Genomic DNA, 60948 nt, shown 5'->3' on the forward strand with positions numbered 1-60948 from the left:
GAAATATGCTGAAGAATTAAAAGTGTGCATTAAAACAAAACAAAAAACAGCCATAGACTGAAGCCAAACTTTGGACGATTCAGGAGAAACTAAAGGAAGAACACCTTCATGCAGTGCGAAGTTAAAACTATGGATTTTGCTCTCATAGGATGTTGTGATTGTGACCAGCTGGGATGGCTTTGAAAGAGGATTCATGCAGGATAAAGCTATCAGTTGCTACCAGCCACAAATGACCATGGTGTACCTCCAGCACCAGAAGCAACCACAATAACACGAACAATGCCAACACAACTGCGCCACTAAATCTTTTGTGGGGAGTTAGCTTTCCATTGACATCGGGAGTCCATAAAGAAGGGGAAGAATATAAGTCAAGGGGAATGAATGGCCGGCAGCCTGGCTAAGTCCCAAGTGTTGCAAGGTGGTTTGGGCAGGGGAGTCCGGCCTGCAAAGAAATTAACTGAAGGTGTTGCTTGGCATTTAGAGCACAGGATCTGAGGCAAGAGAAGTTGCAGAACAGGTGGGAGTCTGGGAGGAGCAATCCCAAAGCCTGGAAGTCTGAGAGGGGACATGAGAGCCACCTGCAAATACCTTGCTGTTATTATTTTTATTGAGTTATGCTGCAAATACAAACGATTAGAAGAAAACTTACAATCGTCATATAAATCACATAAATAGAAAGAATAATTTTTTTTAAAAAAAATAAAAAATAGAGATGTGCAACTAATACATATCCAAATACAGGTAACTCTTCATAAACAAAGGGACAAGAAAAGGAAAAAGAAAGAGAAGAAAAAAGAATGAATGATTTACTGTTATCTTTTTGTTGTTGTTTAGTCGTGTCCGACCCTTTGTGACCCCATGGAGCAGAGCACGCCAGGCACTCCTGTCTTCCACCGCCTCCCGCAGTTTGGTCAGGCTCATGTTTGTAGCTTCGAGAACACTGTCCAACCATCTCGTCCTCTGTCGTCCCCTTCTCCTTGTGCCCTCCATCTTTCCCAACATCAGGGTCTTTTCCAGGGAGTCTTCTCTTCTCATGAGGTGGCCAAAGTCTTGGAGCCTCAGCTTCAGGATCTGTCCTTCCAGTGAGCACTCAGGGCTGATTTCCTTCAGAATGGAGAGGTTTGATCTTCTTGCAGTCCATGGGACTCTCAAGAGTCTCCTCCAGCACCAGAATTCAAAAGCATCAATTCTTCGGCGATCAGCCTTCTTGATGGTCCAGCTCTCACTTCCATACATCACTACTGTTATCTTAGTTATATATATATATTCTTTCTTCTTTCTTTCACCTGCAAATATCTGAAGGGCTGCCACGTGGAAGACGGAACGGGCTTGGTTCGGGTCCAGAAGGTAAGAGCCGAACCAAGGATCCAAACAGCAAGAAAGGAGAGCTCAACTGAACATTAGGAAAAACTTTCTGATTGTTGTTTGACAGTGGAACAGAGATGTCCTCGGGTGGCCATGGACCTCTTCTTCCTTGGAGATTTTTAAGCAGTTTGGGTGACTATATGCCATGGATACTTTAGTCTTGACCTCCTGCATTGCAGGGGTTGGGCTAGATGACCCTCAGGGACCCCTGCCAACTCTGATTCTCTAAAAAGCCCAGGCGCCCATCTACATGGGCTGGAAGGAGGGGGATGGGATTTGACCAATGGCCTGGAAGTTGCACATTGAAATGCAGAAGGTCCAGTAATCTCTGCATATTCAAATCTCCATTTGTTGCTGGCTGATCTTGCAAATGACTGCCTGAAAAGACTTTTTGTCATGAAGATTGCTCTGCCCATTTTGCCATGAAGAGGGGAGGGAGGGCTCCCCAAAAGTCTTTTGCAAGAATTGGCCTTATAGAAATCACACTGCTTTTTGTTTAAGCAAAGGGGAAAACAAAAACAAAAGCGGTAGCCTTCCAGCCAGTTCATTTCTCTAGGAACTGTATCCCATTGTGAGCACAAAGTTGAGGCAAAGGATGTTGTGACAATAAAGGTTTATTATTATCATTTAGAAGTTTGCATGTTGCAGCACAGGAACCAAAGCCATGAGGCGGATAACATTATCCGGACCCCAAGAGTCATCAAAAGTCCAAACCCCTGCAATGCAGGAATCTCTTATCCAAAGTGGGGCTCGAACCCACAACCCCAAAATTGAGAGTTTCATACTCTACCCACTGAGCTATTCCACCTATCCTATGCATGGCCTAGAAATCGCCATTGGTTGTGGCGACCTTGATGCCTTTTAAAAGAATGGAGGCAAGGCTGGCTCCATGGAAGAAAAACCTGCCAACGACATACTGTCTGAGCCAGAGGTTCTCAAACCCGTTTTTTCCTGGGCTACAACTTTCACCAGATTTTTTATTGATAAGAAATGCACCAGAAAACAAAAAAGGAAGTTCTAGCACTGGCTGACTGGTAACACAGAACGTAACTACTTTGTTACATGATCATGGGCCACCCAGAAAGTATGAAACAATGCAGCTATGTAAAAACACAAATCATTCCCAAAATGTAGTTATGAACATGGATCCTGTTTCTGGCTGGACCTCCATACTGCATGGAACTGCTTCTTTGCTTCTCCTTGATTGCCCCTGCCACATTTGCCATCCTCTCCTGCCACAATAGTGCGGCATCCCACAGCCTGCAAAACCACTGGCACCCATCTTGGGCGACTCTGAAAGAGGATGGCACACATTAAGGCAGAGGTTTTCTTTTATAGATTTATTGATTTTTTAACGAATCAGTTCCAACAGTCATACAACATATTTTTATTTTAGACTTCCGTCAACACCTCTGATGATTTCTCATTCTTTATCACTTATTCTGCATTTCTTAATTTCTATATTACATTTAATTATCCTTAACTAATAATTCTCTCCATAGTCCTTCTTGCAGTATTTCAAATAATCCACCTTACAAAACTTCTTGCAATCCTACTAGCATAATATGTTCATCACAATTACTTTTCAAATAGTTCATATATTTACTTCAGTCTTCTAGGAATCTTATCCCGCAGGTTTCAAATCCTTCCTGTTAATTTATCTGAAGGAGCGTCTCCACCTCCATTGTTCTGCCTGGACACTGAGGTCCAGCGCCGAGGGCCTTCTGGCGATTCCCTCACTGTGAGAAGCCAAGTTACAGGGAACCAGGCAGAGGGCCTTCTCGGTGGTGGCACCCGCCCTGTGGAACGCCCTCCCACCAGATGTCAAAGAGAAGAACAACTACCAAACTTTTAGAAGACATCTGAAGGCAGCCCTGTTTAGGGAAGCTTTTAATGTTTAATTGGTTATTGTATTTTAATATTCTGTTGGAAGCCTCCCAGAGTGGCTGGGAAAACCCAGCCAGATGGGCGGGGTATAAATAATACATTATTGTTATCATCATCTAATTCTGCATAGTCCATCAACTTCATCCTCCACACTTCTTTCTTAATGCAGAGGTTTTTAACCTTTTTGGGTCCACGGCTCACTTGAGCAGCTACGTGCTTTCTGCGGCACCCCGTGGTTATGTCACCCCTTGCCTGCAGAGCTGGCAGCCCCTTGCCCCTTTTCGAACACCCTCCCTTGTGGAGTGTTCCCTCAGCCTCTCTCCCCTCTCTTTGGGAGTCCTCTGGGCAGCAGCTGCTGCTGCTGCTGCCCCTGGTCTCTGAGCTGCTCCCCCTGCCCCAAAGAAAGGTGCATCCTCACACTGCCCCACAGGGGCCTAGGAAGCACGCCTTGGCCAGCCCCAGAGGCAGATTCACCTGCAGAGCTTGTAGCCAGGGCTGGTGCAATGAACAGCTGTGGAAGCCTTTGGGAGGCAGAGACATGAGAGGGCATCAGAGAAAGGAGGGAAGGAAGGAAAGAAAGAGGGACAGAGGCCAGTGTTGTCCGCAGCACCCTTGACCATCCTTCATGGCACGCTGGTTGAAAACCACTGCATTAATGGATGAGGATAAGGTTTGCAGTGGCTCCTAGTCACAATGGCTATGCGCTACCTCCAAGACCAGACGCAACATGCCTCTGTATACAGTCATACCTCATGTTACGTCCGCTTCATGTTACGTTCTTTCAGGATACGTCCCGCGGTGACCTGGAAGTACTGGAAAGGGTTACTTCTGGGTTTCGCCACTCATGCATGTGCAGATGCGCAAAATGACGTCACGCGCATGCACAGAAGTGGCGAATCGCAACTCGCGCAGACGCGGGTTGCGTTCTTTTCATGTTGCGAACGGGCCTCTGGAACGGATCCCATTTGCAACCAGAGGTACCACTGTACTAGTTTCTGGGATCACAAGTGGGCCAGGGCAGTGCTCTGGCAATTTGGCCCTGGGCTTCTCGTGGGCACCTGGGAACAATAGGATGCTGGACTCAAGGGGCCTTTGGTCTGATCCAGCACCCAGGCTCTTCTCATGCTCTCAAGGCATACTTTCTGCCAAGCAGGATTTGAGAAGGAACACAGAACATCTGCCGCCTTCCACAACGCCATGCCATCCAGATGTTTTGGAGAATATTTGCTTCCGGGTTGGGGAAAGGTAGTTGCAAAATGCATCCTGTGCCATGAGAGGTAGCCCCTTGCTATGTTGCAGTAGGAGGTGCTGAGGTGCCCTGGATTTTGCCTCTTGGGTTGCTTGCAATGGAGCCCGCCCTGTCCATCACCCCTGCCCTCCTTCCTCCAGGCCACGGGTTCAACAGGGGCCTTTTAAAAGTCTGGAACTTGCCTCCTCCCTGTCAAGAACGTAGGAAGAGCCTGTGGATTAGGCCAAAGGGGAGCCCATTTAGTCCAGCATCCTGCTCTCACCGTTGCATGCGGGGAAACCAGCAAGCAGGACCTGAGTGCGAGAGCCCCACACACTCCTGGAGTTTCCCGCAACTGGGATTCAGAACCACTGCTGTGGAGGCAGAGCAGAACCATCCTAACTAGTAGCCATCAATAGGCGTCTTTTCCTCCATGAATTTGCTCCAAACCATGAATTAAAGCCACTCAGGTTGGTGGCCATAACTGCCTCCTGTGGGAGGAAGTTCCATAGGTTAACTATGTGCTGAGTGTTCATATTCCCTCTGGCACCGTTTGGCCTCGTTTTGGGACCCCTGTGTAGCTCCCCTGTCGAATGTCAGATTACAGGTAGGTAACCGTGTTGGTCTGCTGTGGTTGGAACAAAATAAAAAAATTCCTTCCAGCAGCACCTTAGAGACCAACTAAGTTTGTTATTGGTATGAGCTTTCGTGTGCATGCACACTTCTTTAGATACCGAATGTCAGATTGTCAGCTCCTAGGGGCAGGGACCTTGGGGCTGGGTGCACTCAGAGTGGCGCATGCTTCCTAGAAACCAATAAAAACAGGGGTAATGTCGCTGTGCATTGGAAATCAAAATGCATAGATGTTCTGGGATCACTGAAACGCGTTGCTAATGAAGCAGCCGGGAGACGTGCCTTCTCCTTTGCAAGGCAATGGGGTTACCAGAGAGCCAGCCTGCCCAGGAAAATATTCACCCCAGGAAGCAGCACCCCCGTCCATTTCCTGGTTCTGCTGTGTGCGGACTCTGGGTTGCTTCCTCGGCGAGCCCCCCCTCCTTCCCACCCCACCCCACCCCCCGCTCAGGCCAGGCCAGGCCACCTCGCTCCCCTCCTTCCTTCGCGTCGCCAGCCTCACCTATTTTCTCCGCCTCCCTCCCCCATCCCACCCCCTGGAAACTTTTGCTTTTGGCCACCCGGGCCCTGCCGGAGGCCGAGGGATCCGGAGAGAAGCATGCGGTGGGGGATGGGGGGCCTCTGGGAGGAGGATCTGGCCTGGGGGTGGGGAAGGCGCCCGGTGCCTCCTTCTCCCTCCCCTCCCCCTCCCCCCCAGGCCTGGCAAAATCATTCACCTGGAGACCCGCCTCCTGCGCTTTCAACTGGCCCGGAGAGGATTAGGGAGATTTTGGGCTGGGGGTTGGGAGGGGGGAGGGGGCGTGCTCGGCGCCGATCCCCTCCCCCGATAAACCCCCCCTACTACCAAGAAGGGAGGAGGGGCGCCCGACGGGACAGCAAGGGAGCCAGCCAGCCCAGGAGCGCAGCGGAGCGCAGCGCGGGGAGGGTTAACCCGCCCATGTAAACGTCGTCTGGGGCTTGTCAGTTTCCGATTCGAGACCCGGGAAAAAAAGGGGGAAAAGGCACGCCTGGCAGCGGGCGGGCACAGCAGCCTCGGCGGCAGCAGGAACCGCGGGGACCCCGACGGAAAGGAAGAGGAGGCGGGCGCCGAGGTGAGCGCCCTCGGGCGCGGGCGCAATGCTGGCGGGCGGGCGGGCTGGTGGGGAGCCCGAGCGGGGGGGGGGGGGTCCCCGGGGATCGCGCACCCTGGGATCGGGGCGCTGGGAGAAGAGCTCCCGGGGCTTTGTCCTCGTGGGGAGGGAAGAGGAAGCCGGGCACTGGGAGGCGCACCGACGACCGCGATTCCGTTTGGGAGCTCGCCCGGGGGTTGGTGAGGAGGGAGTGTTTGGTTTTGGGGAGGCGCCGGAGCGCGTTGGGGCGCCCCCGCCCCCTTCCTCGCTCCCCGTGGAGTTTCCCAGCCAACGCTCGGCTGCCTCGACGGCGGCGCAGCCTCCGGGACTAGGAAGAAGCGCGCGCGCCGGGGAAGGTGGGATGCGCAGCCCGGCGGTGCGCGCCGTTCCCCTCCGGAGCTCCCTCCAGTGTAAAAGCGCGCAGGGCGGTAGCCTCGTCGAGTGGAGGAATGCCATCCCTTCGCAGGGATACAGCCCATTCTCACGACAGCCCAGTGAGGTGGGTCCCCGCTTTTCTCCTTTTGCCGAAGGGGGACGGAGGTTTGAGTAGCCCAAAGCCCGGCCGTGACGTCGAGGCTGCGCCCCTTTCCAAACTTAGTCCCATGGAACTTATGCGTTTTTTGTAGGATCGCACTGCAGGACCCTCTTTCTGTCCTTTTGGGGTGGGCCACGCATTGCCTGCACTGACCCCCTTCTCCACTCAATGGGGGAACCGTGGGACGCCCCCCTCGGGCCTGGCGTTTTTGCTCTCTGGGCTGGGCTGCTCAGCCTCCCGCCCCTTTTCCTTTGTCCCCCGAAGCGGATTCCCCTGCGGGGCTTCCAGGTGGGAAGTGGCTGGTTCAAAACAACATCAAAGAGCTTTGCAAAAAGCAGCCCCCCCGCCCCATATCTTTTCTTCTCTCCATTGAGAAGCACCCCAAACCCAAGTAGGGCTGGGTTGGTGTTCTGCCCCAGTTGAGGACCAAGTGAGCTCTCCAGAAACCATTTATCTGACTTTTTACCGTTTCCAGAAGTTAAACATGTTTGATACCCAGTGGAAGTTTGAAGAGGAACTGACTCATTGTGGCAGAAGCCGGTAAAAGGGCCCTTCTGTCACATGCAACAAATCAGTACATCAGCCTTCACCAACCTGGTGCCCTCCAGATGTTGTAGTCCAGAACATCTGGGGGCACCAGGTTGGCGAAGGCGGATGCACATCTTTAAGGAGACATAATAAGCCTCTTTGTTCTAGGTAAAAGGGTGTTTGTGTGTGTTCATATAGCATGTGAAATGATGGGATCGCACATTTAGAGAGTGCCCACCTTTTACATTTTATGCCAGCCTCCCCCAACTTGGCACCCTCCAGATGTTGTTTACCTATTTATGTACATTTTATATTTATTTATATTTGTCAGGTTCCATCACGCAGAAAAAATGGGTCTCAAAATGAGTTAGCAAGATATAACCCTATGAAGTGACCATGTTGTCTATGGGGCTGATGGGATTTGTGGTTCAGCTGGAGGGCGCTAGCTTGGCGAAGACAACTTTTAAGCCATGCCACTGGCAATCCTCTGCAAGGGGAAAGTTCACAGAACGGTTAGAAGCCCATGTGCACAACCCATGTTTGCAATTTGAGATGGCTGCGATGTGGCCCATCTGCCCTTGAAGACACCTAGGTGGAATGGCTGATTCATTGAGAGTTCTTTAAATCATCCATTTACTGATGAACCTTACTGAGGTCTATGGAAATTTCCTGTGCAGAAAGTGTCTGAAGATTTCAGAATGAAGCGGGTGTGTGTGTGGGTGTGTCTGTGTGTCTGTGTGTAACTCAGAAGATCATACTTGCATTGGTTGTTTACTAACTTTTCTGCAATGGACACATTGATGAGAGTTAGAATATAATCACTCTTTGGCTGATATTCTCAACAATACCGAGATGTGCATTTGTTAATTCTTGAAACCTTTGACCACATTTTTATTCACAGAAGTGGGGTGGCTACATCCTACACCCACATATTGGTAAAACTGCTGTACAATGCTAGTCTTACTCAGAGTAGACCTATTGACGTTAATGGTTGTGAGCGACTCAAGCCCATTGATTTCAACGGATGGCACCCCCCTAAACAATTCCACTAGGGAACCTTTTAATCATCTTCTTTACCCACATGCGCCTAAATATGGATTTCCCTGCAACTCTTTGGAGAAATTTTTAAGGTGGTTTGTTTGTGCTAGTGGAACTATTTGACTAGATACCACCCGCTGGGTCTACTCTAATTAGCTGAGTGGCTCCCAAGCCTTCTCAGGCCACCTCCCCCTTGGTTGCAGAAGCTCATCCTCAGGGACCCCTGCCCCCCAAAAGCATTATTCAAAATAGTGATTTGCACCCCCCCTAAGAAATATAGCAACCCAATAAAATTCAAAACAGTAACCGTTAATTGCACATTTATTCCAACTCCAATTAGAACTAGTCTGTTTAATTTAACTCAACAAAACTGATCACCTTGACCCAGAGGTACCAGCTTTTAAAAGTCTGATAGTGATTGACACCTCCAGCATTTACCCCCCTTCAGTGCCTGCCTCTTGCCTTTTAGCACCCCCCCCCCAGATAATCCCACAGCCCCCATTTTACGACTGCCTGCCTTGGGAACCACTGACTTAGCTGGATATTACAACCCACATATTTTGCCTATCTTTTGGGCATTACGTATTTACACAACTCTCCATCCATCTGAGACTTTTCCATTGCTACTGTTCTGCGAACGGAGGACAAACAGTTGCAGAATAATGGGGGGGGGGGCTGACTCAAACATGGCAAGGCTGCAGTGGCTGGTCCAAGCGGCTACCATCTTGCTTAAGAGAGCTTGCCACTGCGACTGGGGCTTACGTTTGCAGGCCAGGTTCTTAAGGCTGCTGCGAATGTCCCTGGGTGTTTCTCTTCTCTATGCTGGGGGGTTGGCAGCCGCGCCTGGGAAATGGTGGCGCCTGACGTGATGTGAGAAAGCATGAAGGCCTTGCCCCCCAGCGGTGCATTCACGCATACCACTTTTGGTGTTGTGAAGCAGCCTGCTTGTGCCGCAGCGATTCCTCCCTCGGTTGTGGTGTTTTAAACTCCACAACTGCAAAATATGGAAAAGGAGTGTGTTGGCGCTGGGGGTGTCGCTTTGGACAAAGAGATGTGCAATGCATGCACCATGTTGTGACTCCAGGGTTGCAATCCCTCCTGGAAATGTATGTCTGAATTGGGTTTTAAGCCCACCAGGACCTTTCTAACACTCAGAGAAGTCTGGGTGCCATGTGTGCATTTGAGACCTCCCCCTTCCTTATCTTCTCAGCCAGGTTGCACTGTTTGTCCAGGCCGATGTGGCCTTGTCCATGCGGGAGGCCCAAGACAATGGCCCTCTCCTTACAAAGGGCCTGAGGGAATTGGTCTTGAGGCTAGATAGCCCTTCAAATGGGCCTGCAAGCTTTCAACACCCATTTTACCTGAAAATCTGGCTCTGGGTGGTTGTTCTGTGTATGTTTTCTGTACATCAACAGCGGGAAGTAGCAATACTTCTGAATACCAGTTGCTGGAAGCCGCTGCAGGGGAGACGGCCGCTCTTGTGTTCGAATCCTGCCTGTGGGCTTCCCCCAGGCATGGTTTGCCACTGTGAGAAAAGGTTGCTGGACTGGATGGGCCATTGGCCTGATCAGCAGGCTGCTCTTAAAGGTATAGGGACCCCTGACAGTTAAGTCCAGTTGCGAACGACTCTGGGGTTGCGGCGCTCATCTCGCTTTACTGGCCGAGGGAGTCTGCCAGCTTCTGTGTCATGTGGCCAGCATGAGTAAGCCGCTTCTGGTGAACCAGAGCAGCGCACGGAAACGCCGTTTACCGCCTGAGCGGTACCTATCTACAGTGGTACCTCAGGTTACAGATGCTTCAGGTTATAGACTCCTCGCGGGTGGCGCTGTGGGTTAAACCACAGAGCCTAGGACTTGCCAATCAGAAGGTCGGCAGTTCGAATCCCCACGACGGGGTAAGCTCCCGTTGCTTGGTCCCTGCTCCTGCCAACCTAGCAGTTCGAAAGCACGTCAAAGTGCAAGTAGATAAATAGGTACCACTCCAGCGAGAAGGTAAATGGCGTTTCCATGCGCTGCTCTGGTTCGCCAGAAGCGGCTTAGTCATGCTGGCCACATGACCCAGAAGCTGTACGCCGGCTCCCTCGGCCAATAAAGCGAGATGAGCGCCGCAACCCCAGAGTTGGCCACAACTGGACCTAATGGTCAGGGGTCCCTTTACCTTTACTTTAACCCAGAAATAGTACCTCTGGTCAAGAACTTTGCTTCAGGATGGGAACAGAAATTGTGCTCCGGCGGTGGTGTGCGTGGCGGCGGTGGGAGGCCCCATTAGCTAAAGTGGTACCTCAGGTTAAGAACAGATTCAGGTTAAGAATGGATCTCCAGAACGAATTAAGTTCTTAACCCGAGGTACCACTGTACTTGCACTTTGACGTGCTTTCGAACTGCTAGGTTGGCAGGAGCAGGGACCGAGCAACGGGAGCTCACCCCATGGCAGGGATTTGAACCGCCAACCTTCTGACTGTCAAGCCCTAGGCTCTGTGGTTTAGACCACAGCGCCACGCGTGCCTTTGATAAAAGGACTGGTTATGCCAACCTGAGTCCAAGCTGCTTGACTTAGATAGCATCTCCCATTCTTTGGGAGCAGAATGTGTGTCTTGAGCAGATATTAGCTGGTGGTTAGAGGCAGTGAGCCATTCCTGAGTCAGGGGAAGGAAGGGGAGACGATGGGAGTTCTCTAAACGCTCAGTTATAAAACAGAAGTTTCCTGGCGCTCGAGGCCTTCCGGTAATGATGTAATTAAAGAAAGAGGGTGAAGGAGGGAAGGTGGATAGGAATGGAGCCACATCCTCTGTTAGAATGGCGAGAGGTGATGCTCTGGGAAGTCGCGTGTCAGAAAAAGAGAGAGCGACATAGATAGGGGGAGAGGTCTAGGAGAGGCAACATTGCTTAGTCTTGGGGGCTGGAGCTCTAGGCAAGATTGAAGCAGGGAGTTTAGACGCAAGGGGTAATTTTCACTTTGCATTTGTGCATTGTGGGAATGGTCACGTAATGTAGAGCTCGGGCCCAGGCCCTGGTTCAAGCTCCAAGTCTCTGGCGGTGATTCAAACAACAGTGCTTCTGAGCATGTGGGGAGTTCCTTCATCACTACGGAGTCTCAGCCAAGCTGGGTGTCAGTGCTGCCAAATTATCATGGCTAAGGGTCTCCGCTTGGATTAGGATGGGTTGTGCATTATATCGTGTCCCAGCCACTCCCACTTCAATCTGAGGATGCAAAAAGTACTGCAGGGCTGTTTTGATGATAATTGATTACGGATAATGCATGTGCTATGCTTTGAACACTCCAGATAGCACACATTGTTTGAAATATGAATGCTGTCCCTCCAAATCCTGAAGGGAGCTAAGAACCACAGCAATAAAACCAATTAGACAAAATTATACAGTGGAACAAACAAACCTGGGATGCAATTAAAAGTGGCCGACCGCAGGAGAGCTCACAGCCAAGTTATTGTTGTGATGTTTAAGGATCTGCGACAAGAATGCTTGTTGTCCACCATTTCCTTGTAAAAACAAATTAGACACTGCTCATAAGTTTATTTCCCACCATCAAATGGATCTTGCAGAAAAGCACATTGGAATATATGCTCATCCTTAGCTGTGACTGGGGACCTGAAAAATCTGTGTATAAAAAAAAGATCAACATGTGAATTAAATGCATAAGAAGAATCAGGTTTCTGGATCTAGTAGAATCCCAAGATCTGTCACCCAGAGACTAATGCAAAAGATCCTAAGCTCAGGAATTTTTGTTTCAGGAATTTTGTAATAGTGCTCAATGTCCTTCCACACATAATTCCACTCCTGGTTGTCCCCAGGTCACTTAATATGAACAGTATAATTGAGGGAGGGGGTAGGAAGAAAGGAGGAGGCCAGACTCTCCCCAACTCTTTCTACTGATTGGGGGAGAAGCTTGGCTTCCTTGGGGGCTGCACCAAGGTGGACACAAATTGGTAGCTGATATCCACCGAATTCACCCAAGATCCTTCATGAATTATTCCAAACCTTTTGCAAATGTATTTTGAGGATGCTGATATTAGAGTTTGACACCATTGCTGCTTCTTCCAGCAGTGAGTTCCACAGCTTGTTTGGCCACTGCGATGACCCAAATTCTTGATTGAACTGTCCTGCTTTGCCACAGTTGGAACGCTCAAGTCCCCAGAAGACACTTCAAAGCACAATGCTTTTCAATGGAGATGGCTAAGTTTCAAGCCATCGTTTGATCTAAGAGTGGGATACAATTCTTCTTCTTCTTCTTCTTCTTCTTCTTCTTCTTCTTCTTCTTCTTCTTCTTCTTCTTCTTCATCCTTCATCATAAGATCTCTTTTTAAATAGTCATCTGTCATTTTCATTTTACAATAAGGACAATGAATAATTATCCAAATACACATTTAATTTCAACTCCCCCCTGCCCTTTCCACGGTTCACTTCATTATTTTCTTTTCTACTACATTTTCTAATTAATCCCTATCTTTTCATTTTCTCATTTTCTATATCTCCCTAGTTATTACTGCTGAATTTACTCTGTCACTGTTAACTTTTTAATATGCTTACAGTAATTTTCCAGAAGGGACGCGGGTGGTGCTGTGGTCTAAACCACAGAGCCTAGGGCTTGCTGATCAGAAGGTCGGCAGTTCGAATCCCCGCGACAGGGTGAGCTCCCGTTGCTCGGTCCCTGCTCCTGCCAACCTAGCAGTTCGAAAGCACGTCAAAGTGCAAGTAGATAAATAGGTACCACTCTGGCGGGAATGTAAATGGCGTTTTCGTGCCCTGCTCTCGTTTGCCAGAAGCAGCTTAGTCATACTGGCCACATGACCCAGAAGCTGTAATCCAGCTCCCTCGGCCAGTAAAGCGAGATGAGCGCCGCAACCCCAGAGTCGGCCATGACTGGACCTAATGGTCAGGGGTCCATTTACCTTTAATTTCCCAAATAATCTACAAAACATTTTCTATCTTCTTTAAATAGTTTTCCATCTTGATCTCTTATTCTATTTGTCATTATTGCCATTTCTACATATTTTATCAGTTTCGTCTGCCATTCTTCCTTTGTTGATATTATACCCTCTTTCCACCTGGGAATATGCCATTCGAGCTGTTGTAGTTGCATACATAAAGAGGGATTTCTGTTCTTTCAATACACTTTCATCTGTTAGACCTAGAAGAAAGGATTCTGGGCATTTAACAAATGATTTTTAAAGCATTTTTTCCAGTTCATTATATATCATCTCCCAGTAAGTCTTAACCTTTTTGCATGTCCACCACATATGATGAAAAGTACCTTCTTTTTATTTACATTTCCAACAGATATCTGCTTCAGATTTGTACGTCTTTGCTAATTTACTTATACCACCTATAAATCATTTCCATGTGATTCTACCTTGGTGTGTAACATAATTTCTCCCATGCAAATAACTCTTATATTATGACCTATATCTCTTGCCCAGTGAATCATAGCTGATTTTACCAGTTCATCTTTCGTTTCCCGTTTAGATAATAAGTTGTACATTTTGGACCTTCATCATAAGATCTCAGGGCGGTTCATAGAATAAAATACAAGATAAAAACACGAGGAAATAACTAAAACAAAACTGGCAAAACAATAATACCCCCTTTCCCACAGGCACATATTAGAAGGCTGTAGAATATTAATCAGCCAAAGGCCTGGCTAAAGAGGAACATTTTTGCCTGGCACCTAAAAATATATAAGGAATGGTGCCAGGCAAACTTCCCTGGGGAGAGCATTCCACAAATGGACTTCTGCTCCTCTGTTGAAATGAGCATCATTTCAGCATCTCATTGACCCCTGTGGAAACAGAATGATAACATAAGAACCGTGTGTGGATCAGGCCCAAGGCCCATCTGGTTGGCCACTGAGAACAAGATGATGGACAAGGTGAGCCATTGCCTGAACCAGCAGGATCCTCTTTTCTTCTTAAGGCACCTGTGTTAATCTACAAAGCCCCAACCAACTTGTGACCAGGATGCCTTAAAGATGCTCAGCTCTGAGATACCTGAGTCAGGTATTTCATGTCTGCATCCTCTTCTCACAGTGGCCCACCAGATGCAACCAGCGTCACTCTCCTGGCAGAGATTTGGCAGAGTCCTCTTCACCTTTGCCTTCCAAAGGTTTCTTGAAAGATCTTTATATGCCACTGCGCTTATACAGCTGTTTAAACCAGTCGTTTTATGTTTTATGGCAGTAGCAATAAACGAGCTGGCGGTAGAGAAATGCTTTTATAAACAAATAAGCAGACGTATTCTAGGAGGAGCAGCAGTTGCAGAGTGGAGATTCTCTGAAAGGAGGGCAAAGACTTGCCTGCCTACATAAATGCTCTCGGCATCAAGGACAGGGGTCAGCAACGTGCGGCCCATGGGCCGGATGTGGCCCACAAAGACTGTTTTACTGGCTCACGAGCCGCCCCCAAACTGAGCCACCTGCTCAGCGAGTCCCCCAGCGCAGCGCGGCACGGGGACTCTCCGAGCGGTGCAGGAAATCGCGTCTGTGCATGCGCAGATACAGGAAATTGCATTGCGCATGTCCAGACGCTGAAAAATGCTTCTGCGCAGGCGTGATTTTTGGCATCTGGGCATGTGGAGAAGCGATTCCCGGCATTGCAGACATGCACAGATGTGATTTTTTGCACCTGGGCATGCGCAGAAGCCATTTCTGGCACCGCGGACATGTGCAGGCGCGATTTCTGGCATCACACTGCGCCAGTCTGGCCTACGGACGATCTCTGTGGGAGTGATTTGGCCCATGCTGACCCCTGATCTAGGAGGACCTCCTTTGCAGTCGTGGCCAGCTGAGCAGGACTTGCGTTCCGGAGTTTCTCTCTCCTTTTCCTTTCCACAACCTCCATGTCACTCCTTTGTGCAGTCTCTGGCCTGACTCTTTCCCTCTACCGACTCCCCCATGCCCTCCTCCCCACCTCCTTGTCAAAAGAGTCTAAATTCTGTTGCAAAGCCTAGTTAATATGGTTCCAGAACAAAGCATGCAAATTAAGAGGTGCATAATTGTTGCTGATTTGCACAATTTAATGAGACTGTAGCTGCTGAGGTTTTTTTTTTTTTAAAGTGCCTGGCCTTGTTTCCAGAGAAGGTCTCTGCCTATAATCTTTGGCAAGGGAGGAGAGGTTGGCGTGGGTTCAACTGCTGATGGTGATGGATATTGTGTGTGTGATGTTTGGGGATGAAGTGAAACCCACCAAATTAATTCAGACATTAAGGCCAAAGCTGGGATTGTGCTGATTTCTGTCCCCTTGACAGATCGTTTTCTTCTGCTGGCTGTTTTTGGGGGTGGGTGGGGGGACATATTAGGAATATATTTTTGGGTGGGAGCACTGTGAACTCCATTCAGATCTGGTGCTCAAAGTACGGTAAATTCCTGTGCTCAGGATTCTTTAATTCTAAACGTATGTCTTTTGCAACAGGCTCTGGTTGGCGGATCCTAGTAAAAATCAAAGTAGATTCCGCAAGCCTGAAGTCTTGCCTGCTCCTGGTCTGAGCAGATTAGCTGCACTTTAACCTGGGGAATCATATGGAAATCCCTCCTAGCTCTACTTTGAGAAGCCACGGATCGGGCCTGGGATCTTTTTGCCTGCAAGGGAAGAGTGCTAACCACAGCGCCACATCCTTTGTCTTTCCCATAAGCACTGTTAGTATCCGTGAAACTGGTCACTTTTTACTTAGACTGCCAGTTTCTAATAAATCAAGTTACTTTCATTTTTTAACAAACAAACATGTAGATGTATTATCGATTTTTCAAGCAACCAGATTTTGTTTGTGCACCAAAAATCCCCACCATTTTAACATTTTCAATTATTCTGAAAGTGGGTTTACAGAAGAAGCCATTCAGTAGCAGAAAGTGGTTCATTTTAGGGAACCACTGACATGTTTCATAACGTGGGGAATGCTAGTGGCTTTTCTAAATACGTTACGGGCATTTAAAATACCGAACTACTTCTAGAAGTGATCCGTGCACCCATTTTCCTGCTGGACTGTGGTTCCAGCTGTTGGTACTGTTGAGCCCAATGTGCCATGCGCCGCTACATCCCAGGAGCGGGCAGTGCTCTCTACCAAAAGGTAGATATTTGGAGAGGAATGTGGTGTGCTGCCCCCTTCCTGCGGAGAGGCCTTTCTTCCTCAGACAGACCTTGAGCCTAGCCTCTGCAAGCTCCACAACCAAACAAATGCAGAAGTGCTGCATGGGCAAAAAATGATCTGGGGGCGTGTGGGGTAGATTCCTCCCCGGCCTCTTGTCTTGAGCAATGGCTTTTTCTGCCTGCCCACTTCCACCTACTCTCTGAAGACTGGAGCCTCTTAGGAATATTAGGGGGGTGGGCAGGGAAAGGACTAGACCACGTGAAAAATGAACATACAGTGGTACCTCAGGTTAAGAACTTAATTCGTTCTGGAGGTCCGTTCTTAACCTGAAACTGTTCTTAACCTGAGGTACCACTTTCGCTAATGGGGCCTCCCGCTGCTGCCGCACCCCCGGAGCACGATTTCTGTTCTCATCCTGAAGCAAAGTTCTTAACCCGAGGTATTATTTCTGGGTTAGCGGAGTCTGTAATCTAAAGTGTCTGTAACCTGAAGCACCTGTAACCTGAGGTACCACTGTAATATTTTAGCTGCAGTTCATTCATTTTCAGCTTTGTATTCTTGCTATAAAAAAGTGCGCCTAGGCACTCCGTTGCTGCGCCCATAACCTCGGTTTAAGGTGCCCTTTAGCTCCTGGTTTTCATATCTCAGTCTCTTACTTAACGCTGGTTGGGAGCTTTCGGGTGTCCCGGCCATTGCAGAAGCCCCCTCTCCCAAGATCTGGTCCCCGGCACTTATGCCTGCCATGCAGAGAGGCGGGTGGGAGGTGGGTGGGCAAGGCTTGGGCAACCCTCCTCCAACACCTGCACCCTCTCCCTTCGACTTGCACCTCCCTTGTTCCTCCCTTGGGGCCCCAATTAAACAAAATTCAGCCAGAACTTGCTAAATGGCAACCAATTATTTCTGCATCCCTTTGAAAGGATCTAGCGGGGGCAAGGACAAAGGGCCGGGATTAACTCTGGAGAAAGGAGGCGGGTTAAGAAAGAGGCAGCAGTCCAGGTTGCTGATGGGGGCAGCTGCTCCCTCCCCCCAAAACCTAAGACCATAAGAACAGCCTCTTGAATCAGGCCAGTGGTCCATTTGGCCAGCATCCTGTTCTCACACTAGTTGACTGGATGCTCCCAAAGGGAAACCCACAAGCAAGTTTTGGCTGGGGAGGGCAGGATATAAATAAAATTTTATTATTTTACTATTATTATTATGAGCTCAACAGAGACTTTCCGCCTCTTGTGGTTTCCAGCAACTGAGATTCACAAGTATTGCTGCCTCCCATTGTGGAAGCGGAGCAGAGGCATTGATAAGCCTCTCTGCCTTTCTTCCATGAATTTGTCCAATCCTCTCTCTGTCCAATTTGTCTAGTCCTCATATTTATGGGACCGCCTCTCCTGGTCTGCCCTGCAGAGGACCTTAAGGTCCATGAACAACCAACGTTTAGAGGTCCCGGGCCCTAAGGAAGCCAGGCTATCCTCCACCAGGGCCAGGGCCTTCTCACTGGTGGCTCCGACCTGGTGGAATGCTCTGTCCCAGGAGACCAGGGCCCTGCAGGATATAACCTCCTTCCGTCGGGCCTATAAGACAGAGCTATTCCGCCTGGCTTTTAATTTGAATTCAGCCTGATCTTTTATTCCCCTTCCTTCCCTCCCCCTCCCCTTTTTATGAAGATTACCCGCTCTGAGACCCCACAGCTAATTCTCCCCTGGTCTCCGCGCTGGCCCAAGTAGGACTAATTCAGCCAGCTAGCCCTGGGGATTATCTAATGCTTATTAGATGGATTTCCCCTAAATTGATTTCTGAACTTTGAATTTTATTGTTATTCATGTTTTTATACTGTGTTTTATGCTGCTTTTACAATTGTTTTAAATTTGTTGTGAGCCCGGTTTTTGAACCGGGAAGGGCGGGATATAAATAAAAATTTATTATTATTTATTATTATTTTAAAGTTGGTGGCCCTTGCTGCCCCCTGTGGAAGCGAGCTCCATAACAGCCAGCTTTCAGGATCCGTTGCTTTTTGATCAAATCACTATCATGCCAGAATCTGAGCTGTAGTCCTTCCATGTGTGCCTCCCCACACCGCCCCCGGCCCCTGTCACTGATTTTTTTTTTAAAAAAGATAGTTATAAGGGACATGGGTTAAACCACAGAGCCTAGGGCTTGCCGATCAGAAGGTTGGCGGTTCGAATCCCTGCGATGGGGTGAGCTCCCGTTGCTCAGTCCCAGCTCCTGCCCACCTAGCAGTTCAAAAGCACGTCAAAGTGCAAGTAGATAAATAGGTACCCCTCCAGCGGGAAGGTAAACGGCATTTCCGTGCGCTGCTCTGGTTCGCCAGAAGCGGCTTAGTCCTGCTGGCCACATGACCCGGAAGCTGTACGCCGGCTCCCTCGGCCAAGAAAGCGAGATGAGCGCCGCAACACCAGAGTCGGCCACGACTGGACCTAATGGTCAGGGGTCCCTTTACCCTTTACCTTTAAAGATAGATCCCATCTCGGGAATTGGATGACCTGATCCCGAAGGCAGCTGTCTGTATTCTTTCTCCCCAGAGCGCCCCACATCTGTTTGTTCCTCTTCCCGTGTGATTCATTGATGGAGCCAGCCAAGTTTCAGGACTGCTCTCTGATCCTGCACCTGTTCCAGGGTTTGGGGATGGGGTGGAGTAGGATACAATAGATTCCCATGAAAAGATAAAATGAGGACAATGCTACACACCCCTTCCAGTCAAAAGGTTGGTGCACACAGGTGTTATCGCTCTCAGGTGGGTGCCTGCACAAATCAAGCATCCCAGGCACAGCCGTGTTTTCCAGGGGAGTCAGTCCACATGTTTGCCTAGCAGCTGCTGAGCGAAGAACTTGAGGGATGTGCGTGCATGTGTGAATTGGGCAATTTGGGTGTTGGGCAGGCCAGACCACCCCTCTACCTGCTGCCTTGCGTGTCATCTACACCTGAACTATTGGGCTAAGGCAGGGGTCAGCAAACTTTTAACCCAGAGATGCATTTTAAATAAAAGCACACCTTCTACTCATGTAAAAACACCAGGCAGGCCCCACAAATAACCCAGAGATGAATTTTAAATAAAAGGGCACATTCTGCTCATGTAAAAACACACTGATTCCTGGACTGTCCGCGGGCCGGAATTAGAAGGCGATTGGGCCGCATCTGGCCCCCAGGCCTTAGTTTGCCTACCCATGGGCTAAGGCAACTGTTTCATTTTGGAATCTTTAAGATAATATTTCAGTTTCCTGTTAATTATGTTGCTTTGAACGTATGCTTTATTTTTGACTTTCTTCTGCAGTGTTTTATTCTGGATAGCTTTATTTGATATTTTAATGTAGGTTGTACACCGCTTTGAGGTGTTGTTCTTAAAAAGATAAAGCGGTATAGAAATGAAATTATAAATCATCATGGTCTGAACTGAACCACAGAGTCCCTGCCTGCAGCCTCCTCTGAATCCATGCGCTTCAATTGCACTACTTGCACCAGGAGCAAAAGGCAGAGATTGCAGCAGAATTATCTGCTCTGCAAGGGAGACTAACTGGAGGGATAAAACCTGAGCAGTAAATCATGCAGAGATACAGATGGCAGCTCCTTTTCTAAACATAGTAGCCTTTCTTTAATTCTTTACATTTTTCATGGGACACACAATCCAGGGCTTTGTGTTTTCTCCCTTGGGGGAACAGCGCTTTGCACATGGTCAGGGGTAGTCTCTTCCTCAACCAGCACTTCACACGTGATTTGGCTGAGCCCTGGAACTGAAAACAGAGTTGGGTCCTGGTCCTTGCATTCCAGACGATGCACCTCTCTTTGGAGGAAAGCCCCTTTGAGACGGTTTCTGGTCGTCTGCCTGATTTACAGGCGGGGCTGTGTGTAGCAGGGTGGGGTCCCACATGCCCAGGCAGCTTCCTCCCCCATTGTGTCCTGGGCCTGGGAGCAGATGTGCAGGATCAATGAGATTTCAGTAAGCAGCTGGCTGGCAGGTTTACTCTACCCAGGACACAACTGCCTGCTTCCTGCCTCCCCTTTGTTGCAGAGAGTGCAGAGCTCCAGAGATGAAGGTCAGAGCCGAACAGGCATTTGTGGGGAAATTCTGGCATTTGCAAGGATGCACACAACACGCAGAAATGGGAGGCATCCAATGTTGTTTATTCATGTCCGACTCTTTGTGACCCCCTGGACCAGAGCACGCCAGACCCTCCTGTCTTCCACTGCCTCCCGCAGTTTGGTCAAACTCATGCAGGGAGCTTCGAGAACACTGTCTGACCATCTGGTCCTCTGTCGTCCCCTTCTCCTTGTGCCCTCCCTCTTTCCCAACATCAGGGTCTTTTCCAGGGAGTCTTCTCTTCTCATGAGGTGGCCAAAGTCTTGGAGCCTCAGCTTCAGGATCTGTCCTTCCAGTGAGCACTCAGGGCTGATTTCCAACAGAATGGAGAGGTTGGATCTTCTTGCAGTCCATGGGACTCTCAAGAGTCTCCTCCAGCACCAGAATTCAAAAGCATCAATTCTTCGGCGATCAGCCTTCTTGATGGTCCAGCTCTCACTTCCATACATCACTACTGGGAAAACCATGGCTTTAACTATAAGGACCTTTGTCAGCAAGGTGATGTCTCTGCTTTTTAAGATGCTGTCTAGGTTTGCCATCACCTTTCTCCCAAGGAGCAGGCGTCTTTTAATTTCTTGACTGCTGTCACCATCTGCAGTGATCATGGAGCCCAAGAAAGTAAAATCTCTCACTGCCTCCATTTCTTCCCCTTCTATTTGCCAGGAGGTGATGGGCCCAGTGGCCATGATCTTAGCTTTTTTGATGTTGAGCTTCAGATCATATTTTGTGCTCTCCTCTTTCACCCTCATTAAAAGGTTCTTTAATTCTTCCTCACTTTCTGCCATCAAGGTTGTGTCATCTGCATATCTGAGGTTGTCTTCCGGCAATCTTAATTCCGGCTGGGGATTCATCCAGCCCAGCCTTTTGCATGATGAATTCTGCATATTAAATAAGCAGGGAGACAATATACGCATCCAATAAGGAAGACCAAAAAGGGGGAACCCGTATCAAGGCGCTGAATAAAGAGTATTGCACTGTTTATTAATTCCTACCACATTTCTGCCAAAAACAGGCTTTCTGCAGGGGCACTTATGTTTCCTTGTGGACAACTGAAAGCATCTTTGAAAACACTGTAGGCAGAACTCCTGAGGATGCGCCCTGAAAAATGCAAGCACGTGGGTGTTTCAAAATGGATGTTTTTGAATTGTCCACAAGGAAACACAAATTTCCCCTAGGAAGGCCTCTCCTGGTTGAAGTGAGTTCGGCATTACAGTCATACCTCATGTTACATGCACTTCATGTTACCTCTTTCAGGTTACGTCCTGCAGCGACCTGGAAATATCGGAAAAGGGTTACTTCAGGGTTTCGCCGCTCACGCATGCGCAAAATGACGCCATGCGCAAGCGCAGAAGCGGCAAATCACAACCTGCACGTGCGCAGACGCGCCGCTGTGGGTTGCATTCATTTCATGTTGCAAACGGGCCTCCGGAACAGATCCCGTTCGCAACCAGAGGTACCACTGTACTAAAAAGGGCGATATTCCCCCCCCCCCAGTTTCTTGTGATTGGTTTTTTCACCTTTTTTCGTCACCTGTAAGGACAGAATGAAACGCCTCCGACATGCTGGAATTTGGAGTCTCATGGGCCTGAAAGCTGCTGCAATAGGTCCTGGTGGTGTTTTTTTTTAAGTGCACAAGTGTTTTGATTTGTCAAATGCGATGGGAGAGGAAAGGAGCTGAAAGGATTAATACATGCAGCAAATGTAGTTAGACTGCGGAACTCGCTGCCACAACTTAGATGGCCATAAAAGAGGACTGGACAAAACAGCGGAGGAGGAGAGGACTATGATGGTTACCAGCCACAGTGGCTCTGCCCTGTTCCCACAGCTGGAGGCAGCAATGCTTTGAATCCCAGTTGCTGGAAGCCACAGAAAGGGAGAGGACCCTTGTGTTCAGATTCTGCTTGTGGGCTACTCTGGCCTGACCCAGCCAGCTCGACTTAATGTTCCCATGTGCTTAATGCTACAATCACAAACTGCCACTCCAAAAAGGCCCCTTGTCTCTGCTTGTTGTCATCTGTGCTTCACAGGGCATTCATTAAATAGAAGAATCACAGTGTTTTTCATGGCCCATCCCAGACTCAGGTTGGAGCCAAGCACCTGTTCCCAAACAGTGCATTGCTGGCTTTCGGAGTGTCTTCTTCCAACACAAGACCTTTGTCTAGAGATCAGCCCTGGTGATGTTGGCCAATTCCACCCCCCCTCCACGCCCCCAGCAAGTCTGCCGCAAGTTGTGCTAGATGCAGCCACACCAAACTCATAATAATAATAGCATTCTAAAATCAATTCATTCTAAAATCAATTCAAAATCAAATTAAGCGCAATCATAGAGTTCTGTGAGGATTACCAAAGGAGGGGGTCAGGCTGTGCCCTGGCCAAAGGCCAGGTGGAACAGCTCTGTCTTGCAGGCCCTGCGGAAAGATGTCAAGTCCCTCAGGGCCCTAGTCTCTTGTGACAGTGTTCCACCAGATCAGGGCCACGGCCGAAAAGGCCCTGGCTCTGGTTGAGGCCAGCCTAACCTCCCTGTGGCCCGGGACCTCCAAGATGTTTTTGTTTGAAGACCGTAAGGTCCTCTGTGGGGCATACCAGGAGAGGCGGTCCCGTGGGTACAAGGGTCCTAGGCCATATAGGGCTTTAAAGGTTAAAACCAGCACCTTAAACCTGACGCAGCCACACCAAACTCATGCCGTGCACATGCGCAGTGCCTGGGCTGGTGGGGTGGCGATTTCTTTTTGTGACTAATCAAGAGACTGTATAGCAGGAATGTGGAAGCTGTGGCCCTTCAGGTCTCCACAGAAGCATAGAATTGGAGGGTTGAAAGGTCCCCAGAGGCATCTAGTCCAACCCTTTGCAATGTAGGAATCTCAACTTGCAAATTGATTTCCCCCCGGAAGCAAGTAACCTGGAAATAAGTGCTGAAATGGCTCTGTTCCACTCTTGTTTTCGGAAGTGGATTTTATGATGCTCAAAAGCCCACGTATAATGCAGAAATAAACTGTGTGGATGCACCATGGCGCTCAGTGCCTGGAAGTGGTTTTTGCATCGTGTGGAAGCTCAGATATAATGTGGGATTTAACAGTTAGGGGGACGTCGTGAAAATGGAATAAATGGACACATAAATTCAGACTTTGTCTTTTTCAGCAAGACGGTTGCAGGTTCTGTAGTCGAGGGAGGAGGCTTCCCGCCCCTGAATCGCACTTAACCCTGGCCTTGTAAATGAAAATCTATTTTATCACCCCTTCCAAAGTGCCTCTTTACATCGTTCTCCCCACGTAAAACAATTGCTTTGGGAGGCCAAGTCGCCTTGGACTTTGATAAATTAAGCCGTTGGCTTAGCTCGGAGAGGAAGAGGATATCATTTGTCATAATTCCAGCCGCAAACCTTCATTGGCTTTTCTCGCTTTGCTCTTGTCTGGAGCAAAAAGGCTTGTGTGGATGTGCACCAGTTTGACTGAGGACCACTTTTTTATAATAACAATAAAAAGCATTAGGTTCAGAAAATATGCCAATATGGTATGTGTGTATGTCACATTTGGAGAAAGAATGAGGAATTTGTGAAAATGAGTGACGGAAGACCCAGCTGAGTTACTTCGCAACCTTTAAAATATATTACTCGAAAACAAGAGTATGCCAAGTTTCCCAGCCAGCATGCCAAGTGGTCAGAGACTTGGGTCTTTGTGAGGCAGCGCCCTACTTTATTTAGGGAACAGTCTGCAAGAAGTATTTTCCTGCTGCTCTTGGTTTCATTCTGTTTTGCTTTGGTTCTGCTTATTTCGTAGTTTATATATCTTGCAAACGGATCTGGGATGTTACGAGGAGCGGTATAAAAATGAGATGATAAAACATAAATAAAATGCAGTCAAGTGGAGTCCAGAAACATCTGGATGGTGCAACATCTGGCAGAATGGAGATGGGGGTGTGTGGGCAGTAGCTGCACCAGCCCCCAGCTGCTCCTTTGGAGCCCCCCTGCTCTGACTATTCCATCACCAGCGCTGAAGGTTCAGTGGCCGGGCCAGTCCAGTTAGTGCACTGCTGGGGGTTGGACTAGATGAGTCTTGGGGTGCCCTTCAAACTACAAGTTATCTCCCGCTTGGACTACTGCAATGCGCTCTATGTGGGGCTACCTTTGAAGGTGACCCGGAAACTACAACTAATCCAGAATGCAGCAGCTAGACTGGTGACTGGGAACGGCTGCCGAGATCATATAACACCGGTCCTAAAAGACATACATTGGTTCCCAGTACGTTTCCGAGCACAATTCAAAGTTTTGGTGCTGACCTTGAAAGCCCTAAACGGCCTCGGTCCAGTATACCTGAAGGAGCGTCTCCACCCGCATCGTTCTGCCCGGACACTGAGGTCCAGCGCTGAGGGCCTTCTGGCGGTTCCCTCCCTGCGAGAAGCAACATTACAGAGAACCAGGCAGGGGGCCTTCTCGGTGGTGGTGCCTGCCCTGTGAAACACCCTCCCACCAGATGTCAAAGAGAAGAACAACTACCAGACTTTTAGAAGATATCTGAAGGCAGTCCTCTTTAGGGAAGCTTCTAATGTTTGATGGTTTATTGTGCTTTTAATTCTGTTGAGAGCCGCCCAGAGTGGCTGGGGAAACCCAGCCAGATGGGTGGGGTATAAGTAATATTATTATTATTACAATTCTCTGATGATGGGGAAGGGGTGCCACCCCACCTTTTGCGTTGGGCAACAACACACTTTAGGCCACCTAAATATTTGGGTGGTTCTTATTCAGTAATGTTGGGTGGGGGCTGTGGGAGGACAGTGTGGGATAGTGGTTATAGAGTGTCACACTGGGGAGAAATCCAGGTCTAGAGCCGCTGGGTTTATTTATTTGCTAAATTTGTCAGTCGCTTTATCCCAAAGCAACAAACAAACAAACAAACAAACAAACAGACTATAAGCACCACGTAGATACATTAAAACCAAGGGAAGAGGTATAGTCAGGTTGTGTAGCAAAAATAGTTGTTTTTGAATACCAATGACTTTTATTTTACATTGAGAATGAGCCGTTGGCAAAAAAAACCACCCTGTTTTGCCTATGATTACAAGTTTACCCTAGAAAAGCCTCAATTTAATTTTGGGTTTAGGTGATTTTCATTTATTCAGAAAAACGAACTGTGAATGCCAGCCTGTTTTGTACAAACAAGCTATAGGGACGACTGAAATAAACTGTGCACACGGGTTCATTTCTATAATGACGATACAATGCAATACAATGCCCCGTGTTGAGCAGATGGGAGGTGAATGCCTGGTAGGTAATGAAAAGCAAACAAAGCAGTTATAAAGGGGTTCGGTGGATATAGAGGAAGATGCGCCCCAAAGGATTAAGCAGAGACGCCTCAGTAGAGGAAGGCTGAGAAAAGCCACTCTGTGTTTTCTTATTCCTTATTCCTTTGTCTAGAAAGGGATTCCTCATGCCCAGATGCTGAAATATTTAGAACTGGATGCGAATTTAATTGAAGTGATTTTTTTAAAACTGGGGAATCTTTCCACAAGTCAATGCTATTCCACGGTTGCTTGTTCTTAACCCTGCGGCATTTAAATGCAACCAAAGGACTATCTTTCCCTGGAAATTGACTGTGCCTCTTCTCTAGGGGGCTGCAGTCTCCCTCATCCCCACCCCCAATTGTTTGGGTGACTCACATTTGGAAGAGTTGGTCAGCCCGGAACTAAATAAAAATGAAAACTGAATAATTGTGTTTTGTTTTGTGTTTTACCAAATCGCCAAAGAAAGAAGATAATTTTTTTTTTGCTTTCTTGGTTTTTTGAAAACTGTAAAACAGAAATGATCAATAAAGGTTGCTATCAAAATAAAAATAAACATTCATTCAATCCTTGGTTGATACTTGTTTTTTATATCCTTCTGAAATTCAGTTTAACATGACCTCCAATCTTCCCATTGTGTTCCTTTTTTAAAAAAATATTTTTTATTAAGTTTTCCATTTAACAATCCAATCATATCACATTAATTATTCCAAATTATACCAATACATATCATAAAGTCCAAATATTTTGCCAAATTATAAATTTTTGTTCCCATGCTTCGAGTTCAGTAAGTTCCCATTGTGTTCCAAGTCAAATTCCTGAAATACGCACTTAACTTTGTTTTCACCCTATTATTTAACTTACTTAAAGGTTGTTCTATTTACACACAGAAGCTCAGTCAAGACCTGCCAACAGATTGATATTTTGACAGTGTTCTTTTACGTAGACTCTGTATATATTCCACTCTCTGGCAATTTTTTCCTCTGTAACGCCTCATAGCCTTAGTGATAGTCTCACCAATTCTACATAACCTCTTAGTTTGTTTTGCCAGGGGCAAAGCACCACATTTCAGAAATCCCCCCTGCCTTTGAAATGCTGGTAATGTCCAGGAAAATCCAGACGTTTGGCAGCCCTGTCTGAGGCTCCTTTGGCCACAGAGTTGTGTGGGACCCCCGCAGGTCATCTAGTCCAACCCCTTGCAATGCAGGTATCTCAACTAAAGCTCCTGTGCCTCCCATCCTGCAGGTTAACATGAAGAAGGAGAAGGTGGTCCAGTGGACGATGGACAGCGAGGAGGAGAACCTGGTCTTGGTCAATGGAAGCTGCGGTGACCCAGCCAAGGACAAGGCAGAGCCTACCTTGAAAGTCAAAAGGAAGCAGAAGAATTCAGGTATCCTTGGAAATCTGCCTCCTGTTCCCTCACAGAGGCTTGTGGTTTTGGCTGAGGCACCTCTTTGGCTGAGGAGGTGCAAAAAAGTTTTTGATTGAGTTTCCACTGAAATGAGGCTGCGTGGTAATGTTTTAATCTTGTATTTTAATCTTGTTTTTTAAGCAGTATTTCAATCAATTGTTTTTATATTTGGTGTTAGCCGCCCTGAGCCCAGTCTTGGGAGGGTGAGGTATAAATCATATTATTATGAGGAGCTCTGACCACCCCAGTATATATCCCAAGCGGACTGTGGAGCCAGGCTTGGTGCCAGCCGATGGGCAGCGGCTGGGTCTTGGCTGAAGCTCCTGCGTCTCAGAAGGGCACTAAAAATAGAGGGCACTGAAATGGCTCTAGGGTTCCAGTGGGTTGGTAGCGGTGGTGTTGTGATGCCTAAGCCCATCCCCAGCACCTGGAGGTGCAAACCTGGCATCCTTGGATCTTGAACGTTTTCACACACTAATGCCACATCCCGTAGAATTCTATCAGTTGTACAGTGGTACAGGATGAGAACAGAAATCGTGCTCTGGCGGCAGCAGGAGGCCCCATTAGCTAAAGTGGTGCTTCAGGTTAAGAACAGTTTCAAGTTAAGAATGGACCTCCGGAACGAATTAAGTATTTATCCCTGTATTAGGTGAGCAGGTTCTGGGGTGGGGTGGGGGGTTCCCCATTGGCTTGGCCCAAATGGGAGGAAGCTGAGTCGAGGCCACGTTTCCTCTTGTGCAGATGTCGGTGACGCAGAGAAAGTGCCTCGCAAGGCGAAGTGGAAGGAACAGGAGGAGGAGGTTCCCAAAGAAGGCCAAGAGGAGGTGAGCTCTTTTTCCAAACCCTGAATGTCACATGACATTTAGCAGTTGCTCGTAGTACAAACCAGCGGCCCCCAAAATGTTTGTGGGCCACCTGTCTTTTGGTTCCATAAACTCACCCCCTACCCTCCCTTATAAGAAGTGTAACTCAGAACAGCGGATTGCACAACCCAGTATAAGGAAAACAGTAGCACCATAAAATTAAGTAATTTGTAAAAAGTTCCCATTCTTCTTTGAAGTCACAGTTGTCCTTATCACGCAGTTTGTATGTCAATTTAGCCAACTCTACATAGTTCATCAATTTCTCTAGCCACTGTTCTTTTGTTGGGGTTTCCTCATTCTTCCATCCTTGTGCTATCAAGACTCTTGCCACTGTTGTAGCATACATAAATAAATTCTTTGTTTCCTTTGGCAGGTCTTGTCCTACAATCCCTTACAAAAATGCTTCTGGATTTTTTTTACAAATGTCATTTTAAACATTTTCTTCAATTCATTATATATCATTTCCCAATTTTTTAAAAAAATTCTCCACATTCCCACCACATGTGATAATAAAATTCAATGCAGTAACAATTAATTGCACATTCATTCGAAAGGCCATTAAAACTGTTCAGTTTAATTAATTCAACAAAACCGATGAGTTTGGACTTGTAGGGTTGGAAGGGACCACGAGGATCATCTAGTCTGACCCCTTGACTATCAAAGCGTGATAGTCATGGACACCTCCAATGCCCTCCTGCTGCCCCCTTGCCTCTTAGCACCCCCCAGCTTATCCCAACGTCCCCTTTAGGAACCAGTGGTATAAATTGTCGGGGGCAGCCATAACCAGCCAGGTGCCCCAATTCAAGGCCTGAGCTTAGCTGCCAACTTATCCCCTTTTTAAAGGGAAATTCCCTTATTCCGAATAGGATTCCTCACAAGAAAAGGGAAAAGTTGACAGCTATGGGCCTGAGTGGGGCAGCAATACTCTCCCTGCTTTCGATTTCCAGCCGCTTCAAAGGCATGCTGATATGGAGGCTCAACATAGACATTGCGGCTAATAGGCCTTGAAAGCTTTGCCTTCCACAAATCTGTCGAATCCTCTTTTCACGCTGCCTCAATTGGTGGCCATTGCTCTACCCCTGAATTTCCATTGCTGTGCCAGCTTTGATGGAAGGATCATGTCACCCATTTGGTCCTTCCCCAATGAAACGAGGGCAGGCGGTCACCTTTCTCTGTCCCGTCTGCCCCTGACAAACCCAGGCAGTGAGCGACACCAATCCTTTTCAATTCCCAGGTGCGGAGGCGCGGATCCGCTGGCTGGGAGAACAGTTTGCGGCAGAAACCCCCTCCTCGCATCGTCTTCCAGGCCGGACCCGTTGCGCAGGAGAAGAATGTGAAAGATGACATGGAGAGCGTGGAGAGCTTTAAGGAGCGACACAAAATCAGGGTGAGGCTTGGGTTGCAGTGTCTTGTCTGTCTGTCTGTCTGTGGTGGTCTAAGGATATTGTAGCCTGTGTTGAGGTAGAAGAGGAAGCTGGACATCCTAACATCCTCCCCCTTTCCATGTAACCTGTAGTAGCTGTGGTTCAACCCAATTGCAACCTCTGTACATAAACCTTAAGTTGTTCTCTGTTAACAACCTTAGACAACAGATCTGGCGCAGCGGAAGCGTGCTGGGCCCATAACCTGTTGTTGGGATACAGGCATCTCCAGACGATCCATCGGTCTCCCGTAGAACAGCACCAGTCAGTTAGCGACTCTGTTGCCTCAACACAAAGGCAGGCAGTCATGTTTTTCCTTTGTTCTGACCAACATTGAATAAAGTTGTAAACATGGGTGCATCTTATGTTGCGGAGTCTGCTGCAAGGGCGTGCACGAGCCCTGGAATGTGTCTGAGGCTCGTGTCGCTAACTGACTGATGCTGTTCTACGGGAGACTGATGGATCATCTGGAGATGCCTGTCTCCCTGGCAGTATCCCAACAGCCTGTAGGGTGGCCCTTTTCAGGGAGGTAGTGGAGTTGGTCAACTTGTGATCTGGAAAATGACCCCTTTGCCAGCCCTCCTCACCTGCTGTTGCACCCCAGATTTCACCCCCTGATTTAGCAGATGGGGGAATCAAAGCTGGGCTGGCAGTCCTTTGAACCGCCAAATTGGGAGAAGTCTTTTTTTGTGTGTTTAAAATTTTTATTTTTTACCAACAACCAAAACACAAACAGTGAAACTCCCCAGGCGACTGATACATTGGGTATATATAATCAATAATAACATGTTCAATCAACCATATGTACAATTTTATATACATTAATACTCCTCCGTCCACAAGGTTTATTTAACTTTTAACATTTTTATTGCCCCAAATTGTTCAAACCTACCCAAATAATTCAATATCTTCTCAAATCAATCCTCCTCTTACTCACTGACCTTAAACCCTTTCATTCTGTCTATGTTCACAGTTAGATATTCTAAAATTATAATATTATTCAGTTTTTTCCTCCATTGGTTCACCCTTAGCTCTTCTACATTTTTCCAATTACTGGCTATAACCTGTCTGGCATCAATTTTACCCATTTACATTCCTCTTTTGTTTTTAACTCGGTACTACTCAGACTAATAAGAACCATTAATTTAGATATTCCCACCTTCCTACCCCCAATTCCTGATATTTCTATACCAATCTGTTTCCAAAATTCATTAACTAACGGACAATCCCAAATTGGGAGAAGTCAGACCAGCCCATCCTCTTCCAACCCGGCTGGTATGTGTCCATCACAAACTCATTACACTAGTCCTCATGAGCAGGGAAGAGGGTTGGACACACCAGGTAGCTTTCAGCCATGCTTTCTGGACCATAATATGCACGGGTGATGCATTTCGTTGTGATGCTCCCCACCTTGTGAACATTGCGAGGGGAAATTGGGGGTTCAAGAACAGAGGCTCACACAAAATTCCCCATTTCTCAGGCTTTGTTTCATAACTCATTACTCAAGTCAAGTCAAGTAACCTTTATTGGCATCACATAAGAACATTCAGAATACATTCCGAATACAGTGGTGCCTCGCAAGACGAAAAGAATCCGTTCTGCGATTCTCTTCGTCTAGCGGTTTTCTCGTCTTGCGAAGCAACCCCATTAGCAGCTAAGCGGATTAGCGCTGTTAGCGGTTTAGCGGCTATTAAAGGCTTAGCGGCTTAGCTGCTAAAAGGCTATTAGCGGCTTAGCGGCTTAGAAAAAGTGGGGGAAAGCGGGGGGGGGGGGGAAATGGCGAGACTCGCAAGACGTTTTCGTCTTGTGAAGCAAGCCCATAGGGAAATTCGTCTTGCGAAGCGCATCGCAAACGGAAAACCCTTTCGTCTAGCGGGTTTTCCGTCTTGCGAGGCATTCGTCTTGCGGGGCACCACTGTAGATCGGCCAGTGTGATGTTGTCGCCACCTGAACGACACAGTCAACCGCCAAAGGGCAGAAGAGGCGAGCAATCCGCCTCATCTCTGGGTTTCCAGCAAGGGCGGGATCCTGTGGCATGCTTCAGCGACAAAAAATCAAATAGAGCTACTGTCTTGGTGAGCTCCTGGTCTCTCCCCTGTTTTAAGAAGCGCATAACTTCCGTCTCTGGTTTCCATGTTGGAGTACATAGATGGTCTAGAAATTGTTGGCGGAGATCATCATACATTTTACATTTAAGGGCCATGTGAGCTAGAGTTTCCACCAGGTGGGCATAGCATGGGCAGATACAGTGGTACCTCAGGTTAAGTACTTAATTCGTTCCGGAGGTCCGTTCTTAACCTAAAACTGTTCTTAACCTGAAGCACCACTTTAGCTAATGGGGCCTCCTGCTGCTGCTGCTGCTGCTGCGCCGCAAAGTTCTTAACCCGAGGTAATATTTCTGGGTTAGCAGAGTCTGTAACCTGAAGCGTATGTAACCTGAAACGTATGTAACCCGAGGTACCACTGTATAACTCATTACTGGACAGAGTCCAAGTGTTTGCAAGAGCATTTCCATTAGCATAGGGTTACCAGATTTTTTTCAATGAATCCGGGGACACTTTTTAACTTCAATAGATTTTGTACGGGGACTGATTTGTAAATCTGGGGGCTGTCCCCAGGAAATGGGGACGTCTGGTAACCTTACATTAGGACCCACATGGCCAAATAGATGTCATCTTGGGGGTTCACCCTGTATCCAACCACCCCAGCACCCCACACTCTCATAAAACCACAGTCCTTAGAAACAGTCACCGTATTTTTCTCGCTCTATAGGACGCACTTTTTGGCCTCCAAAAATGAAGGGGAAATGTGTGTGCGTCCTATGGAGCGAATGCAGGCTTTCGCTGAAGCCTGGAGAGCGAGAGGGGTTGGTGCGCACCGACCCCTCTCGCTCTCCAGGCTTCAGGAAGCTATCCGCAAGCCTGCCGCGCTCCGAAGGCTTGCGGATAGCAGCCTGCAGCCTGCAGCCCGGGGGAGCGCAGTGCCAACTCCCCGGGCTTTGGGCAGCTATCCGCAAGCCTTCGGAGCGCTTCGGAGCGCTCCCCCAGCCCGCAAGCTCCGGGAGCGGCGGCAAGGCTGTGCAACCTTGCCTCCGCTCCCGGACCTGTTCTGGGGGCTGGGGTCGGGGGAAGCTCGGGCTTCCCCCGCCCCAGCTTCGTGGCTAAAAATGAAGCCAAGACAGCGAGCAGGATGGATCCCGCTGGCTGTCTTAGCTTCTTTGCTCTTTGGGCCTGGGGGGGGGGATAATTCGATAATTCCCCCCCTTTATTTCCCCCCCCTAAAAACTAGGTGCGCCCTATGGTCCGGTGCACCCTATGGAGCGAAAAATACGGTACTTAACCCATTTTCTTTACCGCACATATTAGAACCTTCCTTGCACCTCGCCCAGAGCTGTTTTTTCCCCTTTAGCATCTAGCCATCTAGTACCTCCTTAAATGGTTCTTAGCAGTTTTTTTGGGTCAAGCCTTTTTGCACATGTGTCACTGGTGCCTCACCGAAAACGAGCCTGGCAGAAATCCCGTGGCCTCATCCATCTAAGCTCTCTCAAGGAGCTCAGCTCTTTTCTTCCTCTCTACCAGTTTTCCAGGAGAATCTCTGCATCTGCCCAAGTGGACTACTCAGAGGAGAACCTTGTGCAGTCTAGCCAGAGCGGCGGCAGCAGCAATATTGGGGTACCAAATGGCTGCCTCTTGACAGGGACCCCGAGTGATGCAGAGGAATACCAGGTGGGACCGCTTTTGCCTGGTGGGGAGGGGGCTGGCGTGGCTACCTGGCTGAAGCTTAGCAAGGGGGTGGGCAGCTCTGAAAGCCAGGGTGGTCAGAAGAAGGGGTTGCAGTATGGAGCAGCACACATGGATTATTTGGGGGTGAAGATTACAGTATAATGACTAAAATCCCACCTGCGTCCTTATTTTCATTTATGCATTGCATTAATAGAATCATAGAATTGGAGATGTCTCACTTTTTCCTCTATGGAGATGAAAGCGGTTTATGTTGCTCTCTAGCTCAACCCCCCCACAACAACCCTGTAGGGTAGGCTAGGCTGAGAGGGAGCGACTGGCCCCCCCCATCACACCGTGAGCTTCACGTTTGCCGAGTGGGGATTCGAACCCTGGTCTCTCCTTGGCATAGCTGTCAACTTACAGATTTGAAAATAAGGGACCAGCAGCCTCGAAAGTAAGGTATCAGCAGCCAAAATTTGGGGTTTTGGGAGCACAGGTATGTTCAACTTCTGAGCCCCTCCGAGCCAAAGGCAGAAAGCCCAGCCAGCAGCCAAACGAAGCCTCAAGCGGTGGTTCCCACAGCGCAGCAACCCGGCAAAGGGGATGCAGCAAGGAAAACCACCGTCACCTCTCCACTGGGAAGCGCTGAGCAAAGGCGAGCCCCCAGGCAACACGGCCGATTTGATCAGCACAAGGCATGCAAGCTCCACCCCCCAGTCGTTCTCCGACTCCTTATTGGGTGAGCAACGCAGCCAAGCAACACAGTTGGAGCCTCCCTCCTCCCTGGCCGGCAGGGAGGGAGGGAGAGGAGCTGCTTCCTTTGAAACCCGGGAAATTTAAGGGACATCACCAATCCAGGACAGCAGCGGGACACAGCGCTGGGATAAGGGAGTTCCCCGCCAAATAAGGGATGGTTGACAGCTATGCTCCTTGGTTCTCGCCTGGAACTCTAACCACCGCACCACCATGACCTCTTTTTTGGGGTTTCCCGGCCCTGGTTTCGGGGCAAAGCATTGCATATGGATTTCGCTTATGTGACTATTAATTAATTAATTAATTAATTTTATTGATTGGTTGGTTGATTGAATTTATATACCGCCCTATACTATGTATTTTTTAGTTTGTTTTTATTATCAAAAGGATTTTGATCCCAGACTCTAGCTCAGGGGTCTCCAAACTTTTTGGGGGCCAAACATTTTGGGATCTTGAGAGAGAGCGCATTGGGCGCCAGTCATAAAATGGCTGCCACGGGGGACGTGTCATCATGCAAAATGGCTGCCCTGTCTGAAAACAGAGATAGACGTTTGGGCCTGTTGAAGTGGGTGACTAGTGGGAGCAGGAACTGAGAAGGAGTTTGGATTGGATTTGAGATTTGAGATTGATTGGATTTGGATTTGGATTGGATTTGAGGGAGAGCAAGCTGTCCCTGGAGCCTTGTGGATTTATTGAATCCACAACGGTGGCTGTGCAAACTGTGCTGGAGACCCCCACTGTTGCCCAAGTGCTCTCGGGGTGGATAACGGATTCAAAAGACGGCGACAGCAAAGCAAAACAACTGCAGGACAGCAGGTTAAATGTACAGCAGCCGGATTTCAAAAAGAGGAGCATTTTGTTCGTTAAATGGTTTCAAATATGGTTTGGTACACAGGCTGAGAACCTACCTGCCCCCGGACTGCCTCACCAGAGTGGTGCATGCTCTGGTTATCTCCCGCTTGGACTACTGCAATGCGCTCTACGTGGGGCTACCTTTGAAGGTGACCCGGAAACTACAACTAATTCAGAACGCGGCAGCTAGACTGGTGACTGGGGGTGGCCGCCGAGACCACATAACACCAGTCTTGAAAGACCTACATTGGCTCCCAGTACATTTCCGAGCACAATTCAAAGTGTTGGTGCTGACCTTTAAAGCCCTGCATGGCCTTGGCCCAGTAGACTTGAAGGAGCGTCTCCACCCCCATCGCTCAGCCTGGACACTGAGGTCCAGCTCTGAGGGCCTTCTGGCAGCTCCCTCCCTGCAAGAAGCCAAGTTACAGGGAAGCTGGCAGCGGGCCTTCTCAGTGGTGGCACCCGCCCTGTGGAACGCCCTCCCACCAGATGTCAAAGAGATAAACAACTACCTGACATTTAGAAGACATCTGAAGGCAGCCTGTTCAGGGAAGTTTTGAACGTGTGACATTTTAATGTATTTTTAATCTTTATTGGAAGCCACCCAGAGTGGCTGGGAAGCCCAGCCAGATGGGCAGGGTACAAATAATAAACTATATTATTATTATTATTATTATTATTATTATTATTATTATTATTATTATTACTGTTGGTGACCCTGGGGGCTTCATGGAGCCACTGATTCAAGTGCCACTGACACGCCACGGGGGCTCCCTGAAAACTCCTCGTTAGCACCCCATTTCTTTCCACTTGCTTACCTTCAATCTTATTTGGTTTTTTCCAGGACAGCAAGGGTTTTCGAATCGGTGAGCTCGTCTGGGGGAAGATCAGGGGCTTTGCTTGGTGGCCCGCCATCGTCGTGTCATGGAGGGCCACATTCAACCGCAAGGCGGCCCCCGGGATACGTTGGGTCCAGTGGTTTGGCGATGGAAAGTTTTCGGAGGTGAGGGGAAAGGAAGGGGAGGGCTGCCGATGGATGCTGGGGGGGGGGCCTTGGTATCTCGTCCCCGAGGTAAAATGAAGAATACACAAAGGAATTGCTTTCAGTGGGCACCAGGAAAATCACCTGCACTCATCCAGTATATACCGTATTTTTCGCTCTATAAGACGCACCAGACCACAAGATGCACCTAGTTTTTGGAGAAGGAAAACAAGAAAAAGAATAAATTCTGAATCTCAGAAGCCAGAACAGCAAGAGGGATCGCTGCGAATTGAAAGCAGCAATCCCTCTTGCTGTTCTGGCTTCTGGGATAGCTGCGCAGCCTGCATTCGCTCCATAAAATGCACACATTTCCCCTTACTTTTTAGGAGGGGAAAAAGTGAGTCTTATAGAGCAAAAAATATGGTATATGCATGTGTATGTTTGTGTATCTCCCTCTCTCTATTTATATCTGTCTAAATATATACAAAAGTTCATACCCAAAACAAAGTATATTTTTTCATAATACACTGAAATGAAAGAGTGTAAAAAGGAACAGAGGCAGAAATAAGCAAAATGGGAAATAAAGGAAGAAAGAAAAAGTAAAAGAAGAGAGAGAGAGATAAAAAGACTTTCCATTTTTCCGTCCTGCAGCTAAATATAGTGTTCACTCATTAACACCCAACCATTCCATCTTCTGTAAACCAATATTTTTTTCAGTCCTCAAATCCAGATACGAACTGGGGTGTGTGTGTTTGTGTGTCCTTCCCAGAGCTACATTTCTTAGCCTTTCTTGAAACGTGATTCCTGGAGTTGAGCCATTCAGACATTGGGACAGACTCAAGGAGTATTTGTAGACCTCCTTTTGCACTTATGAAAGTGGCTATTTGCATCTTCTAAGTGTTGGGGGGGGGGAACGATGGCAGATGGTGGCGGCCCTGGCGATGCTGAGCATTTATGCCATGCTATAGGATGGCAAGCTCACAATGAACCCCCTCTAAATATGGCAATTTGCAGGATGCGGGAGTTGTACTAGCGCAGCAGCCTTCACCCGTCTGGGTCTCCAGGTGTAATAATAATAATAATAATAATAATAATAATAATAATAATAATAATAATAATAATATTTATACCCTGACCTTCCCAGTTCAAAAACCGGGCTCAGGGCGGCTTACAACAAATTTAAAACACTTTATAAAAGCAACATAAAATACAGTATAAAAGCATGAATAACAATTAAAATTCAAAAATTTTAAGAGAATTTTAAAATTCTATTAATTTTAAGAGAAGGAAGAGACTGGAAATAAAAGATCAGGCTGAATTCAAATTAAAGGCCAGGCGGAATAGCTCTGTCTTACAGGCCCGACGGAAGGAGGTTAAATCCTGAAGGGCCCTGGTCTCCTGGGACAGAGCATTCCACCAGGTCGGAGCCAACACTGAAAAGGCCCTGTAACTGCCTCCCAGCCCAGCATCTCCTCTCCCTCCTCTTGAGGAGTTTTGCAGGGGGCGGTGGGTGGGTGATGTTCCTCAAAGCAGCCCCGTGGCCCTGTCCTGATCGCGGGGGAAACCCTCTTGTTCCTGTGGCTGAGCTTTGCCCTTTCCACCGCAGGTCTCGGTAGACAAGCTGGTGGGGCTGTTGGCGTTCCAGGAGCATTTCAACTCCACCACGTTCCACAAGTTGGTTTCGTACCGGCAAGCCATCCTTCATGTCTTGGAGGTAAGGGGCAGGCAGAGAGACGGGGAGCCTGGCTAGCAGGGCCTGGCGCGATTCCACCCAAAGGAGGGAGCCGCAGGAATAACCGTACAATACACCTTCTCAAGGAAAAAGTGGGAGGGTCCTGGTCTCCACCTTTCTTCAATGGACCTCCCGTCCGTCTTCTAAGGATGAGGGTAAAAGCATCCTGAAGGTCTGTGGTGTAGCTGTGATTCCTGAATTGCCTAGTGTAGGACTAGAACTGTGGTTCCCAATGTGGGGCACACGCCCCATAGTGGGTCAATTTGATTTTTAAGGGGGGCAATTCGAGAATGAGTTATTAACCTATAACGGCCTTTTAGGCTTCCTCCACGTGAATAGAAGCTCACTTTTTGAATAATAAGTACCGCTGCGGCTGGAAGGTAAATGGCATTTCCGTGCGCTGCTCTAGTTCGCCAGAAGCGGCTTAGTCATGCTGGCCACATGACCCGAAAGCTGTACGCTGGCTCCCTCGGCCAGTAAAGCGAGATGAGCGCCACAACCCCAGAGTCAGCCACAACTGGACCTAATGGTCAGTGGTCCCTTTACAGCGTATTTACAAGCAGTTTATTCAGCATTGTTGTTGTTTAGTCGTTTAGTCGTGTCCGACTCTTTGTGACCCCATGGACCAGAGCACGCCAGGCACTCCTGTCTTCCACTGCCTCCCGCAGTTTGGTCAAACTCATGCTGGTAGCTTCGAGAACACTATCCAACCATCTTGTCCTCTGTCGTCCCCTTATCCATCCCCAACCATCTTTCCCAGCATCAGGGTCTTTTCCAGGGAGTCTTCTCTTCTCATGAGGTGGCCAAAGTATTGGAGCCTCAGCTTCACAATCTGTCCTTCCAGTGAGCATATTCAGCATACATCAGGACAAAGGAAAAAAAACATGTCTTCTCCCTTTCATGTCCCAGCAAGAAGCATAAAGCAAAAGCTATACACAAACGGAAGTTCCCAGCAAGCTGTGCTGGAATGTAAACAGATATGTGACATACAACAGCTCCACACATCTGTTTAGGTGGAACGGAACATCAATATCCTAACAGGAACAGCCCAGGACTTCCACACACTGGCCAGGATTGTGCCCTGGAGAGGCCACGTCAGTCTTGCTGACACCCCCGGAGGTACACTCCATTGTCTCCCGAGACAGACGAATGCCAACCAACATTTTTGGGTAGCCTGGGCCCAGGGCATATGGGACTTTATAGGTCCTAACCTATATCAGGTAGGAGCTGCAAGGAGTCTTACACATCCTGCTCTGCCATGAAGCAGCCAGGGGCGAGAATTTAGGCAGCACAATCCAGGATGCTAACCTGCTCTGCGACACCTTAGTAAGGCCTTCTCCTCTTCCTCCTGGCAGGTGGCAAGCAGCCGAGCAGGCAAGTCGTTCTCGAGTGCTCCAGGGGATTCTCTCGAAGACAAGCTGAAGCCCATGGTGGAGTGGGCCATGAATGGCTTCAAGCCCACCGGAGGGAAAGGACTGAAGCCGCCCAAGACCTCAGGTAAGGAGCTAGCCGGGGGGGCTTGGGCGAGGAAACCCAGCAAGGAGGGCAGTGGGAGCCCGGTCCCTCGGAGAGCTGTTATACATCTGCCCCTTTTCCCTTATGGGGTGTCCAAGAGCCCATATAGAGTCCTTACGTGGGTTCCCTATTGGTAGGAGAAAATAACAGAGGCCAACCAGAGAATATTGAGAAGCAAAGCAGCTCGTAAGCCTGATCTTTATTGATCTGTTGCAACAGGGTCCTCACTCACCACCTCCAGATACATCATACCTACATCACAGAAAGGGTGGTCTACAGCAGAAATCCGAGTGCTTTGTTTACCTTCTTTCTGCCAGGTTACCTGTTTAATGGTCACTTGATTGGCTTGCCTGGGGAGCCTGGCCAGTCTTTTGTAATGATAAATACTTAGTTCCTGAGCCAGGTCACAGGCTCACCCCATTCATACACAGATACAGTGGTGCCTCGCAAGACGAAATTAATTCGTTCCGCAAGTTTTTTCTTCTTGCGAGTTTTTCGTCTTGCGAAGCGCGGTTTCCCATAGGAATGCATTGAAAATCAATTAATGCATTCCTATGGAGACCGCCTTCAGACCAGCTGCAGATGTCTACCCCGCGCGAGGCAGCAGGCTGCTATCCGCAGCTTGGAGAGCCCTGCGGGGAAGTCCTGCAGGGCTCCCCAAGCTGCGAATGTCTGCCCCGCGTGAGGGGCGCTCTGAAGCAGAGCGCCCCTCGCGCGGGGCAGCAGGCTGGAGAGTTCGCAGAGCCCTGCGGGGAACTCCTGCAGGGCTCCCCAAGCTGCGGATGTCTGCCCAGCGTGAGGGGCGCTCTGAAGCAGAGCGCCCCTCGTGCAGGGCAGACATTCGCAGCTTGGACATTCGCAGGAGTTCCCCGCAGGGCTCTCCAAGCTGCGGATAGCAGCCTGCTGCCCCGCACGAGGGGCGCTCTTAAGCAGAGCGCCCCTCGCGCGGGGCAGACATTCGCAGCTTGGGGAGCCCTGCAGGACTCTCCGCAGCCTAGGCAGCCCTGCGGGAACTCTTCTGAAGGCTGGCGGGGGAGAAGGGCTTTTCTTCCCACCGCCAGCCTTCAGAACAGCATTCTGAATGTTGGCGGTGGGGAGGAAAACCTTCCTCCCACTGCCAACATTCAGAATGCTGTTCTGAATGTTGGCGGTGGGGAGGAAAAACCCTCCTCCCACCGCAAGCCCCGGGAACAGAGGAGAAGCGCTGCGCGCCTTCTCCTCTGTTCCCGGACCTCCCACTGCAAGCCTTCAGGACAGGTCCGGGAACAGAGGAGAAGGCGCGCTGCGCTTCCCCGCTGTCCCCGGAGATTTCCCTATGGGCTTTCGTCTTGCGAAGCAAGCCCATAGGGAAATTCGTCTTGCGAAGCTGCTAAAAATCGGAAAACCCTTTCGTCTTGCGGGTTTTTCGTTTAGCGAGGCATTCGTCTTGCGGAGCACCACTGTATACCCTTAAGACAGGATTTGTGAAGGAAAAGACAATGGGGAGGCCTTTCCATTTTCCTATGACCTTGCAGAGAAAACATTTGGTCATTTTGGGACAGTTTGGGAATCAAAAATGGTTTCAGGTCGGTCTTCCTGTGCTGATCTATGTACATGCTTGGTTGGTACATTTATTATATATCTAAGACCTTAAAATTCTTATCACATTGTAGCCTGCTGCCTACACACAAATTCTCCTGATTTGTTCACAGTGCAGAATTATGGGGTTCAGAGCTTGAATATTTAACAGGGAACCTGACCGTCTTGTCTTCAGCATAGGCTTGCTTGTGCTGGACATTCCTACTGGCTTTCCCTGTGCAGGATGCAATCTTTGGAGAAGGCCTCTGTGGCTCCTTGTGGGGATGGCGAACCCCGCAATCCAGGACCCCCAACCTGCCCACAAACCATCCCCCTTTCCCCTTTCTGCCTGCCAAAGAAGATGTCCGTCCCAACTAAAACCAGCTGTTCTTTCTCTGCAGACAGCAGTCTCCTCAGCCAGAAAAGCTCTGAAGAATCTGCCCCTCCTGAACTGCCTTCCCCTGAACCTGCCCCCCCAGCCAAGCGGCTCAAGACCAATGTCTGCAATGGGAGCAACAAGGAGCAGGCGGAGGAGAACCAGAGCAGAGGTAGGATTGGGGCCGGATTGGGGTTGGGGTGTGTGGAGGGAGGGAGGGAGAGGCACCTGCAGAGGTACAATTTTAATGGAACAACAACAACCCTTACTGCACATAATAAAAGTATACAAGGCTAAAATCCCTGACATGCTAGTGTTCTATATGCAGGGAGATATTTTTTTTAAAAAAAGGATTATTTCATAAATTTTATATATCACTCAATTGCAGAGAAACAAACGAACTCATAGTGGTTTACAAAAGGAATACAACAAAAGTAAAAACAGCATTCAGATCATAATTACAATAAACGATAATCTAGAAGCAGATTAAAGCAGATGTCGGTTTTCTGCATATCTGGGTTAGAGTGTCTAAACAAAGTTTTTAGTAGGTGTCAAAAAGAGTACCATCCAGGTTCCTGCCTGATGTCAGTACGTGGGGATATGGAGTGTGGATGTGCCATTTAATCTGATAGAACATAGAAAGCCGGCACTTTGTAGAACTCTGAAACTCTTCTAAGGAGGCACAGTTTGCCACCTGTGGCTTTGTGTTCTGGCCTCTCCTGGGGGAGGCACTTCACTTGCTAACTCATGATTGCCGCTTTCTTTCCAGAGTCGATGGCTTCTGAAGTCAAGCACAACAAGAAGAGCTTGGAAGGTAAACGGCAGGGGTCAGCAAACTTATCGTGCCTCGGGCCGGTGTCTCCAGCGCTGATCGCACGGCGGGCCAGACGGCAGGGGAGCGTGTGCCCATACACGTGCACACACTCTATTTCTGGCGCACTTCCAGGTCAGAGGAGCACCGGAAATAGCTTGTGCGCATGTGCAGGGGCCTCCTCTGATCCGGATGTGCAGTGGAAAAAAACACATGTGCAAATAGCGCATGCGCACAAGCTATTTCTGGTGCTCCTCCGACCCGGAAGTGGGCAGCTGCGCAGCACAGCCCCAGTAAGAGCGGGTGGCGGTGGTGGTTGTTGTTGCGGGCCGGATAAATGAGTCCCTTGGGCTTCATCTGGCCCACGGTCCTTAGTTTGGGGACCCCTGGTAAAGAGCATTTTCAGCATCAAAACCTGGCCTGATTCAGGCCCAGAGGACTGCACCCCCACCTGCAGATACTCCCTGTCAATAGACAGGGCATATTTGAGACTCGCCCATGCAGTTGTGGATGTGTCAGTAGCAGATGGAAAGGAATAATATTCAGGTTGCTGATGCTGACCACACAACACATAGGTAAACTGTGGAACTCCCTGCTACAGGGATGGCCACCAACCTGGATGACTTGAAAAGAGGGTTGGAGAAATTTATGGAAGAGGAAGGACCATCCACCTTGAGCTGCCCATGAAAATAGGGTTGCCATACAGTCATACCTCGGGTTACAGATGCTTCAGGTTGCGTTTTTTCGGGTTACGGAGCCGCCGAAACCCAGAAGTACCGGAACGGGTTACAGTGGTACCTCGGGTTACATATGCTTCAGGTTACAGACTCCGCTAACCTAGAAATAGTACCTCGGGTTAAGAACTTTGCTTCAGGATGAGAACAGAACTCGTGCTCCGACGGCGCAGCAGCAGCAGGAGGCCCCATTAACTAAAGTGCTGCTTCAGGTTAAGAACAGTTTCAGGTTAAGAACGGACCTCCAGAACAAATTAAGTTCTTAACCCGAGGTACCACTGTATTTCCAGGTTTTGGCAGCCACGCATGTGCAGAAGTGCTAAATCGTGCTATGCGCAGAAGCGCTGAATTGCAACCCGCGCGTGCGCAGACGTGCCGCTACGGGTTGCAAACACTGTGGGTTGTGAACGTGCCTCCCGCACGGATCACATTCACAACCCGAGCGTCCACTGTTTTTCAAAAAGCAAATATCTGGACGCAAAGTTGTTAAGCTTTTTGTTTTTGAGCTACTTTTCAGCAAATTTGCCAGCATCTAGACTTCCAACTGCGGGTGGTGCTGTGGATTAAACCACAGAGCCTAGGACTTGCCGATCAGAAGGTCGGCGGTTCAAATCCCCGCGACGGGGTGAGCTCCCGTTGCTTGGTCCCTGCTCCTGCCAACCTAGCAGTTTGAAAGCACGTCCAAGTGCAAGTAGATAAATAGGTACCACTCCAGCGAGAAGGTAAACGGTGTTTCCGTGCGCTGCTCTGGTTCGCCAGAAGCGGCTTAGTCATGCTGGCCACATGACCCGGAAGCTGTACGCCAGCTCCCTCGGCCAGTAAAGCGAGATGAGCGCCGCAACTCCAGAGTCAGCCACGACTGGACCCAACAGTCAGGGGTCCCTTTACCTTTACTTTTAGACTTCCAAAACGGGATTTTCCCGGACATTTTTAGTGATTTCGGTCTGGACACTGTTACCCACTGCCATATTCTGGTTATGTCAGGGAAATTCCAGGCGTATGGTAACCTACATGAAAAACAAGTCTAGAGTCGGAGCCTAGGGAGATGTCCTCTGTTCCAGGAACTCCTCCCATTGTTAGACTTTTGTGGGTGAGAGGAGTTTGTTTGGACGCTGGGGGAGAACCCGGAGGCTGAGTGGGATAGGTGAATTGATATTGGAAAATGAATTGATAATCAATTTATATGCGTTACTAACTTTGTATCAATGCCATGTTGTTGAATGTAACTGTATTTTGTAATATTTTATTTAGAATCATAGAAGTCGGAAGGAGTCAGAAGGGCTGCTGTTGCTACAGTTCTCTGCACTCTATTTAGAGATATTTTTAACATATTAAGCAGTATAGAAATCAATCAATCAATCAATCAATCAATCAATCAATCAATCAATGCCATGTGAGACCATTGGCCTCTCTAGCTCATTGCTCTCTACCGGGATTGGTAGAATCTCTCCAGACTGAACACTGGGACCATTTTGCCTTATGTCAGATGCACCCTAAGGAGTGCTTATTAAAACTCTACTGACCTGTCCTTCACTCGTTGAACAGACAGCTGCTTGTCATGTTGGAAGAAGAATCCGGTGACCACCCACCCCCTGTTCGAAGGGGGCCTCTGTGAGACTTGCCAGGTGAGCGTCCAGGTGATTTGGGGGGTTTTCCCCCTCCAAACCGTTTCATGCAGGGCCATTGCCCTACTTAACAACACGGGACCAGTTTACCTGCGAGATCGCCTTACCCCACGGAAGCCAATTCAATTTGCGGAACTGGCACTGTTCCACATTTGTAAGAAGTCATAGAGACATAGGATTGTCCAGCCCCCTGCAATGCAGGAATCTCAACTACAGCATCCATGACAGATGGCCGCCTGACCTCTGCTTAAAAGCTCCCAATGAAGTCTGAGGGGACTTCTGTTAGTTTCCTTGTCGCTTCGTTCTTAATTTGTGCATTTGTAAGAGCTGATCTCCACTGATACCATAATAGCCATGAAATTTGATTGTTCTCTAAATGGACTTTCATTTTTGCTGCTGTAAGAAGTTGTCCTTTCCTATAATAATCTTTCAAATATAAATGGTGTCCTTGCAACATTCACATTATATAATCTGTTTTTATTTTGAAATAGAGGACGATGCTGTATTGGAATTATAGGTGACAGTCCTGGAGCTAAAACTTTTGCCTGCTTTTTTTTTACCATATTCTAAATCATGCGTGTGAACAGTGGTACCTTGGCTGTCAAACGGCTTGGCTCCTGAACAAATTGGTTCCTGAACGCCACAAACCCGGAAGTAAGTGTTCCGGTTTGTGAACACTTTTCAGAAGCCATACGTCCAATGCAGCTTCCGCTTGAGTGCACGCCTTGGTTTTTGAATGGTTTCAGGAGTCAAACGGACTTCAGGAATGGATTAAGTTTGAGAACCACGGTACCACTGCATTGGGATTTGTAAACTTAACTCAATAATCAAAGTTTATTTTTAATTAAAGCTAATACCCTTATAGGATCACTGTCAATTTCTATATTCTCCAGTGTTGACTTCATTCTCTTACTGGATGGCTGAGTTGGCTTGCTTCACAGTAGCTACTTAAATTTGGAATGTCCCAACCGCCAAATAAATATTTTTTAATATGTGATTGGTCCAATTGAAATATAAACTTTTTTATAAAAAAATGTCTGCCATTGTTTTAATTGTTTTCACTATCCTTTTATTCTTTTTGTTAAACCGCTTTGAGTTTTTTTTGTACAGCCAAGCAGGATGTAAATTTTGCTAAATAAAAAAATAACTGCAGATGTCCCCAGCCTTGCCCCTTCCAGATGGTTCGGACTACAATTCCCATCAGCCTCAGCTGTAGTCTGAAAAATGTGGACGGAGCCAGGCTGGGGGTGGCTGGCCTTCTCTGCGACTTCTGATACTTAGTTTGGGGCTAGGGACACCCAGGAAATCGGAAACTGTTTAAAGCTGCCACGGATCTCTTTTCCTTGCAGGTTCAGTTCCTAGAATTTTTCTACATGTACGATGAAGACGGGTACCAGGCTTACTGCAGCATTTGTTGCGCGGGGAACGAGCTGCTTCTCTGTGACAATGCCAACTGCTTCAGGTGAGAGACCTCACCTGTCTAAACTACAGCATCCATGACAGAACCCTTGGAACCAAACCCCTGAGCTAGCTGCGATTGTATTGCTGATCAGAAGGTCGGCGGTTCAAATCCCCGTGACGGGGTGAGCTCCCATTGCTCGGTCCCAGCTCCTGCCAAACAGCTCCTGCCAACCTAGCAGTTTGAAAGCACACCAGTGCAAGTAGATAAATAGGTACTGCTCCAGCGGGAAGGTAAACAATATTTCCGTGCTCTCTGGTTTCCGTCATGGTGTTCTGTTGTGCCAGATACGGTTTAGTCCTGCTGGCCACATGACCTGGAAAAAGCTGTCTGCGGACAAACGCCGGCTCCCTTGGCTTGAAAGTGAGATGAGTGCTGCACCCCATAGTCGCCTTTGACTGGACTTAACTGTCCAGGGGTTCTTTACCTTTACTCCACCCGCATCGTTCTGCCGGGACGCTGAGGTCCAGTGCTGAGAAGCCAAGCTACAGGGAACCAGGCAGAGGTATTTCTCAGTAGTGGCGCCCTCCCATCAGATGTCAAAGAGATAAACATTCAGAAGACATCTGAAGGCAGCCCTGTTCAGGGAAGTTTTTAGTGTGTGACATTTTAATGTATTTTTAATCTTTGTTGGAAGCCACCCAAAGTGGCTGGGGAAACCCAGCCAGATGGGCGGGGTACAAATAATAAAATTATTATTACTACTACTACTACTACTACTAATGCACACTATATGGAAGAAAATGCCTCAGATACCCCTTTTTTTGCTGTACATGCAGAACCCTCCTTGTGCTTTATCTGGAGTTGTTTTTCTTTGTAGCATTCGGCCGTTAGGTTCTCCTTTAATTGGTTCCTTCCAGTTTTGTGGTCAGGCCGCACTCTTGCATAGTAATACCGGCTTTACTGATAATGCATTTTGCAGAATTTCCACCTCCTGGCCGTGGAGGAACAGAGGAGCTGCCCAGCCTTACGGACACCCCCTGTTCCTCTTCCCTTGTTTCGTGCAGGTGCTTCTGTGTGGACTGCCTGAACCTGCTAGTGGGTCGTGGGGCGGCCGACGCAGCCAGAAAGGAGGACCCCTGGAGCTGCTACATGTGCCAGCCGCAAGAGCGCCACGGGGTGCTTCAGAGGAGGGGCGACTGGAACACCCGCCTGAAGGAGTTCTTCACAGACGAGAAGGGGCTTGAATACGTAAGGAAACAGGGGTGCTGTTAAAGGGGGGCAGCGTAGCCCACCTGCCCTAAAGTAGAATTATAGAATTGTAGAGATACTCTGAGGTTCGGGTCCTGCTTTTTGGCTTCCCATTGAAACATCTGGCTGCTGCCTATGAGAACAGGATGCACTCCTGTTATACAAAAATCTCAAAATGGGTCTGAATTTCAATGTCTAAAACTCCTGGTAGAGGACGAGGATCCAGACATCACGCTAAGGGTGGCCAAATTCTGTGCGAGTGCCATAAAACTTAGGGAACAAGCTGTACTACCAAAAGATTTAAATGATAATTATAGGTTACATTTTAGTGATCAAGATTTAATATATATTTTTAACCGCCGCTATGTCTGAATTGTCTCTATTATACCCATTTGCAATTCAGTGTATTCCTGTTGCATTTTATGATTTTCCTGATATTGTAAGTGACCCGGAACTGGTCTGTGACCGTAATAATAAAATTCTATTCTGAGAACAGGATGCTGGACTAGATGGGCCATTGGCCTGATCCTGCAGGCTATTGTTACGCCACGTTCTTAGGTCCAGTTAGTGATGTGAAACTTGTTCATTTGATTTTACTTAATGGATAGGATTCACAATTCTTGCATGTGGCAACCTTAGAAGAGGCTTCCTGTATTTGCAATGAACTTAAGCCAGTGGGAGAGATGGGCACCTGGCGGCTGGTGGTGCCATTTCTACTCTCTCTCCCCCCTTCTCTTCTCACAGGAGCCACCAAAAATCTACCCTGCCATCCCAGCGGCAAACAGGAGGCCAATCAGAGTTCTGTCTCTCTTTGATGGAATTGCGACAGGTGAGAGACCCCCTCAACGAACTCTGATGTCTGAGAATCACAGAATTATTTCTTGCACCCTGCCCCAGCCACACAACAAAACGTCCAAAGGGCCACACACCAATATGCTAGAAGCTGGGTTCAAATCACAGGTTTGCTAGGGCAGTGAGTGGGTCATTTAGCTGATGGGCAGGTCCATCATTCACTTTGCCAATCTCACCATTTTGTTTCCCTACTGCTGGTTTAATAACGCATGATGAATGTTAAAAGTAGGACGTCATGTGTCCATTCAGGACTAATCTATACTGGCGCCTTATAACGTTATAAATGCGTTAAAAAGTGTGACACCGGGGCGCTGTACATCAGTCAATGGAAAATGGCATTGAGAGCTTTACAACTCCTTTTTCATAGCGTTTTTTTTAGATCAGTGGAGATCCAGCCATAGTTATCAAAACCATTCCTTAAGGTTAAAAACCACGAGTGTATCTCCGCCCCTGGTCCCCTTGCGCAGAGAACGCCCTGTGCTGGGCACAAGCTTTAGCATAGTAATGGCACTGTGAAAAATGTTCGTTGATAACCCTTGAGAAAAAATGCCGCTCTGCCTTGCTAGGTCATAGTGAGGATGGACGAGAACAGTCATCATCACCGCTAAAGGACAGCTCATCCCACAGTGGTGGTCGAGCCTGTGCCCTCCTTCCTTAAGGCCAGTCTGGTTCATTTGACCCCATGTCTATCTCTGTCCACCTTCCTTCCCCTGTCCTGCATCTTCCAGGCTGTCCCATGACATTCCTGATTTGTTTTGGTCCCATCACCGATCTTTTGTTGGCAGTGTTGTTCCTTATCAAACGATGTTGCGCATGCATGACTTTTGTGTGTGTTTGTGTGTGAGAACAAAATGTGCACCGGGAAATTGTCATTCTACATTCCACAGTAGCAGCCAGAGCATGCGCATCAACACTGCAGCTCCTGAAAGTCTCTTGTTTCTGTCGGGATGTGGACACCCTGCGCATCTTGGCTCCCACAGTTGGAGCTGCTTGCCAGGGAATCACAAGAGAATCTCAAGGGCCACCTCTCCCATCTCCTCACCCGTAGTGCTTTGACTCTTTAGGCTACCTCGTCCTGCAGGATCTTGGCATCCAGGTGGAGAAGTACGTCGCCTCTGAGATCTGCGAGGAGTCCATAGCTGTGGGAACTGTGCGGCACGAAGGGAACATCAAATACGTGCATGACGTCAGGAACATAACCAAGAAAAATGTAAGGAGATTCTCCACACACGTTCCCTGTGGTCTAGTTGAGGCTTCTTGGCTAAAGCGGCTGGCTGGTTGTATTGGAAGCCGGGTCAAGATGTTTGTTATTATTTATTAAATTTATATACTGACTTCCATAAAGAGACCATACAGTGGTTTACAACATAAAACATCAAGTACATAATATAATAATAGCACAAGGGGAAAAAGGACAAATACCTCCCCACTCCACTTGAAAAGGTCATCTTTTTTTTAATTAGCCAAAGGTTTTGGAGAAGACGGGTGTTGGGGAGAGCATCTCACAAATGGAGAGGCCCTGCAGAAAAGGTCTGCTCCTGTCCTGCCACCATCTGGACCTCATGCATAGCTAGCAACGTTTTCCTTTTTTTGAAAGGGAAATTCCCTTATTCCGAATAGGATTCCTCGCAAGAAAAGGGAAAAGTTGACAGCTATGACCTCACGTGGATGAGACACACAAAGAAAAGCCTCAGATAATACATTTGTTTATTGAAAAGAATTTATATGGTGCTTGATTGTGGTTTAAAAGATGTTTATTTTATTATAAATAACCATGGTGAGAAGAGGACGCTGGGCTCCTTTGGGCCTGATCCAGCTGTCTGACTCTTCTGGGGTCTTCTGCGATGTGGTCATTTTGTGCAGGGCCAGGTTTAGGTTTGATGAGGCCCTGAAGGTAATGGGGCCCTTTATATGTCCAGCTGTCCTTTGTCAACAACAAATTGTTGCTGTTTTTTGTGTTGAATATATGCTATGTGGTAATTTATGGACCTAATAGGTATCTAAAGCCATTTGCACATAATAAAATATGTATTTTGTCAAATTAAGAAGAAGTATATTAAAAGTGAAATAATTATTAAGCTCTAACATAAAATGATTGGGGGCCCATTACGTATACCATAGGAGCCTAAACAACACAACACAACACAACACAACACAACACAACACACTGTTGCTGTATGTAGGTTTTATTTTATTTGTTTTCTATCTTATATTTTGGAAATGCACATCCAATCCCCCCCCCTTTAATTTTTTGGGGCCCCCCCAAGAGAGTGGGGTCCCAAGCTAGAGCTTGTTTAGCTTATACGTAAATCCGGCACTGGTTTTGTGAAGCCCCAGAAGCCTGGGATTTACAAACAGGACAGGCAACATGACTTAGCACTTGACTCTGCAAAACCCATTGCTTTGCTTGCCCTTTGCAGATTGACGAATGGGGCCCTTTTGACCTGGTGATTGGCGGAAGCCCCTGCAACGACCTCTCCATCGTCAACCCTGCCAGGAAGGGCCTGTATGGTAAGCAGCCCTTGAATGGATGGGGGCTCTCAGCTTGGCTCCTCAACCCAGAAGTTTTTTTTTTTTTTAATGTCCTATACTCCTTTGACCCACCCGTCTTCCTCCTTGCAGAGGGGACCGGGCGACTCTTCTTCGAGTTCTACCACCTTCTCAATTACACGCGCCCCAAAGCCGGGGAGGATCGCCCCTTCTTTTGGCTGTTTGAGAATGTCGTGGCCATGCGCATCAACGACAAGAGGGACATCTCTCGTTTCCTGGAGGTAAAGGCTGGGGGGTCAGTCTTTTCCTCAAGGGCCAGAAGCTTTTGAAAAACAAAAGGAAAAAAAACAGAGGATGACTGAGAACGCCCTTGACCTCTGCAAAATGTGTTTAATTATTCAATTGAATAATCTGGTCCGATTGCAGTGGTACTTATAATTAATTGATCACGTCGGGGTCACCAGATGTTGGGTTGAAATAAACGACAGACGAGTGACAAGTGTCATATGGGAGGCATCTACCGAGCATGTCTCGGGGAGTCCCTTTTATTGAATATTACAGCATTGCCACATATGTGCTTGTTGCTGATTGGTTAACACAAATACAATGCAAGGGTTGCATATAGACATTAATCATCAATAGATTAAAGGATGGGAAAGGGAACACAGAATTGGACAGGCATGAAAACCTTATTAAACTATTACTAGTGATTGATATAGCAAAACTTAACAAAGCATATAAACTATTACTAGTGATTGATATAACAAAACTTAACAGAGCATAACTATTGTATTCCGTAGATGTGGTCAACCATGCATTAAGAACAGGTCAGGGTACGATGTTTCATGAACTCAATGTGAACTGAACATTCTAGGGTAGGAAGGAATGCTTCAGCTTAGAGTGGTTTGCCAAAGTCATGTTCAGAAACAAAACTTCCCATCACATGGATCCTGCTTTCGCATGGGTGGGTTCTAATAGGGGCAGACTAGAAGGCAGAACCGGGACGCGGGTGACGCTGTGGGTTAAACCACAGAGCCTAGGGCTTGCCGATCAGAAGGTCAGTGGTTCGAATCCCCATGACGGGGTGAGCTCCCGTTGCTCGGTCCCAGCTCCTGCCAACCTAGCAGTTCGAAAGCACGTCAAAGTGCAAGTTGATAAATAGGTACCGCTGCAGCGGGAAGGTAAATGGCGTTTCCGTGCGCTGCTGTGGTTCGCCAGAAGCGGCTTAGTCATGCTGGCCACATGACCCAGAAGCTGTATGCCGGCTTCCTCGGCCAGTAAAGCGAGATGAGCGCCGCAACCCCAGAGTTGGTCACAACTGGACCTAATGGTCAGTAGGAGATTGTCATATGATGTGATCCAAATTAAAAGCAAGGTGCCAGGGTAAGCAGAACTGTCTTAAAGTCAATAAGGATGGGGAGAGCATTTCACAGTTGAAAAGGCCTGTATTTTTATTTTTATTATATATTATATTTATTTTATTTTTATTTTTTATTTGATTTGTATACCGCCCTTCACCTGAAGATCACAGGCTGTTCACAGCATAGTACTAGAACTAGTACTATTGTTGTCATTGCCGCTACTACTATCCTAAACATGGCAGAGCAGGAGGCAGCCTGTAATTCATCTTTCTGACTTTTGGAGTTGCTTCTTTTTCCCAAGCTGCACCTAATCCTGCTGTCAAAGGGATTGTGAATTAGTCCTTCTGCTGCTTCGTCCCTAACTGACGTCCCTTTTTGTCTTCAGTGTAACCCTATTATGATTGATGCCGTCAAAGTCTCGGCTGCACACCGGGCACGATACTTCTGGGGGAATCTGCCTGGGATGAACAGGTAATTTAGAAGCCCCTCTTGTGGGAGGGAGTTCCATAGTTTAACTCTTGCACTGTATGAAGAAGGACTTCCTTTTCTCTGTCCTGAATCTTCCATCGCTCAGCTTCATCGGGTGTCCACAAGCTCCAGTGTGATGAGGGAGAAAAACATCCCTCTCCCAGGTCCCCCAAAGCTGGGGTCTTCAGCTGTTTTTGGACTACAACTCCCATCATCCCTAGCTTGCAGGACCAGTGGTCAGGGATTATGGGAACTGTAGTCCAAAAAACAGCTGGAGACCCAAGTTTGGGAAATCCCGTATGTTATGCGTAATTTTATAAATTCTGCCCTGTTGCCTCTTACTTGCCTTTTCTGTAAACTAAAAAGTCCCAAATGCTGCAACCTTTGTAGTTGAGTCGCTTCATGCCCTTGATCATTTCGGGAGTCCTCTTTTGAACCTTTTCAAACACCACCACCACCACAACAACAACATGCGCTCAGCAACATATAGAGGGCCAAAGTTCCCCCACATTGCAATGTATTCCTGTTGTGTTTTATGATTTTCCTGATATTGTAAGTGAGCCGGAACTGGTCTGTGACCGTAATAATAAAATTCAATTCAGTTACCCCACATTGCTGTAAAGCGATAAGCTTGGAGGACAATGGGGCAGTGGCTTAAGAGAGTAATTCGCTTTGTCCTTTCTTAGGCCCCTGGTAGCTTCGACGACAGATAAACTTGAACTTCAGGACTGCTTGGAGTACGGCAGAACAGCCAAGGTACTTGTACTTGCCCCTCCATTTCAAGTAGTTCCTCCATTCTTATTCCCCCCTCCATTCTAATGAATGATCCGGGGGGAAGAAAGGTAACGACAACCTTTGCCAAACCATTGACCTCCAGATGTTGTTGGCCAACAACAGCTGTAAGGTTTTCCAGGTTGGCAAAGGGCTGGGCTATGGAATGCCCCCTGGGTCTCTCGTCCTGCAAGTCACGTCCCAAATTGCCTGTATTATATCTCTAGTGGACCCTGGGGTACCCCTCTTCTCAGCCCCTCTTTCCTGCTGCCCTCCCCCCCTTCCCACCCATGTGAGGCTCTTTATGTTGAACAAAACAGCGAGACACACTCCCTTCTGTCTCTCGCTTGCTCTGCTTGTGAGCAAAGAACTCAGACATTCCACAGATGTGACAAAATGAAGCCCAAAATGGATCTCTTGGTTGGAGGGGGCGGTTGCGCCACTAAGGGGACATTGTCCCCTCTGAGGAAGAGATGCAAAGACCCTCTTTTCATCTGGATATTTTTAGCTGGGCAAAATACCTCCCCCCCCCCGCCACTTGAAGGCATACCAGTGACATCTGAGCGCATTTCTGGCTGATGGATGAGAAGCCTAAAATCACTGGACAGAGCCAGCCTCCCTCCCTTCCTCTGCTGGACGGCATTAATGCTACCACTTTCTGGAAACCTTCACACTGAGGCGCTTGTATTTTTTTGGGGGTGTGTGGTCATTTGTAGGGACGCGGGTGGCGCTGTGGGTTAAACCACAGAGCCTGGGGCTTGCCGATCAGAAGGTTGGCGGTTCGAATCCCCGCGACGGGGTGAGCTCCCGTTGTTCGGTCCCTGCTCCTGCCAACCTAGCTGTTCGAAAGCATGAAGTGCAAGTAGATAAATAGGTACCACTCCAGCGGGAAGGTAAACAGCATTTCCGTGCACTGCTCTGGTTTGGCAGAAGCGGCTTAGTCATGCTGGCCACATGACCCGAAAGCTGTACGCCGGCTTCCTCGGCCAATAAAGCGAGATGAGCGCCGCAACCCCAGAGTCCTCCGCAACTGGACCTAATGGTCAGGGGTCCTTTAGGGTGGTCATTTGTGTGTGTGTTTTTAAAAAATGTTTGCTTTTCTTCTCTTTCAGTTGAAAAAGGTCCAGACCATCACCACAAAGTCTAATTCCATCAGGCAGGGGAAAGCCCAGACTTTCCCAGTGCGGATGAATGGCAAGGACGACAATTTGTGGTGCACTGAATTGGAAAGGTGGGGTACAAGCGCGGGTGTGATAATGGCACATGGCAGGGGGGGGAGGGAGGGAGAGATGAACGGAAACAGACAGGGGCTGCCCAGGAAATTCTTTTCTTCAGAGCAGTTGGGGCTCCAGCCTCTCTTCAGGAGGAGCAAATATTTGTTTTCCCGCAAAGGGGTGCGTGTTCAAGATTATTTGTCATGGAGTCGTTACTTCTACCACTCTTGAAATTGTTATGATTTGTTCCTGTTGTTATTCCTTATTAGACTTATCAGTTGCTTGTTACCTAACTAGGTCTCCAAGTGACTTACGTTTGAAAACATAAATGTAAATGCATTACACCACAGGGGGGGAAATGAGGCAAAACAATTTAATTTATTTGAGAATAATATTTATCTATGCCTTGGCATCATAATCACAGTAGTTTAAAATTATATAAAACCATACAGTAAAATCATAAATGTTAAAAGCAAGTTAAAAGCAAAAGAATGAAAAAGAAACATCAGTGGACCGGTGTGGGGTATGGGTGTATTCTTAATTGCCTGACTAATAATGATAATAATAATACTCCGCCCATCTGGCTGGGTTGTCCCAGCCACTCTGCGTAGGCCTGGCAGAATAGAAAAGTTTTCAGCAATTCAAGGCTCTGGTTTCCCCTCTAATGGCTTTAATGGCTTGAGACCACAATACATTTCCTCATGTGAAACTGCCCAGACGCTGGAATCACCATACGCAGAGACCCTTCTCTGCACGTCACATCCAAAGGGCGTTGAGGAGAAAACGGGCCTTCTCTGCGATTGCTCCCTGTCTATGGAGCGCTCTCTTTGCAGAGGCCCTCTTGCAGGGCTGGCCCATCCAAGAGGCAAGATGTGGCAACCACCTTGGTTGGCAGTATCCATGGGGCAGCGATTCCGGCCTCCAAGGAGTGTGTTGCATGCAGCTACCACCACAGCAGCACTTGCGGCACAATCCTTGGAGGCAGGATCTGACCCGTGGCACCTGGAAAGTGACATCTTGGTGAATATTAGGAGGCTCTGCCAGTTTCCTCCAACAATTATTCCCAGTGTAAATCTTTATTCCCATCTTGTTCCAGGTGTACATCTTTGCACGCCTCTTCTTCCCTCGAGGGGCAGGTGGTGCCATTTTTCGGTTCATCTCAGGTGCCAAAGTATCTTGGGGCAGTCCTGCCATCTGGGCACCTTCATGTTTCTGCAATAGGCAGAGACGTCTTGTTTCCCCGGCATACGATAGTCTTGTTGCTAGGTTTCATGTTGCTTATGTAATAATAATAATAATAATAATAATAATAATAATAATAATAATAATAAATTATTTATACCCCGCCCATCTGGCTGGGTTTCCCCAGCCACTCTGTGCGGCTTCCGACAGAACACTAAAATACAATAACCTATTAAACATTAAAAGCTTCCCTAAACAGGGCTGCCTTCAGATGCCTTCTATAAGTTTGGTAGTTGTTGTTCTCTTTGACATCTGCTGGGAGGGCGTTCCACAGGGCGGGCGCCACTACCGAGAAGGCCCTCTGCCTGGTTCCCTGTAACTTGGCTTCTTGCAATGAGGGAACCGCCAGAAGGCCCTCGGAGCTGGACCTCAGTGTCCGGGCAGAAAGATGGAGGTAGAGATGCTCCTTCAAGTATTACTGGGCCGAGGCTGTTTAGGGATTTAAAGGTCAGCACCAACATTTTGAATTGTGCTCGGAAACGTACTGGGAACCAGTGTAGGTCTTTCAAGACTGGTGTTATGTGGTCTCGGCGGCCGCTCCCAGTCACCAGTCTAGCTGCTGCATTCTGGATTAGTTGCAGTTTCCGGGTCACCTTCAAAGGTAGCCCCACGTAGAGCGCATTGCAGTAGTCCAAGCGGGAGATAACCAGAGCATGCACCACTCTGGCGAGACAGTCTGCGGGCAGGGAGGGTCTCAGCCTGCATACCAGATTATAGGTTTAGTGGCTGTACATTGCTTTGGGGCTTCCTTTTTTTAAGGCAAATCGGAGAAACTAAACTAACCACTCTCTTTGCTGCTACCACAGGATCTTTGGCTTCCCCCACCATTACACCGACTTGTCCAACATGGGGCGTGGAACTCGCCAGAAGCTGCTTGGCAGGGCGTGGAGTGTCCCGGTCATCCGCCACCTGTTTGCTCCGCTCAAGGATTATTTTGCCTGCGACTAGGGAGCAGGTGGGGTGCCCAGGTCTCCTTTGAGCAAGCAGCCTTGGGAGAGGAGGGCCTCAAAGAGCTTGGAACGACACCCTCCTGCAAGTGCGACCCACAGCACAGCATCTCCCCTTCGCCACCCTCTGCAAGCGCCACCATGGAGACTGGAAGGATGGGAATGTTCCTTTCCATCAATACTGACATTTCTAAAAGGTCAAAAGACCTCTGTTTACTCACCGTGCAAAACACTGTTGTGTCCATGGAGGGACACGACTGCAGCATTAGCCAACCATTTCCCCTAAGATCAATGTCAGTCGCTGCCTGACTGAGAGGCAGTTTTCTGACGGGCTGTACGAAAGCCCCACAAACTTGAAAAATATTTTTTAAAAGGATGAGCGACAGAATCTCTCCAGGGACTATCATGAAGAAACCAAAATTGCAGCAACAATCCTGCCTTGCTGTGTTTTGTACACTGGAACAATCAGGATCAGACGAGGAGACTCTTCTCCTTTTTATCCTTCTTTTTAAACTATATATATAAATATATAGAACAAAAACTTTTTTTAAAAAAGCGAGACACTTGGCTGCTGCTTTTTTCAGCGTTATGTGTGAATGGTGGAAATTCCTCAAGAGGAGTTTAGTTGAAACACAAGTGTGGGATAATTATAGTAGCTAGAGCAAAAGAAAATCGACCAACCAACTCTGCCAAATGCATCCAGGTATACTTTTAAACTACTAATCTATCTTAAAAAATATGCTGTTAAAGTTAACATACAGTCCACCTGGAATTTTCTTGCACAGACCCATTGAAGTGACCCAGAGCCCCTTGCAAGAGCCCCTCTGAGCTTTCCCACAAATTCTTGTTTCACCTGGGGGGCAGAGAAGATCTCGGGGGCTGTTCTCTTGGCCTTCGGGGTTGAGCAAAGGGGAATAAGAGCGTCACGTTTGGCCCCCGCCCTCCAAAAAATTCTGCAAATGCCTATGCTGCTGTGGACTCACAACCTGTAGGACACGTTGATCTTTGTTTGCAATGCCCCCAACAGGACTTCATGCAGAGGGACATCAGGTCTGAAACTTATTGATGCTGCTATTTTCCTCATGAATGTTAGCTCCGTTTCCCCAACCCTAACTTGGCATTACCTTGTACCGCTGGCTTTGTTACGGAAAGGAAATGACATCTGTCTGCTGGGGCAACTTGTTTTTGTAGGCCGTCTCTCTTTCCACCCATCAAGGCACTGCCATCTGCTAAGAAGCAGCGTTTGATACAGTGGATATGATGCAACTCAATGGGTTCTTTCCCATGGAGGATGGAGCTGGAGAGATCCTTTCACATGCCTCCGGGTTCTGTGCCACTTGCCAAAGAAAGGAGACCTTTTTCGGATCAGGCAGCTGTGGGGACGTGCTTTTCTAGCCCACAACTTCTCAAGCAGCCTTCCCCAGTCTGGTGGCTTCTAGGTTGGGAAAGACTGCTATGGAGGTTGCCATAGCGCTTGACTTGATGTCAAGGAGAATGGGTAGCAGGTTGGCCAAGAATCATTCAGGGGGAAAAGGAAGCTCCACTGATAGGAATGAGAGCAAGCAGAAGGGCACGACTGTGGGCACACACTCCTCGCATTCGTTCCATTGGCTTGTGAGCAGGAGACCTTCCTAGTGGACACGTCACAGATTATTCAAGTTTGTTCCCCACGCGCCATCAGTATTTCAAGGTACAGGTCCAAGCTGTGCTCCAAGCTCCCCCACTGAACAACAGCCAAAAACATGTTGCTCGGGGAACATACTAAGTATGGCAGAGATGTCCTCCTCTGCTCCCCAGCATAGCTGCAGCAATGTCAGCTTTGCCCAGATTTATCTCCAGCAGACATTGCATCAGATTGGGCTGTTGGCTGGAAGTTCTCTTTCACCGCCTGGGTCCTTCAGGAAGCAACAGCTCAGGGAAGCCGATTCAAACCAGAGAAGGAAGCTTTCCTCCTTCTCTGTCTTTTGCTTGGCCCAGGTATCATCTCTCTCATCCGTGCCACCGCTGAAGAAACTGCCAACACTGGAGTAGTGAATTGGTCCTACGTTTTGGGAACTGCTGTCTTATTTTAAGAGTGTCGGCGATAAGCTGGAGTCTGTACTTTCTGCTTGCGAATGAACGCCAGTAATCTTGAGCAGAGATGCCTCGGAAGACACATTACAGGAGAGGGTACCAGGTCTGGCTTATTTGGAATACCTGGGCTTGAAACCATGACCCTCCCATGTGCTGGAATTCCACTGATTTTCCTGCCATATGAATGGATCTTAAGATAAACAGGTAGCAACTGAGCCACTGGGCAGAAAACCACATGGGCTCCTCTGAGCCCAAGCTTTGTCCATGAAAATCAAACGGCTGGAATGGAAATGGAAATGTATGTAACTCAAGAAAGGGAGTTAACCATATGTGCCTTCTTGTCCTTTATTTTCTTTTATTATTTTGTTTTCCAGACCACAATAACAGAACTGCGATTTCAACAAGTTTAGGCTTCTTTGCTAAAAACAGTAAGACTTGAAAGACCCTCCATCAGAGGAGGACAAGGAGTAGGAAGCAAGGTAGAAAAAGAAACTGAGGAGACTGTCTGCTTGTGAAACTTGCACAAAAAGTAGCAATAACTATAATGTCTGTTCCTGGGCAAAATCCACTATTTTACTGCATTTTTGCCTCTTTTTAAAGATGCATTTCAGGCACGTTGTTGTGACAATGTTTTATAAGGTTTTCCTGTCTCTTGTTGGTGCTATATTTTTAGAATTTTTGATGCCAAAACTGTTTTTTTATACTATCGTTTTTATAAAAACATACGACAAACTTTGTTTTTCTCTTTTTGTTTGTTTCTATTGTTTTGATTTTTATGAGCTTCGTGAAGCGGAAGCTCAGTACCAAAGTGAACATCTGAGCCTTTGCAAGGGGGAAATTGGGTGCTGTTGTGTTTTTCTGTGTTTGTGTGTTTCGTTTTTGTTTTTTTACTGGAAATGAAAACAACTGGTTTCTAAAGAGTTTACCTCGAACATTTTCCATTGTTTAATTAAAGTCAGTGTTCTATAACTGAGCACCCACTTGTTCGTTCTCTCTTTATTTAATGATGTGTCTTAATTGGGAGTGGTTTACTTCTCACCCTGGAGGAGTGGGTGGCTGAGGGGATATTGAGAATGCACACAAGTTTGCATCTTTGGTGGCAATAGGATTAGAGTCGGTCCAGCCACAAGAGTTTGGCATTCCATGAGAATGTTGAAAAGAAGGGAAATGAACTGCAGGTCCAGTCTTGGTTATTTCATGCTAAGGACCATATTGTCTGGAGAAATCTGTGGGAAGCAGGAGGGATGTTGCTGGGAATCGGAAGTGGGGAGAGTTCTGTCATGCTGGTGGGCTTCCCATAGCCGAATTCAGTTTCTTGAATTGCTCTTAAATCCAGCCATGACTGTATCCCAGGTGCAGTTGTCCCAGGTGCAGTTGTAAAATGAAACCAAGAGCAAGCTGTCAAAAGTAAGATTGCAAAGCACCCTGCTCGTTTTCAAAAATACGACTGAATGATTAGTAACAAAGATTGGCACAATATAATAGCGCTTAATATTAATACAGTCATACCTCGAGTTGAATGCGCTTCGGGATGAGTGCATTCAATTTGCGCTCCGCGGCAACCCGGAAGTAACGGAGCACGTTACTTCCAGGTTTTGCCGCTCGCGCATTGCGCAGATGCTCAAAATGATGTCACGTGCATGTGAGGAAGCGGCGAAACATGGCACGCGCAGACGCGTCGTCGCGTCTTGCATTCCGTTCGGAATGTGAACGGGGCTCCGGAACGGATCCTGTTTGCATCCCGAGGTACCACTGTACCACATTTTCAGGTGATCAAATGGCTTAGTGTTCCTTATTTAGTTGGAATCTCCACAACACTCCTAAAAAGCAATTTGCAGCACTTTAAAAGACTTAAACACACATTTGTTCTGGCATAAGCTTCTGTGAATTCAAAATTCACTTATTAGCTAGTGGATAAGGAGAAGCCTTACGATTTCCTTATTCATATAAGAGCTTGATATATAACTCAGTAGAAATGGGTCTGAACAAACACTCTGGATGTGTGGGTGGGAAGTCAATGCATGAAATGATGTAACTATTTGACAAAACTTATACAAAATTCACTTCTTAGCTGGCAGGTAAGGAGAAGCATTAAAATTTCCTTAAGTTTGTATGCACGTGGCATCAACCCACGGTAGTGTGTGCCAGTAGTTTGGCCACCTCATGAGAAGAGAAGACTCCCTGGAGAAGACACTGATGCTGGGAAAGATGGAGGGCACAAGGAGAAGGGGGCGACAGAGGATGAGATGGTTGGATAGTGTTCTCGAAGGTTGGATAGTGTTCTCGAAGCCACAAACATGAGTCTGACCAAACTGCGGGAGGTAGTGGAGGACAGAGGTGCCTGGCGTGCTCTGGTCCATGGGGTCACGAAGAGTCGGACACGACTAAACGACTAAACAACAACAACAACAAGTGTGTGCCATCCTTAGCCAATCTGGTGACATGGCTTTGCTCCATAACAATCCAAAGCAAACATCATCATTAGTTAGCAGAGTAAACACAATGCAGGTTTCCAAAAAAAATAACTCTGAAACAATCAGCTTCATCCTGTAATTATTTATTGAAGGTAGAATGAGCATAGCAGCTCACAAATCCAACTCTTTCAGGATTGGCATAGCCTGTTAAGAAAAACCCAGTTGCAATAAAAACTGAATTTACACTTACAATAAGACTAAAATGTAGTCCTTAAACATACTATGTACGGTTCACCACACAGGGACGAAATAGAGAACTAAGAAAAGATGGACAG

At 47.8% G+C, this 60948-nt stretch overlaps 1 protein-coding gene and 1 long non-coding RNA gene across 4 annotated transcripts; one reads left to right on the forward strand and one right to left on the reverse strand.

The window, feature by feature from the left end:
* Nucleotides 1–2124: 2124 nt before the first annotated feature.
* LOC128416679 (uncharacterized) lies at nucleotides 2125–5771 on the reverse strand. Its single transcript, XR_008331271.1, has 3 exons — nucleotides 5616–5771; nucleotides 4002–4055; nucleotides 2125–2656 (listed from the first exon to the last, which is right to left on the reverse strand). It is a non-coding gene; the product is annotated as an uncharacterized LOC128416679 (long non-coding RNA).
* A 223-nt stretch (nucleotides 5772–5994) lies between these two features.
* Nucleotides 5995–59173, forward strand: DNMT3B (DNA methyltransferase 3 beta). 3 transcript variants are annotated; one of them, XM_053394724.1, is made up of 21 exons: nucleotides 6000–6204; nucleotides 27023–27167; nucleotides 27930–28012; nucleotides 29286–29438; nucleotides 33051–33197; nucleotides 35644–35802; nucleotides 37388–37495; nucleotides 38869–39010; nucleotides 40987–41133; nucleotides 41731–41775; nucleotides 44052–44131; nucleotides 45481–45593; nucleotides 46598–46781; nucleotides 47526–47610; nucleotides 48698–48843; nucleotides 50054–50144; nucleotides 50256–50404; nucleotides 51870–51955; nucleotides 52639–52708; nucleotides 53836–53954; nucleotides 55986–59173. In XM_053394724.1, the coding sequence occupies exons 2-21, from the start codon at nucleotides 27029–27031 to the stop codon at nucleotides 56125–56127; spliced, it is 2388 nt and encodes a 795-aa protein (XP_053250699.1). In that variant the 5' UTR covers nucleotides 6000–6204; nucleotides 27023–27028; the 3' UTR covers nucleotides 56128–59173. The 3 variants fall into 3 exon arrangements, with proteins under 3 accessions (XP_053250700.1, XP_053250698.1, XP_053250699.1); XM_053394723.1 differs by having other exon boundaries at nucleotides 5996–6204; nucleotides 50054–50404; XM_053394725.1 differs by lacking the exon at nucleotides 33051–33197 and having other exon boundaries at nucleotides 5995–6204; nucleotides 50054–50404.
* The last annotated feature ends 1775 nt before the right edge of the window (nucleotides 59174–60948 follow it).

This window comes from Podarcis raffonei, chromosome 6, assembly GCF_027172205.1.
Source record: "Podarcis raffonei isolate rPodRaf1 chromosome 6, rPodRaf1.pri, whole genome shotgun sequence".
Lineage (NCBI taxonomy): Eukaryota > Metazoa > Chordata > Lepidosauria > Squamata > Lacertidae > Podarcis > Podarcis raffonei.

Bases quoted from the DNA above. Each gene is read 5' to 3' on its own strand.
- DNMT3B (XM_053394723.1), top strand. From the start codon at position 27,029: ATGAAGAAGGAGAAGGTGGTCCAGTGGACGATGGACAGCGAGGAGGAG. The intron at 41,776-44,051 runs GTAAACGGCAGG...CTCGTTGAACAG, and splicing joins CAACAAGAAGAGCTTGGAAG to ACAGCTGCTTGTCATGTTGG. The intron at 53,955-55,985 runs GTGGGGTACAAG...CTGCTACCACAG, and splicing joins TGGTGCACTGAATTGGAAAG to GATCTTTGGCTTCCCCCACC.